Raw genomic sequence first — 71,034 nt, 5'->3', positions numbered from 1 at the left:
TACCTCTCGGCAAGAGACGAGGTGGTCAGTTCGGTACTAATAAAAGAAACAGACCAGGTCTAGCAACCCATCTATTATGTTAGTAAAATTTTGCAGGGAGCAGAGACAAGGTACCCACAGATAGAAAAGCTAGCATACGCACTGGTGACAACAGCTCGGAAACTCTGCCCATACTTCCAGGCTCACACCGTCATCGTCCTGACTGACAAACCTCTGAGACAAGTTTTACTCAAACCCGAGGTTTCCAGTCGACTGACGAAATGGGCCATTGAACTCAGCGAGTACGACCTCCAGTACAAGCCTAGAACTGCTATTAAGGCCCAAGCTTTGGCATATTTTATCACCGAGTGCACTTTCAGCCACGAAGCCCTACAGGTCGAGCCCGAGGTCCCCAGTTCGGGCGAACCTGGAGCTCTCGAGCCAATAGAGTCTGAACCCCGTGAAGTAGCAGCCAGTGTGGCGTCTCTCCTGGTCAGGCGAAACGTGAACTGGGATGAGGAGCCCTGGATCCTTCACGTGGATGGTTCCTCGAACCAGCAAGGCAGCGGGGCCGGAATAGTCTTATGCGGCCCGAGCGAAAGTAAAAGAGGTCCTACTCAACTTCCAGTCACACTTCATCAGGCAAATCCCGAGGTCAGAGCACATTGAGGCCGACGCTCTGTCCCGGTTAGCCAGCACAAGTCACAACAACATGAGAACCGTGTACATAGAGGACTTACCTCGGCCTAGTATTCTCGGGGGGGCAGAGGAGGTCGCTCCCATCCTGGAAGCAGTGCCGAGCTGGATCGACCCACTCGCGAGCTTCTTGATAGACGGAACCCTCCCTACAGAACGCAATGCGGCCAAGAGGGTGCAGCGCCAAGCAGCCAAATACATCATAATAGATGAACGGTTATATCTACAGTCCTACTCGCTCCCCTACTTGCGTTGTCAGCGACCTGCCATAGCCGAGTTCGTACTCCGCGACACTCATGAAGGCCTGTGCGGCGGACACTTGGGGGGCAGAGCACTCGCCCAAAAAGCACTTCGACAAGGATACTACTGGCCAATGATGAAGGCAGAAGCTGTCGAGCTCGTCAGAAAATACGACAAGTGTCAGAAGCACGCCAATATCCACCATCAACCTGCCTCCGACCTCAAATACCTCGCCAGCTCGTGGCCCTTTGCACAATGGGGCATCAACCTCCTAGGGCCATTCCCACCAACAACAGGTGGAAGAAAATTCCTAGTCGTTGTAGTAGATTACTTTACGAAGTGGATAGAAGCCAAACCTCTGGCAACTATTACGGCTTGAAACATACAGAACTTCTTTTGGAAGAACATAGTATGTTGCTTCGAGGATATCAAGTTCCAAGAGTGGTGCCAGAACATGGGGATTCGGCAAAACTTCACATCAGTCACGTACCCGCAGGCAAATGGTTAGACGGAAGTAATGAACAGAGCCATCCTGCGCGGACTAAAAGCACGTCTGGATCGAGCTAAGGGATTGTGGGCCGAAGAGCTACCAAGTGTCTTGTGGGCTCACCGAACTATAGAAAAAACCGCCACGGGAGAAACCCCCTTTAACCTCACCTACGACACTGAAGCAGTGATCCCGGCGGAAATCAAAGTACCAACATTGCGACTAGAAACATACAACGATCAGACAAACAAAGATGAGTTACGTACCAACCTTGACCTATTGGACAAGGTAAGGGACCTCGCACACATCCGGACAACGACATACCAGCAGTAGGTAGCTCGCTACTACAATGCCAGAGTAAAGCAACGAAGCTTCCGAGTCGGCGACCTGGTCCTTCATAAGATTATGGTGTCCGAACCTGGCGTGGGCAAACTTGGACCAAACTGGGAAGGGCCCTATAAAGTAAAGAGAGCGCTCGGGGGGGGGGGGGGGGGCATACGAACTCGAAACCTTGGAAGGCAAACAAGTACCTCGAGCGTGGAACATCATGAACTTAAGGCGATACTACCTATAAACCGCCAAGCGAAGTGGACGAAATCAGGTCCTATGGGCCACGATGCAGAGCCAAGAGGAACCTCGGCGTAAACAAGCAAAGAAAAGTCGGGCATATTATCAGCTCGGCAAAAAATCAGTTCGCTGCAAAAGCCTTCGCGGCAAAACAGGTCGCGAAAGTATAATAACTCGGACAAGAAAGTGGCATATTCAGTTCGACAAAGAATCAGTTCAGGGAAAAGGAACATGGACAAGAAGATTATCTATTCCGTTGCAAGAAACATGAGTACATTGGTCATCAGAAGGGACTTACAAAAAAAAAAAAAGAATATCTTTACATGCTCGGAGCTACTTCTTCGCCATTAGAAGGCACTTCAACAACACCCGAAGGCCCTGCCTCTCCTTCAGAGTCCGGCTCTCCATCGACAGTATTGGCCATCTCCTGAGTTATACGCAAAGTGGATATTGCACTAACATCGAGGTCGGAGTACGTGTTCCGGATCATCCACCTGCTCAATTTGAACCCCCTTCTGTAAGAATCCACCATCAGATCGTCAAAACGCGGAGAGGCAATGTAGTCTTCAACGGCCTTCTTCTTGGCGTCTTCAATGCCTTGGGAAAAAATCTGTGTTTTCTCCCTGATGTCCTCCTGAAGATATTCGACTTGATGCTGCAAATCCAACTTCAAGTCTGCCATGTGCTTGACAACTACCCCCATGGCCTCGGCGTCACGCTGAGACCTTGCCTGCCTGGCCATTGCAACGCGGGCAGCCTCTTCGGCAGCATAAGCGGTCGCCTCAGCAGCTCGGGTATTCGCCTCTGCAGCACGGAACAACTCTTCAGCAGCATGGGCGGCAGCCTCAGCAGCTCGCGCCTGTCGCAAGCTCCTCTCCACTTGGGCTGCTAAGGCATGAATTGAAGAATTCACCTACCAAAAGAAACAAGTGAGCAATAACAGCAAAAGCGACAGAAAATGAAAAAGGCAGACGGAATCTGACTTACCACTATAGCATGTGTTACGGCACGGCAGGCGACCTGATTCAAAGGAAGATCGGTCCACGCCGCGATCTCCTCAGGGAAAGTAGCCACCCTACTCTTCTGAAGAGCGTAGTTCGGTGTCAACACGCTCCTGAACTCCCATTGAGCTCTCAAACCCGAGGGCCCAACCCGCGTATGAGCGGACCCAGAGTGAGCAGGAGCACTTGAGTATACAGGAGCGCCCGTATAAGTGGTCTCAGCGTAAGGTGCCCCGGCAGCTTCATGCATCGGTGGAGTCACCTCGGGCTCCCTGGGCAGATCCTCCAGTGTGTGGTTTGGAACTTGAGGCTCCTCATCCGGGGGCAGCTCGGTATGAGTTCGCTTGGCGACTCGCTTCCTCCTCTTCATACCTTGGAATAGACACCCCTCACGAGTTCTCTCCGTGTCCATCACACCTGCAGAAACGAGTTTGACATCAGAAAAAATGAAGGAAAAAAGCAAGCAAGAAACCGCATAACTAGAAACCTACCCGAACTCAGGCCGGCCGCAATAAGCTTGGCCTCCGTTAAGTAGTGATGGCACTTTAAACCTTGTCGTGCCCATTGCCGGAGGCCCTTCACCGTCTCTTTATCAAGAGTAACACCTGAATCAGGAGCGGCCTCACCCCACCCGGTCTGAAAGGGCCATCCTTGTGCACTTCGCACACCGAAGTAGTCCCGCTTCCACGCCGGGACCTTATTAGGAAGATCGTGCAGAAGCTTAAAGCCCGGGCGAGGAGAAAGGTAATACGCTCGTCTTCCCCCAGGAAGAGAACCCGCCTATCTCTTGAGCATCAAGATGGAGGAGAATATCTCTAAGTCTAAGGGGAAATTCTGCTCGCAAAAAAGGGAAATTGTCCCCACTAGGTTCCGAATAGAGTTCGGATGAAGTTGGCCAATGGTGACACCGAAGTGGTTTATGACTTCGACAAGAAGGGGGTGGAAAGGAAGTCGCAACCCCACAGCGAGCTGCTCTCGAAAAATCATGATCTCATCAGGACCGTGTTCCCAAGGAAAGCTACCCGAAGGAATAAAATATGTATACCCCCCAGGAAGATTGTAAGACATAAGTATAGATTGAATCCCCTCAGGCGTCATGGTCAAGGGACCAAACCTGTCTAGCATCCGACCTCGGCGAGAGGTAGACGCCAAACTGCCCGAAGCGGCTCGGCCTACTGGTTCATAATCCCCGAGTTCCACCTCAGGATCACTGAGGCAGTCGAGGGATACGGCTCGGTTTGTAGAACCTACGTCAGTCCTACTTGAAGAGTCGTCTGAGCTATCAGAGCTAGACATTGAGGAAAAGAGGTGGATTCCGGAAGGTACTCACCGGAGGAAAGTCTTGAAGGCTCCGAAGACGGGAACAAGCCAAAAAACCTTGGAGGCTATGTAACCATCCTAGACGCGAGTTGAAAAAACTTGGACGCGAGTTGAAAAAACTTGTACGCGAGCTCAGTAGGCAAACCGCAGAAGTGTCAAATCGACTGGTGTCCCCCACTATTTATAGCTACAGTAACCAAGAACCAACCGTGCAGATCAAAGACGATCCGACGGTCCACATTTGCGCTGACCGCACGTCCCATGAGGTCGAGACGTGATTGGCGCACGTCTTTCCGAAAAGAGCGAAACGTCAGCGCACACCTTCTTGAAACCGATGTCGCACCGACACGCGTCTTTCTAAAACTGACTGCGCCGCACGTCTCCCTGACAGCCGCCCGCGCACGTACGGCAGTGGCATGCTTTTTTCATGTTTGAATGACCCGCTGTCACATCCTAGCGGTGCGAATTTTTGAAATTTAAAATGCACGTTGTCACAACCATCAACATTTATGAGTAGTAGGCACGTTTCCCGCCTTCTCGAAAATCGAAGAACCCTGGCAAAAGCAACTCGGGCAATCAAGATTCGAAGGACGAGACAAATCCACCTACCACCTCGCGAAACTCCCCGCACCAGGGCAAGACCCTTGGCGCGAGGAGTGGGGGGCAATTGATGAAGGAAGATTTGGCCCGACCTCACAGTTATGCGACACGTGGCAAAAACAACAGCTCGACAAAAAAACAAGCCTAAGGCGTGAACACCAAGGGGACACCAGCGGACCGAACTCCCTACTAGGGGCCCAAACTCACCCTTGGCCCAAAACCAGAAAGTAATCCAAACTGGCCTACCTTCAGTTCGGGATATACCTCGCCGAACTGGCCAACCTTGTAACAGTTCGGGATATACCTCGCCGAACTGGCCTTCCTTGTAACATTTTGGGATACACCTCGCCAAACTGACATGCCCTATAGATACCTCCGAACTCACGACTTCGCCTCGCTCACCACTCCGCATCACCTTCTGAGCACCAAAACCAAACAAGTTGTACCATGCCTGACACTGAGGAAGTCTGTGCCCGAGGGCGCCGCACCTAACTGACTTGGGATCTGACGCTTGGCGGCCGCACTCTAAACGGCCACCTGCCACCGCCACTGACACCGCCATCTCCAGTTAGAGAGACGGTTAGGCAGTGACGGTTCTGTTCCAGCAGAAAGGACGACGACCGAATTGACAAACGCAAGGGTAATCATACCCGACCTGACAAGGACCTCGGAGCGAGTGCGCGAAGTGATTATAAGAGCCCCCTACCCCCAACAAACAAGGTATGCAAACTTTGCACTATCTGGTTTTACCTTGCCTTTGAAGAATTCAAACTTAAGCTTCGGAACCGTTACACCGGGTTCCCCCTGGAGCTTCCTCATCTCCTCCATTTCAAGTTCTTTGCTATTCAGTTCAGAAGCAAGATCGTTGACAAGTAAAACCGGCCGAATCACGCATCATCACCTCTTTTAATCGTTTGGTAGAAGACATGCATTGATGGCCGCAATTCAGCGGAAGCTTGTGTGCATAGTAAACCAATTTGGAGAATTGGAGCAGCCGAGATGCCTCTTCTACTCTTATTTTTCAAACCTACCCGTCAGAGATGGATCAACAACTTCATAGAGTCTAACCGATCCATAAAGGTTCCAAACCTGAATAAGAGCTAGATTGCTGAATAAGCCAATTTTTTGAAAAAAAAAAACCCATAAAAATTAATATATGTTTAATAAATAAAAAGACATTACCATCAGAAAAATATTGTATGAATCCTGAATCCGGAGATGACTGACGACGTTCCCGAGTCAACCCGTCAACACTCATCAGCTACTTTATTGTCTTCGGCACGGCGTTCTTGGTTCACACAAGGCGAGGACGTTTGGGGCTGCTGATCTTGCTCTGGGCATGAATGCAAAGGAAGGAGAGGAAGGGTCAAGGGAGAAAAATGTTTTAAGCGGCACATATCATCATCAAATGACTGATGTACTGTTAATGGCAGACAGTCATTAGACATATTTTGAAAGATCAGGTGTCATAGACTTTTTCAAGTTTGGGGCTGATTTGACACCAAAACAATGGAAAGGAGAGTAACTGTGCAAAACAATGAAAATAAAAATGTAATGATTAAAGGAAAGGAGGAGTAACTGTGCTGCACAAAACACATGATATCGATGGGTTTTCACCAATCAAAACTCTCGGTGAATTTTGATAACTACGGTCTGACTGGTTACCATTTTTATCATATATTGATTTCATAGGTGGATCTTGATCGGTCAAAATTCTTGTGGTACCAAAATTGATCGGTCAAAATTTTATGGTACCATATATTTTGGGCATCATAGATCCCCCTCCCAAAAATATAAAGTGCATAATATAAAAACTTCCTCCACGTTGATTTGTTTTTCTCTCTTTTTTCTTTTTTCTTTTTTTATATATGCAAAGGGAACCACTAAATACATCAATGATACATCAATATACTTCAATATCCCTCTATCACATGAGTTCAAAGAAATTACTACATAAAATATACTTTTAACTAAATAAAAATATTATTAGGTTAGGCTTGGATTAAAGTTAGCTTTTTTGAGAAAGCTTGAGTTCAATTCAGAAAAAAAAAAAAAAAAAAAATTCGAACTTAGTGTTTTGGGCCTAAGCTCAAGCATATAGGCTTAAAATCTTGTCCAAACCGAACTACCACAAATGAGTTAGGCCAAACAGACTTATTAAGCTACCCAGCATATGAACAGGTTTACTTTGAGGTTTATGAGATTCATAAAATCCTCTTCCATCATTGTCCCAGAGACTTGGAAGTTACAAGGCTGCCCTTATCCGTTAGATATTTTAAAATGTTAAATTCCCCATCTATACTCAATCTTTACAAGTTTGCAATGTTTTTTTAACTCGTTGTTGTTTGATATGAAATGATCCTTTTATAGTTAAAAGTTAAAAGATCTTTCAGGGGTATTTTAATAAATCAACTTCTGAATTGATAGACACGTGTAAAAATTAGTATTTTCAAAAGAAAATTATGCATTAGGCCAATGTTTTCTATCTCTAAGACAATAACAATAGGGAGGCAAATGCATATTTTTTTTTTTAACTATAGAGGAGGTTCTTATTAAAGTGAAACTTTAGGGGGAAAGTTTTTATATTTTACCCAACGTAAAAAGTTGTGTGCAAACAATCTTGATAATAAAGTATCAAGGCAATTCTACGTTGATGACATCTTTCTATAAATTTAATATACATGTAAGGGAGATAATTCCAAATGTGTAGCTGAATGTTTATGCACTGATTTCTACTCAGAAATGATACAATTCAGATTCACCATGGATGCCAAAGCCACCTCATTAGAAAAGTACAAAACTTTTTTCAAAGACAAAGGAGACAAGGCCGTGTCATCTACCGTAAAGTGAACATTTCTTCTTTTATAATTGGAGCAGTGCTTTTTTACATACCTTTTTGCTTTCAAGTTCTGTCATTCTAAGAAAACAAACGAGTGTTTATTGGTTCCTCTAATTCATAATTTTTGTATGTATTTGTACAATTGGGAATATTTGTATTTGTACAATTCAATGGGTATTATAGCATAGGTGGGGATTTGGAACAATACATTCAGAAAACCGATAAAATTTTTTAAGGAGCAAACCATAAATTTCACAAAATGCTCTTTTTAATGGAAGATGATGCATAACAGAAGATAATGAGATTCTTAGATGTATTTAATGTGGATTCAAATGAACAATTCCTCCTCTCTAGAGTTAATATCATCTATACCCTACCCTTGATCCGGAAAATTTATTTTGACCAACTAATAGCAATGTCCCATGCATGTAGAGAAAGAGACTTAGCCACAAACTTGATGGGGGCAACTGTCAAATTATTACTTTCTTTTTATTAGTGAGTGAGCACGTGCTTTACACGTGATAATTTTTTATGATGATGATGATAAATAATATATTTCTAAAGTTTTCTACATTTTTTTATTTATCACACTTATTCTGGTTTAATATGATAAATATACGATATTAGAGATGTGCTCAAATGTCTTTTACATTTTTTTTTGTATTTGTATACTTTTTTGTTTTTATCATTTTTAATTTTTATTATTATTTAATTATGACATCAAAGCTATACTTTTTATACTATTTGATTTGCTACGAAATAGGAAAACAACTCCATCTTGAGTTGATTTTAAATTTGTATTTTATTTCTATAATCAATAAAAAACAATTATTCTTTGGCACGCTTTTTTTAACATGGTCAATTAAAATTAAGAGTTAATACCCTAAATATAAGACTTAATGAGAGGGAATTGAATGAGGAGAAATGTAATAGTTCAAATTACATTTTATGCCTTCACAATTGGAGTCCAAATTTCCTACCCACGACGATTCTACCCACGATTACTCACATGACATTGTGTGTGTTTGGAAGCGTGGGCGTTTTTTCAATAAACGCAACCACATATGCGCCATTTTAGCATTTCCCCTCTCATGCTCTTTCGTACAGATAGAAAATCGCAAAATGTGACTTTGGTTTATGTGCACGCCTACCGTTTGGGGAAGTTACTTTTTAAAGCTTCCCCCAATGGTTAAGCATTTTTTCACTGTTATGCTGATGTGGTGCCTAGTTGTCATAAACGGTTGCAATTATTCATTTTGTCGGTTTTATAAGCAAATAAAGTACAAACGTTGAATGAAAAAATGCCCATGGTTACAAACGCATACATTGTAGCCACACATGGGGAGAATCTCATACTCTTACATGTTATTATGCATGGAGGTAGTGTTTTATAGGTAGGAGATCTGAAGTTTCACAATTAAAGAAACCAAATTCAAAAATAGGAGCATTACAATAAAGAAAATGTAATGCATGTTAATGGGAGTTAATGCGTTAATAACAAGGATTTGATTGAGAAAAGTGGTTGTTCAAATTACATTTCTGTCTTTACAATGAGAGAAGAATCAAATTAAAAAATGCTATTTTAGTCAAACAAAAAGTTTCACACCATCATTTACACTTTTAATAGAGTAGTATAAATAGGGTCTTAAGTTTTCAATTCGTAAATGTCGTTTATCTGATTTACTATCTCAATTAAAGCTTTTTTTATTAAAATACAAATATGCCCCCATGGTAACTCAAGATCAAGGGGTAAATTCTGTTCAACAAATTTTTTTTGGAGCCAATTCTGCTATTAAGTTTGGATCGATTACTTTTAAGGGTCCGTTTGATTTGTGGGAATAAGTGTTTGAAATCAACCAATTCCAACTATTTGGTTTAGCAGAATTTGAACTCCATTCCCATTCCTGGTGGAATGATAATGGCCATTCCTTCACCCTCCCTTGTGAGTGAAAATCCATTCCAGTTGCCTTCAGTTTGTGTATGAACCAAACAGGTGCGAGGAATGGGGATTCCTTGCAATCAGGGATAAGGCAAGGACAGGGTGGGATATTTTCACTCCAAGGTAGGGGTGGAGAAGGGGTGCCCCACCCTATACTTGCCTCGTTGCCCTTCCTATCAACATCCACTCTCCCATTTAGGGGTGATCATTTTATCTTGGGCCAGCCCGAAAGTTTTAAGTTTGGGCCTAGGTTTTGTGTTCACTCCTAGCTTAGGCTTGCACTAGGCCCTCAAATTTCAGGGCCAAGCTTGGGCCCAATACTTCAGGCCCAACTTAACCAAGTGTTTTCAGGACAGAAATGTTTTCGGGCATATCATATAGTATCTTTGGGTTCCCAATACACTTACTTACAAGTGTTTTCAGGAATCCATTTTTATTAAATAATATATATTTTTAAAACTAAAATTTGAAAAGCAAACTAAAAAAAGGTATATGGTTTAAATTACCAATACACCTCTGCCAATACATAAAGGTGAATTGATACTTAGAGCCATTAGGTCAAGCTTGGGCCTACTTGCTTTTATTTATGTATATGCCAATCATATATAATTTATACACATAAATTAATAAAAAAATATTAACTTAAAATAATTTTATAAATAATAAAAATTAATGCATATTTATCTAGCAATAACTAATATACACAAAATATTAATGAAATGAACAATTAACAATTATTGTTAAAATTTAAAAATCCACTTAGGTTCCATTTAAAAATAATATCAGTTTATTGATTATAAAAATAATAATTTTTATTTTAAGAACCATCTAAAAATAATACAAATTTATTTACAAATACATAACCCAAAAACAATACTTGGGTTTGACTTTGAAACCTACTTAATAAAAAAAATTATTAATCAAATTGAATTCCATTAAATTAAAAATAATAAAATCTAATAATATTTATCTTAAAATAATAAAACTATTAAATATTATTGAAAAATAATGAATTTATGAGAGAAAAGTACATGAGCACAAGAGAAATGCTTTGGGTGGATTCAATTTCGCTTGGCCCAATTAGGAATACTATAAGATACCTTTTGCTTCAATTTTTATCAACATTTACCAAAAAAAGAAAAAATCTATTAAAAAAGTCCATGCATTGCATGGATCTTGACTAATACAATAAATAGGAGAAATCCCAATGAAGCTAACCTCACAAATTTTTAATTCATCTTATACGTACAACAATTTAAAACTTTTTTACACCTCTACTTGTAACATCATACCCCCTTTATTGGCATCAATTCCCCCACTATCATGGTTCCAAACTGTACGGTGAAATAAAAATTGTGGGGTGGGGTAAATTCCCACTTGTGACCATACCCCCTCTTAACATGCACATAGCATAAAGATTTTCGGGGCTTCGGGGCTCTGCAAATACGAGTCACTAAATGAAAAATTCAGTACCCCATAAACAATTAAAAGGGGGGAAAGCGGCAACAGAAAGGTAAAGTACATTCTATCATTTACCAACACGAGATACAACTGAGAAAGGGATGCATTTCCGTGGTGAGGAATAATCGCTCCATTGGCATATCAGCTAACGTTATTCCTTTCGGGTTGGGAGGGGAGGGGGTTTGGAACAAGCCGCAGAAAGCATCAGACTGATTCTCACGTTTTCGCCTCGCCAGTGAACAAATTCACAAATTTGGTAGATGAGCAATGTCATATAATTAAATTGCTCAACTACCCTCTGTTCTAAGTCAAAATGCTGGTACAAAGTATATGCAAATGACTAGGCCAGGATGAGGCTCAGAAGTCAGAAGAATCAACATATACCCCAAAATCTTAGCTTGATCCCGTACCACTAAATATTGATTCACTCCAAATTTCTGAAATTCCTCTCATACGTGCTGCCATCAATCAAGCTTGCATTTGTGGAGGCATTGTTGACCAACTATTACAGCCGTATACATAAGCACTGCGAATGCAAAAAGAAGCACTGCAAGACCAGGAAAAGACACCATTAGAGAAAAAAAAAAAGAAGCATTTATCAGGCACTTGGAATAGGATGTCCATTGCTTGGTAAATTGGTAAAATCTCATGCTGACAAGCATGGAAACGCACCCTTTGTATATAGTGGCACCCTTTACAGGACTGTAATGGCCAAGATGGCAACAGGTAAATGGTTTTTTTTTCCTCATTTCCTGAATAGGAAAATGCAAGAATGCCATCCTAGAAAATGTTCATATCAAATTGGCCTTTTTCATAATCACCAATAAGTGAATTCTTTCTAATGAAGCACAAAAATCGGTGAACCATCTATTTGTTGGATATCCAGTGACTTCAGTAGAATGGGACCTTTCTTATGGTGAGGGATGGGTTAATCACATTTCCTTCAATTTTATCTGTCAGAGGATGTCGGTAATATTTGTAGTTTAAATTTCTATCATGGATTTTATTGTAATTTGAAATTATATTTAGGGCCTAAATGCATTCTAATTATTCATGTGGTTTGAGCAAGACCACTGCATGAGCTTATTTAAGTCATTATGTGTTTCCACTTCTGGCTGAGGGGCATGGATTTCTCTACAGGGGATAAAAACAGCTCACAAATAAGTTAATCATAGGAAGGTGCCAGCTAGCTTACAAGAAAAAGCATCCGGATTGTTGTAATAGGTGGGATTGAATCCCCACCTTCACCAGGGTTGGGGAGGGGTGGTGTAGTCTGAGCCTCTGAGGGCGGGTTACCCCCTCATTGTGTAACCCATTAAACTGAACAGAATGGTCAAACAGGATTCATGTACCTGACTCCATATAGTTGGGATAAGGCCTGAATGATGATGATGATGATATATTACTAAAAGGCTAAATTATTTTAACCAGTTTGGTGGGTTGTTAAGATGAGAAGCGATGTAAAGTGTCATGTCATCATGTATAGAGAAAGAGGTCACTGTAAAAAGTAAAATGATGGTTTGAAGGTAGGAATGGGTATGAGAGAGAGGGGGGGGAGGGTTTCTTGAACCATGTTTCATGAATATATAAATTGAGGATCAAAAGCTGTTTTGTTTCAGATACACACTATCCTTGATTGAGAGATGAAAAATAAGAATAATAAAGATATTACTCTTTTATACTTGGGGGTCTGTCATTGATCCCCATAAAGGTTGAACCAGATCCTATAAACTCCTGATCAGTCAACATTATCATTGTATTCATTACTTTCTATCCAAATCAAAGATACACATCACAATCCTCCTCTCAACTCAGAACAGACTTAGAATCCAGGGTTCCCTAGCTACATGTAAGAGGTCAACCATCTCCCTTCTGATGTCATCTACAGACATAGGAATCAGAGTTCCACAGGGTCCCCTAGCTACATGTAAGAGGTCAGCCATCTCCCTTCTGATGTCATCTACAGACACAGGGATCAGAATTCCTTATGTGTCTGGAAGTCTGACTCAGTAAGAAAGGAAAACAACTTGCAGATACATGTATAGAAAAAATCTAAACTATATTTTTTCTAATTCTAACATTACATACTTATAAAAAGGGTCTAAAACTTTATCTTCGTTACTCAATAATGGTTTCTAGAAAAGCGACATTCATTGTACAACTCATTTATGTCAAAAAAGAAAGTAGAAAAAGGAAAATTTTATTTCAAGTGTCTATCAAGAATCCATTAGTGTCATAATTGGATGCTTGTCTAACAAGAACAGACTTCATCCACTTAGGAGAGTCCATCAACATTGATGGTGTACATAGCATTAACAGGTCTTCCTGGAAGCAATAGCTAGGGAAGTTGGACTATTTGCTGTTTATAACAGGACAAACACGAAAAAACATTTTGCCTCTGAATATAGTGCATTGTACATTCAACAAACAACAATAAGAGAAAGAAGCTACTTATAGTGTTAGATGGCTTACCCATTAAAGCACCAGAAAATAGAATAGCTAAACGGTATCTGATGATCCATGGTAGATTGACTTCAAGGGAACAGTGCCGCTGGATTTCCCCAGATTTCTTGGCAACCATATCATCTTCACCACTTTGCAACTCCAATGATGAAATATTTATACCTGTAACAGTATTTCCGTTCACATCCCTCACTTCAGCCTTCATAGTCACTGGAGTAGCATTCCAATCTATCTCAATTGCACCAAAATTTGGCTGGCCTGAAGAAGATACAAGCTTTTTTTCCTCAATAATCTAATGACCTCTTTAGAGAGGCACCAAAGTTAAGAAAAATAAAAACCATGGGCTAGCATTAAACAATAGCAAAGAAATTAGTAAAAATATGAGGCAACTTTATAATCGATAGCAAAAAGAAAACAAAAAAAGTGAATTGACAGGTTAAGTTGCTTATTAGGCCATGTTTGGTTCAACTCTCATTCATTCTCATTCTTACCCAAGATGAAATTCTAAAGTGGACAAGAATGGGTAAAAATGGGTAGAATGAGAAAATATTGCTATGAACCAAACACTTTTTTTCCTAAAAAATGATTTCTTTTCAAACTAGCAAGTGTCTTATGTTGTTCATTTTCATTCTTAAAAATATGTTAGCGGTCATAAACTGCCAGCCTAGGTCCAAAATTGCTGGCATAGATGTTTATCGGTGAGTGGCCAGCAGTCAATGCTCATCGGCATAAGTTTCCATGACAATCTGCTAATAATATTTATGGTGGTGATTTTGTAGACCTAAGTAGGCAATTTATGACTGCTGGCATTGAGTTTCTTTAAGGAATGAATGTGAGAAAGATGGGGTATGATTATTTTTCATGCTCAAGACTACCTCAATTTTTATGCGATAAGCTGATTTTTCATTCTAAAAAGAATGAGGCCCATGGAATGAATTTTGTAACCAAACGCTTAGTTGAAAATTACACCTATAGTAATTCAGATAATGCAAAAAAAAAAAAAGGAAGAAAAGAGAGAAAGAGAGAAGAAGAAAGAAATTTGAGCAATAGGTTGTGGAAAAAGAAAAGAAGGGAAGAGAGAAAAGAAGAATTCAAACCTCTCTCTCTAGTCCCCTTTCAACACTTTTATTAATAATTCTAAGTCTGAGTATAATTACTTGGATGCCCTTAATGGGGTGGCTAGCACTAAAGAAATAATTAAAGAAAATAAAAGAAGGCCCATAACTAAGAAAAATAACTTTTAAACATTACTTAAAAGAAATAAAGAACACTAGGGCCCATTCGACCCATTCTCACTACTCCCCCTCAAGTTGAGCATAGATGTCAGTCATGCCCAGCTTGCTTACTTTATGTTGAAGCTTTGCCTTTGGGACTCCCTTAGTTAGAAAATCTGCTAGCTGCTCTTCAGATGCAATGAAAGGTAGGCACACCTCTCTTGAAGCCACTCTCGCCCATATAAAGTGTCTACCTCAAATGTGCTTAGTTCTATTCATGTTGAATTGGGTAATGAGCAATGTTAATAGCAGCTTGGTTATCACAATACAACATCAGTGGCTTGTCACATGAAACACCCATCTCATTAAGGAGAGATCTAAGCCATAGCAACTCAAAAACACCATAGGCCATAGCTATATACTCTACCTCAACTGAAGATCTAATAACCACTAACTGCTTTTTGCTTCTCCAAGAAACAATATTTCTAGCTACAATAGCACAATATCTTGATGTGGATCTCCTACTATCCACATTTCTTGCCTAATCAGCATCTGCATATGCTTCTACCTTCATATGTCCATGTTTAGCAAATAATATACCCTTCCCAGGGGTTCCCTTAAGGTAGCATAACACCCTTTTTGCAACAGCCATATGTGTGTCTCTAGGAGCATGCATGAATTGGTTGATAACACTCACAGCATATGAAATGTCTAGACGAATCATACATAGATAAAGAAGTTTCCCCAATAATCTCTAAAACACTCCCTTGTCAGCTAAAAGTTCTCCATTATTACCTGAGAGTTTATGATTCACATCAATAGGAGTAGAGGCATGTTTAGCACCAAGTTTTCTAGTCTCAGTAAGAAGGTATAACACATACTTCCATTGAGAAATAAAGATACCTTCCTTGGACCTAGCAACCTCAATGCCCAGAAAATACCACAACTCCCCTAAATCTTTAATTTCAAATTCATAACTAAGAAATTTCTTGAGAGCACTAACTTCTTTTGTACCACTGCCAATAACCACAATATCATCTACATAAACTATAAGGAATGTCACTAGAGTACCTTTTCTCTTAACAAGGAGGGTATGATCTGATTGAGTCTGAGTGTAGCCGAACTGAACAAGAGCAGCCCTAAACAACCAAGCACGTGGAGATTGTTTCAGGCCATAAAGTGATTTCTTCAATCTACACACCTTACCCTACATTTCCTTGCCATATATACCAGGAGGAAAGGACATATATACCTCTTTAGTGAGATCACCATTCAGGAATGCATTCTTAACATTCTTTGTAAGCATTGCCCATGGTTGGTGAAAATTTTCTCTTTAGCTTAATTACCATGCATCATCCACAAAACATTATGAGGTTCATCTCCACCCATCTCAAATAATATAGGCATATACTCCTGAATGTCGTACACACCCTGAAAAAAACAATGCAACTAAGATAAAGAGATTGTTTCTTTGGGGTTTCTATTGAAAACACTAATAAATCTCCTGAATGTCATACACACCCTGAAAAAATGATACAACTAAGATAAAAAGATGGGTTCCTTTGGGGTTTCTCTTAAAAACATTAATAAATCTTGTTTCTACCAACATCCATACATTCCATATACCATGTTAAGCCAACTTATTCTAAAATAATGAACTTAGGAACCATTAATAGTCATGTTGTGCATTTACCACCATTCATCTACAAAAGGTATATACTCAATGCATTACATTACAACTATAAACTCTTTTAAAACCTAATACTCACTTATCCCAAGCTCAACAAGTGACAACCTTAATCTTCCAGATAAAGAGATAGTGAAGGATCATATTATGGAGCAAAATACCAGTATAACCTTGTTATTTTTCCTTCATTTTTCTTATCTTTATAATTTCCTCATTTTCATATCTTAAAAGGGTTCATTATTGAACAAAATAATTATTGTTATTTGTTATCGACTAGTAGTAGTAGTAGTAACGATGATGAAGCACAAAATTATTCCCTTCAATACAATTCTTACCATATGTGCATGATTTGTAACGGCAATCTGGACCAATAATTCTCATCGTTGTTGGTGTCAACCATGCCAAAACTCTAACTAGAAAATGCAATGATTGGGGGACTGCCTTCTCAACAGCTTGAGTAAGCCCACTTGAAGTTATTTCATAGAGTGGATATCTAGATGCACAGTCATATCTTGAAATCTCTCCAAAATGAACATCACCACTTATGAAAAAGACCCCATCTCTCTACAAATACAGAAATCATTTGCCATACCAAATTAGCCAAATGCTTAGCATCACACAAGGATTTATAGTTCTTCACAAGGAAAAAGAATCCTTCATGCTATCTAAAAAAGTTGCTTACTGCAGGACAATGAGCACATTATCAAGAATTGCGGCTCAGACTTTTACAATATCAGATGAAAGAACAGATAGGAGTTTCCCACCTTACTATCTGCAATCAATTTAAACAATCGATCTCTCTCTTTTGGGAAACGCCCCCATGACTCCATATAGAATAATGGGCCTGTAGTTGCAGAAAGATTTGATATGACCTAGATTTTTTTTTCAAGAAGAAAAGAAAAAGGAGAAGAATAATTAGAAAACTATAGGGAACAGAACAGAGAAAATTAGACCAAACCATGGCATACCAAGATATTAGTAGGGCCAAACAGGCAAATGATGTTGAAACATTTAACTGAAATTAGCTACATAGATTAAGTAGGAAGTAACTTAATTGAACCATTGCATTCTTCAGAAAGAATTCAATTTGTAAATTTGCAATTCTCTGTGTAGAATTGTGTGAAGTGGGATTACGGGATCTGCTAGATGTTAACTTTAAAACCTATCCAACAAGCAAAGACTAGGAACATATAAATAATGATTTGCATTTATCTAACAGATTTTCTCCATATCTGACACTAATACGAGATATCCCTCAATAGGAAAACTAAACCATAGACACATGAAGTGAGCTTATTGCACATTTGAAGAGTTAGTTCAGTCTCAGGTTCTCCAGAAAATACTGCTACTTGACAATGATCAAATCAGCTAAGTTGGAGTCAACAGCATTCAGTCTCTCATTATAGGAAGAGATGAATTGGAGGGTCAATGCAGAAAGACAGCATAAGTAGCTGCTATAAAGCACATCTTTATGCCAACAATTTCAAACCCTCATTCTGTTGACTGTATGCTACATAAATATTTAGACATTCAGTTCAGTAGCCTTAGAATAGTTTAACTATAAGGAAATCTTAAAGTTGCTTGTCGGAGATGACAAGTGTGAGGATGCAGGTTCAAATCTGAAAGCAGCCACTTTGTGCTAAAATTCCAGAGTCTAGATCCATATCCAGCCCACCCCTCTAAAGAACCTAAATAGTCAGGACAAGCATTGGTTTATGTCATTCTTAAACCTTAGCTATAGCAAGTTAGAACATATCATCCTGTATCGTCTGTAGAGATGTAGAGCAATAATTAGTGTTGTTATATTGCTGTTATTTATTTATTGTGGTCCCCACTGCTGCCGTTAGTTCCTTCTTTATAGTTGTTGTTAGGCTGCTGTTAGCAATGCTAGTTTTGTTAGTTATTTGCTTATGTAAGCAGTAGAAGCATTAATGTAATTGCTCTTGACAGTGTAGCCGGCCAGAGATAGGTGGAAGAGGAGAGGAGAGGAGAAGAGAAGAGAAGAGAAGAGAAGAGAAGAGAGGAGAGAAGAGAGAAGGTTTGCAATGTAACAGTGCTGGCGGCGCCAGTGTTTATTTTACTATATATAGGGCGACAGAAATAACAAGGGAAAAGACCCTTGTGCCCCTGAGTACAATAACATACATAACTGAAATAAAAAACGAAATAAAAGACATTTTAACTAAACAAACAGGCCCTAAAAACTGCAACTAAGTTACTTTAACATTATTCCAACACTCCCCCTCAAGTTGGAGCATAGATGTCAATCATGCCCAACTTGTCACACAAATCTTTGTGCCACACATGATGAAGACCTTTGGTGAAGATATCTGCAAGTTGCTCTTTCGAGTTGACATATGGTGTGCATACTTCTCCACTTTCAAGTTTCTCTCAGATAAAATGCTTGTCCACTTCAATGTGTTTCGTCCTATCATGCAGAACTGGATTAGCAGCAATATTGATGGCTGCTTTATTGTCACAGTAGAGTGACGTAGGATTGTTTACTACGAAACCCAGTTCACCTAACAGATTTCTTATCCACATGATTTCCGCAACCCCATGAGCCATCGCTCTATACTCTGCTTCAGCACTGGATCTAGTCACCACACTTTGTTTTTTGCTTCTCCATGTGACAAGGTTTCCTCCTACAAAGGCACAATAACCACTGGTAGACTTTCGGTCATTGACTGCTCCTACCCAATCTGCATCAATATATACTTCCACTTTTAAGTGACTGTGTTTCTGGAACAACAAACCAGCTCCAGGAAACTTCTTGAGATATATCAAGATCCTCTCTACAGCCTCAAAGTGAGTTGTCATCGGGCTGTGCATGAATTGACTAAGGACACCCACTGCATAGGCAATATCAGGCCTGGTCATAGACAAATAGAGAAGTCTCCCCACGAGTCTCTGGAACATCTTTACATCTTTCAAAAACTCTCCCTGACTGTCTCCCAGACGGTGATTAGGCTCAATAGGTGAATCAGATGGTTTTACCCCCAACTTGCCTGTATCTTCTAGTAGATCTAGTACATACTTCCGTTGGGAAATAAAGATGCCCTTATGAGAGCGGGCAACTTCAATTCCAAGAAAGTATCCTAAGGGGCCTAGATCCTTCACCTCAAATTTAGAGGCTAAAAATTTTTTCTCTAGATTTTAGTCTCCCAATCTCCTATGATCACTATGTCGTCCACATACACAATAAGAGCTGCAATTTTACCTTCACCTCTTTTTACAAACAAGGTATGATCTGACTGGCATTGTTTGAACCCCATTTGTTGGACTGCTACATGGAACTTACTAAACCAAGCCCGAGGTGATTGTTTCAATCCATATAGGGACTTTTTCAACCTACACACCTTTTGTTTACTGCCTTTGGCACAGAACCCCGGGGGTTGGGTCATGTACACCTCCTCTTCCAAGTCACCATTCAAGAAGGCATTCTTGATGTCCAATTGGTGAAGATCCCAGTCAAGATTTGCTGCCAAGGAAAGGAGAATCCGGATGGAGTTCATCTTCGCTACAGGAGCAAAAGTCTCTGCATAGTCCGCTCCATATACCTATGTGAAGCCTCTTGCTAGCAGTCTAGCCTTGTATCTTTCAACAGTTCCATCAGCTTTGTGTTTCACTGTGAACACCCACTTGCACCCCACTGGTTCCTTCCCCTCAGGAAGATCTACCAACTCCCACGTACCATTTTTGTGTAAGGCATCAATTTCTTCTTGCATTGCATTTGTCCATTCAGGTTTTGACAAAGCTTCTGCCACGGTCTTAGGGATGGGAACACTATCCACAGAGGAGAGGAAGGCACGGTACGAAGGTGAAACATGCTCATAGGACACAAAGTTAGAGATAGGATGATTAGTGGTACAAGATTTAACACCCTTTCTCTTAGCAATAGGAATATTAAGATCATTGGGGACATGTGAATCAACATTTAAATGAGCAATGGGATCAAGTGTACCTGGCTGATGAGACGGATCTGCCTCGGGTGAATCCGATGATGTTGGTTGCATAGTGTCCGGCTCCACGGCTCTTGAACTCTGCTGGCTCTTATGACGACGATGGAAAACCCAGAACGGAGGAGGATCGGGTAAAGGAGGTAGTTGAATCTGAATTGTCGCCTGTTTCTCCTCAACCCTACTCTCCCCCTGAGGAGAAATCGAGAAGAACGGTTGACTCTCAAAGAATGAGACATCAATGGAAACATAGTACTTGCGGGCAATGGGATCATAGCAACGATACCCCTTTTGAGACGAGGGGTAACCAAGAAAAACACAAGGAACAGCCCGAGGGTCAAGTTTACCACGAGTAGGTGATAGGTTGTGGACAAAACAACGACACCCAAAAACACGCATCGGAATGGTGGACAGCGGGGCTGTTGGGAACAGGAGCTGATGTGGGGCCTTATACTCTAGTAGCCGAGAGGGCATGCGATTGATGATATATGTCGCACATAATACTGCATCCATCCAGAACTGTTTTGGCACATTCATATGAATCAGCAAGCCACGAGCAACTTCGAGAAGGTGACGATTTTTTCGTTCAGCCACACCATTTTGTTGGGGTGTCCTGGCACAAGAGCTTCGCTGAAGTGATCCACTCGAAGCAAAGAACTTCGTGAGATCACTATGGAAATATTCCTTTGCATTGTCCGACTGGAAAATATGAATTTCCGTTTGGAACTGAGTGAACACCATGCGTTGAAAATCTTTCACAATTTGTGGCACTTCGTCTCGAGATCGCATAGGGTAAACCCAAGTGTATTGAGAATAATCATCAATCAAAGTAACAAAATACTTATAGCCAGTCGCAGTAGGTAGAGTAACAGGGCCCCAAACATCAGAATAAACAATATGAAATGGAAATTCAGATCTTTTATTTCTTAAAGGTAAAGAACTTCTACAATGCTTACTCAACTGACAAGTTTGACATTGTTACTGACTCACTAACAAGGACTCAAACAACTTTGGGAACATAACTTTTAACGACTCAAAAGAAAGATGACCTAAACGACTATGCCATAAATAGGCTTGACTCTCACTCGACAAACTTGTGGACTCAATCGCCACTAGACCAGCATTATTCTCCAACACGTAGAGACCATCCACCATGCTTCCTCTACCAATCGTCTTCCCCGAGGTCAAATCCTAAAACACACATGAAGACGGAAAAAAAGGTGACTGAGCAGTTCAAAGAGTGAGTAATACTACTAATGGATAACAAATTAATAGGTAATTTCGGAACATGCAGGACATTAGGAAGAGTAAGGCCAAGTGGGAGAGATATGGTGCCTCGGCCAGTTATGGTAGAAGAAGAACCATCAGCCAGTCTTACCTTATCTCTCCCAGAGAGAATGTTATATGTCTGGAACAAATTTGACTTACCGGTCATGTGATTTGAGGCTCCGGAGTCAATAATCCAAGGTGAATCAGTAGTATGAGATGACACATGGAAGGTTGTGGCATTACCTGATGTAGACGCAAATGAGGTAGGAGTAGGCCCAGAATCCACCTGGTGGAGAGTCCTACCATACAATTCCAAATGTTCACGGAACGAGTTGATAATATCTTCCTTAGGGTCAGAACCGGGATGTCTCTCCTGAGTTACGGAAGGACTAGTCTTTGTCGATGCCAGATTAGCTGAGTTATACCTTCTTTGATTCTGCTGGCCTAGTTTCTTGCTCTGATCCGGTGCTGACTTCTTACCCAAATCCTATGCCCATTTAGGTTTTCCATGGAGATCCCAACATGTATCTTTAGTGTGTCGTGTCTTCTGGCAGTGAGTGCACCAAAGCTTGCTTTTATCTTCTGTTTTTTTTCTGAGTGTCACCCCTTTTAAAGCCACCTCCGACATTTGTATCTGAATTTCCCCGGACCGCTAGGGCAACTGACTCCCCTTCTACACCATTCATCACACTTCTTCTGCTTTCTTCTGACTGCACCAAGGCATACACCTCCTGGACTGATGGCAAGTCTTTACTACCCAAGATCTGTACCCTGATGGACTCATATGACTGATTCAGCCCTAGGAGAAAGGCAAACACGCGTTGCTGTGATACAAGTGACTTATAGGCCTTTGCATCTTCATCACACTTCCAATTCACATTCTGATAGTGATCAAGTTCTTTCCATATTGATGTCAAATCAGAATAGTACATCGAGAGACTCCTCTCCCCCTGCTTGCAAGTAGAAGATTCAGCTTGTAGTTGATATATCTTGGCATAGTGTCTCTATTCTGAATAAGTGGACTTCGCTTGTTCCCATATCTCACAAGCTGTTTCAGCCCACATAAAGGTCTTCCTTACTTGTGGCAGCATTGAAACCAAGAGCCAAGACATCACCATACTGTTCTCTTGGTTCCACCTATCATGCTCAGCACTTCCATACTTCAGTTCCTTTACTCTCCCATTGATGTATCTTATTTGCCCCCTAGACCACTCAAGGTAATTCAGGCCATCAAAGGGAATGACAGCCATGGGAAAGCTCATATCCATTCCCCCACTCACTCCATTGTGGCTCCCTGAAATCTCTGAAGTAGCAGAATTCTCAGTCGACATGGTCAAGCAGTTAATCAGTCCCACACACCGGACTTAGGACCCCTCCTTACTCCACAAAGCAATGATCCACTCAGTTCACACCCACACACTCGGGTTTACCAACTAGATTGAGCACAAACAGTACCAAATTCTGGACAAACCTGAGGTAATATTCGGCAGTTTCAGACCTGTATAGATTTATCAGTCCCCACCTACCAGAATTCCAGAATGGCTAACAGCCCCTAATCAGCAGGAGAGATCCTTCTTGCTTATAGTCAACTCAAACCATTGAAAAGACAGGCCAGCATTGACCTACAGTTGTCTTAACACATGAACAGGATCACACGATCCAAGAAAACTAGGGTTACACAGGTTCGACAGCATTCAGCCGCCCCAGATTCATAGGGTTTTCACTCGGCACATGACCAAGGAGAGTAAAGAAGAGAAAAAATAGGGAGAACTGTACCAGTCGTAGCTGTTATGTAGTCCAGAATCAGATTTCCTTTTTGCTAGTCTGCTCGATCTATTCTTTGGGTTGATCGATCTTCTCTTGACAGTAGGGTTGATCGATCTGCTCTCTTTTAATCAGCATTCCTGCTCTGATACCATCTTGACAGTGTAGCCGGCCAGAGATAGGTGGAAGAGGAGAAAAGAGAGGAGAAGAGAAGAGAAGATAAGAGAGAAGGTTTGCAATGTAACAGTGCTGGCGGCGCCAGTGATTATTTTACTATATATAGGGCGACAGAAATAACAAGGGAAAAGACCCTTGTGCCCCTGAGTACAATAACAGACATAACTGAAATAAAAAACACTTTAACTAGACAAACAGGCCCTAACAACTGCAACTAAGTTGCTTTAACATTATTCCAACAATTGCAATATTATATTTTGGTGTTATTATAAATAGCTGAGTGGGGCGGCAACTAAAGCCAACACTCTTTCTTTCTTCTTTCTTTCTTCTTTATTTCTTCGTCTTCTCTTCTCTGGTATTATTTTCATTAAATTGCATCAAGAATTGGACTGATTACAGTCCTGATTTTCCAACTTAGTATCAGAGGCAATCTAGTGTTTCTCATGCGTGTCTAATCCAGCCGACCACATGAGAACTTCCTAGGGCTGAAAGCTTAGAAAAGATCTGTCCATCAGTTGATTCTTGGAGGTTACTAGAAGGGTTTAGCAATTGTCCAAGGGCTTGGAGAGTGTATGGATATCAGGAAGAATCAGAGAAGATCAAGATTAGGGTTCAGACTAAGATTGAAGCGGCGATCAGATTTTTCTGGGTTAAGTTTCTATCTTTCTTTGAGATGAGCACCAGCCAGAGGTAGATTGGACCTATCTAGAAGGAGCGGCTGAACTTTCCTTTATTTTCTCAGAGTTTTCTCTAGGGTTTTCTCTTAACCCTACGATCAGACCTGACTATTAACACCTTTTGGGTGATTCCTAAATCAGTTTCAGCATTTCAGATTGTTTTCTAAGTGATTTCTAGACTTGTTTTAGCTTCCAAATCTGTTATTCTTGGGTGAGAACTTTTTTGGGGGGATCCCTTTGCTGAGAACTGGTTTCTCCTAATAAACCTATTACAGAAATGGCAGGAGCTGAGTTTAAGACTCAAGGGGATGGTGTTTTGGGAGCTGGAAACATGGGAGAAAACAATTTTCAGATTACTACTGTTAAATTTGATGGTTCTAATTACTTGGAATGGGCTCAGTCATCCATGATGGCAATTGGGGGCAGAGGGAAGTTAGTTATGTGAATGAAGATGTAAAAAAACCAGCCAAAGAAGACCCTTCATATGCCAAATGGGTTCAAGAGAACTATTTAGTCATGACTTGGTTGTGTAACTCTATGCAGTCTCATATTAGCCACAATTATTTGTGGGCAAAAATAGCTAAGGAAATTTGGGAAGTGATGAAGGAAACCTACTCTCAGCCACTCAATGTTGCTAGGGCCTATGAACTGAAATGTGAAGTAAATAATCTCAAACAAGGGGAGAAGCCAGTTTCGGTTTATTTCTCCACTCTGAAATCTTTATGCCATGAAATTGATCATCTGGAAACTATTGAGTGGGAAAGTTAGAAGGATGCAAAAACTATTGAAAACAGGTTGAGACCAATAGGGTTTTTGAATTCCTAGCTGGTCTGAATTCAGAGTATGATACTGTGTGACAACAACTGCTCACGAGGAAGAGTGTGACCTTATCTCAGGCCTATTCTCTAGTGCATAGTGAGGAAAGTAGAAGAAAGGTTATGTTGCAGTTTCAGCCTATGGAATCAGCCCTGACAGCCGTAAAACCAAAATTTGGGGGTGACAAGGAAAGGGGCATAAAGAAGGAGGATAAGAAGGATCTAGTTTGTGACCACTGTAAGAAGCCAAAGCACACCAAGGACACTTGTTGGAAGTTATATCCACATTTAATGCTAGCAAAGCTTAGAAATAAAAAAGATGAATGCCAATATGGCTATTACTACTGATGGTGCATCCTCTTCCAGCACAAGGGCCACATCCCCAGACACTTTAGCTATTGTCCGAGCTGCTCTAGCTTAGTTAGAGCGTGAAGTTAGTACTTCAGCCCCTTCATCTCAGCCACTGATCACATCTGCTACTCCTACTTCGGCATTTTCTCATTTAGGTACAAGGGCATTAGCATACCATGTTTCAGGCCCAGGTAACAATGGACCTTGTTGGGTCATACATTCAAGTGCATCTAACCACATGACAAACTTATATTCTCTGTTTACTACTTATTGCTTATCCTCTGGCAGAGATAGAGTATCCATTGTTGATGGATCCCTTGTTCCCATCTCTGGGAAGGGAAACATTAGATTATCGGATGCCATCTCCTTGTCCTCAGTTTTGCATGTTCCTAAACTTAGTACTAACCTGTTGTCAGTTAATAGCATCATTAAAAATCAAAACTGTCAATGACATTTTTCCCTGACCGATGTGTTTTTCAGAATATGGAGACAAGGAAGGTGATTGGGATTGGCCGTGAGACAAATGAAATCTACCTGATTGGAGGGTGTCTGCATTGGGAAGATAAAGAAGTTGGAAGGTCTTTTGTTTCTCAGTCTGTGAGCCAAATTATGCTTTGGCATAATCGGTTGGGTCATCTGTCTTTTAAGTCTTTAAGGAGTTTGCTTCCCAATTTGTTTGAGTCAATGCAGATGTCTAGTTTAAAATGTGAAAGTTGTGAACATGCAAAGCATTGTAGAACAATTTATTCTTTGAGCAATAAAAGAAGTACTATTCCTTTTGAAATTGTGTATACTAATGTTTGGGGACCATATCATATCACTGCTATGGGGGGATACCGATATTTTCTGTTGTTTGTTGATGATTATACTCGTTTTTCATGGGTTTATCTTATGCACTCTCGAGATGAGGTCCCTACTCTAACTCAGAACTTCTATTAAATGGTCCTGACCCAGTTCGGAGTCAAAATCACAATTTTCAGATCAGATAATGCCAAAGAGTATTTTGCAAAACCCTTGGCCTCATATTTCCTTGACCATGGGCTCATTCATCATGGCACTTGTACCCATACACCTCAGCAAAATAGAGTTGCTAAAAGGAAAAATAGGCATATATTGGAGGTAGCTAGAAGCATTATGCTAAACTCCAATGTTCCTATACGTTTTTGGGGGATGCTATCCATACAGCTGTGTACCTCATCAATCAGGTTCCTTCACGGGTCCTAGACATGAAAATTCCATTCAGCCTCTTATATCCCGATAAGGGCTTGTTCACTATTCCCCTTAAAACCTTTGGATGTACTTGTTTCGTTCAGATTCTTGGGCCTCATCATTCTAAATTTGACACTAAAGCTTCCAAATGCATATTTCTTGGGTATGCACAAAATCAAAAGGGATATTGTTGCTATGAACCTACTTTTGGGAAACAATTTGTTTCTATGGATGTGACTTTCTTTGAGGATGTTCCCTACTATCATAGAGTTTCTTCTCAGGGGGAGTGTAATGAGGAAGGTTGTCACAAGTGTAGGGAGTTGAGAGTGTTTCATAGGTGGTGGAAACAGGTTGATTTTTGTCCTCAGTAGTCCAAACCAACTCTAGTTTCATCTGCAGCTCCAGGTCCAGGTACCACAGCTCCCTCACATCCTACTACAAATGAGATACCTCCCATCACTAAGCCTAATGAGGTGCCTCCCATTACTGAGCATTCACCTCCTTTGGATGATCTTGATCTTCCAATTGCTGTTCGCAAAGGGAAACACCGTTGTACTTCATCTGCAGCACATTGTATTTCTCAGTTTCTAACTTATGACCATTTGTCTCCATCTTATAAGTCCTTTTTGGCATCTATCTCTGCTATTCCCATTCCTAGGACAGTGCAAGAAGCCTTGTCAATACTGGAGTGGAAGGATGCCACAAAAGTAGAAATGGATGCCCTTCTCAAAAACAATACATGGGAATTAGTTGATCAACCAAAAGGGAAAAAATTGATCGGGTGTAGATAGGTGTTTACAGTGAAACATAATGTTGATGGCTCTATTGAGAGGTATAAGGTCAGATTAGTTGGAAAGGGGTTTACACAGACTTATGGCATAAACTATTTGGAGACTTTTGCACCAGTAGCCAAGATGAACAATATCAGAGTTTTATTGTCTATTGTAGCAAATTTCTCATGGCCATTGTTCCAAATGGATGTTAAAAATGCCTTCCTCAATGGTGATCTACAAGAGGAGGTATACATGGAGTTACCTCTTGGACTTTACAATATAGAAGCAGGGAAGAAGGTCTATCGATTGAATAAAGCCTTATATGGACTGAAATAGTCACCAAGAGCATGGTTTGATAGATTTAGACTAGCTCTTGGAAAATTCGGCTATGCCCAAGCCCAATCAGATCACACTCTTTTCATTAAGAAAACAGACTCCTCCTTAACTCTACTTGTTGTTTATGTGGATGATATTGTGGTGACAGGGAGTGATACCCATGAGATTGACTCTCTTAAACAACTGTTTCATCAAGAATTTGAAGTCAAAGACTTGGGAAAACTACATTATTTCTTGGGTATTGAAGTAGCCCAGTCCAAACATGGGCTTTTTGTCTCCCAAAGGAAGTAAGTTTTTGATTTTCTAGAGGAAACTGGAAAGCTAGGTATTAAACCAGCTAACACACCCATTGAACAAAACCACAAGGTTAGAACCGAAGGTGGAGAGCCCCTTGAAGACAAGGTTATGTTTCAGAGGTTAGTTGGGAAACTGCTTTATCTTTGCCTCACCCAACCAGACATTTTTTATGTAGTCAGTGTAGTTAGACAGTACATGCAATCCCCTAAAACCACTCACCTTCTTGCAGTTGAGAGGATCCTTGCTTACCTGAAGAGATGTTTAGGAAGAGGTGTACTCTTCAAAAATAATGGTCACATGAAGATATAAGTCTACAAAGATGTTGATTGGATTGGGTGTGTTGATGACAGGAAGTCTACTTCTAGCACACGCCTCAAGGCATTTTGGGAGCACCTTCAGGCATACGCCTCCCATGTCTTCTAAAACACTGTCCGATACAGCATGACAAAACTAAACATATTGAAGTGGATCGACACTTTATCAGAGAGAGTTGCCTCTCAAGAAGTGTGTCTTCAATATATTGCCTCTGATATGTAGCTTGCTGATCTCTTCACCAAGGCAATTACAAGAGCCAAGTTGGAAATAGATTTACGCAAGTTGGAAATGATAAATATCTATTCCCAACTTGAGGGGGAGTGTAGAGATGTAGAGCAATAATTAGTGTTGTTATATTGTTGTTATTTTAGTTATTGTGGCCCCCACTGCTGCCGTTAGTTCCTTATTTATATTTGTTGTTAGGCTGTTGTTAGCAATGTTAGTTTTGTTAGTTATTTGCTTATGTAAGCAATAGGGGCATTAATGTAATTGCCATCTTATGTTTTGATGTTATTATAAATAGCTGAGTGGGGTGGCAACTAAAGCCATCACTCTTTCTCTCATCTTTCTCTTTTTTCTTCTTTCTTCTTCGTCTTCTCTTATCTGGTATTTTTTTTCATTGAATTGCATCAAGAATTGGACTGATTACAGTCATGATTTGCCAACTTTGTCTCTCTAAGATCTAGCAGAATATTACCTCCCCAAAACATCTCAAATTAGCTACAAAATTACCACCACAACTAACCTAAGTGTTCAAGTCTCAAAGGTTGCAAGATTCTGAGCAGGATATTAAGCTACTCCCAGTAATAGCTTATAAAACCCCCTTTTCTTAGACCAGTCATGTAGGTAAAATCCTATTAAGAAGGATGGGCCTGCTGTAGAGTCCATTTACGTAGATAGAAGGCTCTAAATTAATTTAAAAGGGGTTTGATCTCTAATAACAATTCATTACATTTGATGGGCTTGTAATAGAGTCCATTTCAATGGGAAGCAAGCACTAAGAAGGTTAAATTAGTTAAGAGAGGCTCACCTAGACATCTAAAAGCCCAGACCATCTGCTCTTATGAGATGATCCATGTCTTTAATGGGATACCACTTGTCTTCTCATAGAGAAAATGTTAGACAGTTTTGTATGCCCTTAGCTTCAACCAAAATGATGTACTTTATGAGTTTATTGTAAATGAATAAAAGTGCATATTTGATTCATGTTCCATTGGTATGTTTCTGTGTAATACCCTTAAACTTGACACTTAATGAGACTCGTGTTAGTTTAGAATGCTCACAGCCAGTGGGTTGGTCTGGGGAGACCTATCCTGACAAGGCTGACACTATGGTGCCACCAAGTCGGTTGGGGTGGCTTGTCTCAGCTACCGGGGTGAGACCCTAGGCACATACAATGTAGGATTAATTGAATCTTTGAACTGGACCAGATTTCCAGTATTGCCCTGGACCTTGGAGATTGATGGGCAAAACTGGAAAGTTAACCCGACCCCTAGACTCGATTATGATACTGCACTAGGTGTCGGATTGGGCTATCTTTGATGTACCAATCAGTGAGATCCTTAGCGGGGGTCAAAACCTGGGTATGTTGGGACAGTCTGAAAATTCATCTGAGTGGGTGATCATAGTGACAAGATCAGTCCCTTTGTCGAACAAAGGTAATGATCGGGGATGCACTCTCACCGATGGAAACCAAGACTGCCGGCAACCGATTTCAATCGTTGAGATTTGTTTTGCAAAATATATTTTATATGAGATATAAAAGTATATAAAGTATGGTTTTGAAATAATTTGCAAAAGGTTTTAATTCCCGGGATCCATACTTGAGAGAGTGCAACACTGTTCCTTGCAGCTGAGGGAGAGGTCCTCTCCTGTCGGGCAGTGTATGATCATTATGGGCTGAGAGGTTAAGTGTAAGACCATTGAGGATAATGCCTGATGGGCTAATCTTGCATCTGCCCACAGTCCCTGGGTGTTACAAGGTGGCTTGGCCCAGGGGCCACTTAGGGTAAGTGTTGGGCCCATAGAGCCCATCTGATGGGTTTCAAGGGGTGCACTATCCATAACAGTGTATTTGGCCAGGCCTTGTAACAAAGGCTGGGCTGAACCCATGTGGTTGATGTGTAGATCAATGTTTGGGTCCCACGCCATACAAGGAAGCCCAACTGGGCAACAGTTTGGAAGGCTAAATGAATACATAACCTTAAATGGGCCTTAAGCCCATTTCGAACTGGGCTAATTTCATTAGTCACTTAAGGGGCAAATTCTGAGATAGATCAGCTGATAGGATTGGGCCCACACCCTATCCACTTAGAGAGTCAAAGATCTAAATGAGATTTAGATCATTGAAACTTCCTAATTAGATTGGGAGATGGTTGATCTAATCTGCAGATAAGATAAGGGTTATCCCTTATCTTAAAGGGACTTCTAATCCAGATATGATTTGGGTTAGCAACTCCTAATGGGATTAGGAGTTGATCCCTTAAGTCTATAAAAGGAAGAGGGGGCGGTAGCCTTTAGACACACAACATCACAAGCAAGCAACAGATAGTCTTGTCTTCAGAGCTGAAATCACAAAAGAGAGAATCTGCACCTTGCAAATACTCTCTTGCCGCCTCCTTCCTACAACCGCCGCCTACAGCAGTTCAATCTCCAGATCTTGGGAGAAATCAAGATTGGATATTGATTCCAATCTTTTGGAGAAAAGATTGGTGGGAGTTGTATTCACAAGTCGTCCAGGTGATTCTTGAGAAGGATCAAGTTCTTTTGGAAGAACACTGTTGATTCTGCTCCACCCTGCACTGCGCCAACTTCAGTGGGAGCAGATTTTGGATCCTTCCTTGGGTGTGAACACCTCCATTGAGAGATATTATTTCTTTGTATCAGGTATTATCTCTTCCTACTCCTTTTGGTTCAAATTTGGTTCAGTTTATGGTTCAAGAATGATCCTTGAAAATGTGATTTTCTAAATAGGGAATTCAATTCCCAGTTGAAGGGAGAGAAAAATTTTTTGAAATTCGCCCCCTTATTCTGCAATCTTTGGGCGTCCATGTGATGGATTTCCTATCCCTTCAGAAAAGACTCTTTAAGTCTCTTTAAGTGGGGTGACACATTGCACCCTAAGAGGGGAAGGGGTGGGGGATTATCTAATCACCTTTTTTTTTATCAGCACCACAGAAATGATTTATTAATTTAAAAAGTCATGTACAACAAGAAGTTGTGGGCAGAAAAGCAGTCCATAGTGTCCCACTAAATACATCATTGCCACAAACAACCCTAGTGCCAATCCCTTTAATTACAACATAGCCCAAAGGGTAACCCAACATAAACCTCCGCTAATTAAACGTAGCCCAAAACATAGATCGTCTTTGAAGTCCTTGTTTAGCTAGACCATCAGCCACGCTATTAGCTGATCTTCTAATCCACCCTATTTGAATCACCATGTTGGAACCCAAACACTCCCTTCGAACCCAACTATAAGAGTGGAGCAGGCCATCACCGAACAGCATTTCACTAGAAGACAGAGAGGCTAGTGTGACACGCAGCAGAGCCTCCCAGAGTAAGTTACACTCAGAGCCTTCCAGAGTTAGTTACACTACCACCAGAAGATATTCTCTCCATGATTGCACACATGTAGGCCAGCTATATAAGGCCCTGATCATGTAATAAGTGGCGTGAATGAATATCTCTTTTATCTCTCTCTGAGCCATTTTCTTCCTACCCTTCTCTTCTCCCCTTCATCTTCTGTTTCAGGAGGTTAAGCCACCCTAGAAGGGGCCTCCGAGGTGAGCTGTAACTCATCAGTTAGTATCAGAGCCAGGCTATCCAAATCCCAGGCTTCACGATGCCACAGACACGTTCCACTACCGTGGATGATAAGGTCAACCAGCTTGATGTTGGATTCCACTAGGTGTTGAACGAACTCAAGGAACTCAAAGTGGTCGTCTCCAGCTTCGCCTCTCAGTAATAGCCCGGCGAGACCAGTCACCCAGCAGGAGCAGAAGCCCCTGCTTCCAGTAGCCAAAGAACAAGGTATTACCCCACCGGAAAAGTCACTAAGATCAACTTTCCCAACTATTCCGGTGGAGATCCCATTCCTTGGATCTTCCGAGTAGAAAGATTTTTCGAATACCACGAAACTCCTGCACACTAGCGTGTCTCCATCGCTTCAATTCATCTAGAAGGAGACGTGATTCTATGGCTCCAGTGGTATCACCAAAATCATCCCCAGGTAACTTGGGCAAAGTTGACCGAAGCTTTGTGCATCCGCTTTGGGCCGACAACGTTCGTGGACTACGACGAGCTTATCACTCTGTTGAAGCAAACTGGAACGGTAGCAGAGTACCAGCTCGAGTTCGAGCGAATGGCGACCAGGGTACACGGCTGGCCAGAGAAAGTCTTAGTAGGATGTTTCGTGGGAGGTCTCAAAGAGGATATCCGTCTGGAGGTGAGGGCTCTCCATCCGGCGATTACCATGGCTACAGTGGGATTGGCTCGCCTACAAGAAGAAAAAATCAACAACCTACGCAGAGCCAACAAACCGACCTACCCAAATTTGAGGACACCTCCACGGGTCGATCAGCTGCCCATGAAACCGGTTGCGGATTTCAAACGTCTCTCATGGGCTGAGATGCAGGCCCGACGCGAAAAGGCCTTTGTTATAACAGTGATGATAAGTTTGGACCGGGACATAAATGCTGGGTCCAGCGGGTGTTTCTCCTACAGACAGAGGAAGAGCCAGAAGAGACAGAACCAGAGCACTTAAATAACTGTGAACTGATTCTAGATGGACCAGAACCTGATGGGGCCGAGATCTACTTACACGCCCTCATGGACCTCAACTCTCTTTAGTCCATGCGTGTAGAAGGAAGATTGGTAGGCCGGACCGTAATGATTTTGATTGACAGTGGCACTACCCTGAATTTCATCACTTGTCGTTTGGCAAAGCAACTAGTTATGACCATATGACCCACTCCTCTCTTTTTAATCCATGTGGCTAATGGGAGTCAGATGTCATGTAATGGTGTATGTAAGAAGGAAAAAATCCTCATACAGGGCCATAATTTTGTGGTGGATCTCCACCCATTTGATTTCTCGGGGGCTAATATTATTTTGGAGATTCATTGGTTGTGTGGCCTAGGACCCGCTATATGTGATTGGGCCAAAATGATAATAGATTTTCACCAGGATGGCCAGACTTGTCATTTACAAGGTGACACTTTAGCCTCCATGATCTCAAAGGATGCTGGCCAACCCTTATTTATGCACTTAGGCATTTGGCCCATAGTCCCAATTCTGGACAACCAGGGTTGTGTTCACCCCACAGAAGCCCAACACAAGGCCTTACGATTGATACTCGATCAGTTTGGCAATGTATTCAAGGAGCCGGACCAATTACCTCCACCCCTGGCTCATGATCATCAGATACCTCTCTTACCAGGTTCTAAACCAGCCAATGTGAGGCCATATAGATACCCTTACTTCTAGAAGCTAATAATTGAGAAGGCAGTGAGAGAGCTATTGGAAAAAGGGCATATACAGACCAGCACCAGCCCTTTTTCATCCCTTGTACTCCGAGTGAAGAAGAAGGATGGTAGTTGGCGCTTTTGCATAAATTAATGGGCCTTGAATCATATTACAGTGAAGGACAAGTTTCCCATACCCCTCATTGATGAACTGCTCGACCAGTTAGGCGAGGCACGAGTGTTCTCCAAATTAGACCTGCGGTCCGGGTATCATCAGATTCGGGTCCACCAGGCTGACATCCACAAGACGGCCTTTAGGACCCACGATGGCCATTATGAGTTTTTTGTTATGCTTTTTGGACTCACCAACGCCCCCTCCACTTTTAGGCCCTCATGAATGACAACTTCAGGCCATTCCTATGGCGATTTATTCTGGTGTTTTTCGATGACATTTTGGTATACAGTAGGGATTGGGACACACATATGGAACATCTGAAACTCACCCTCACAACTCTAAGGGGGCACCAGTTACATGCCAAAATGACAAAGTGTTCCTTTGGACAAGGACAAATTCAATACTTAGGCCATGTGGTTGCAGCCGGGCGGGTCATGGTAGACCCAAAAAAGGTAGACGCCATCCAGAAGTGGCCCAAGCTTACTACTGTAAAGGATCTAAGGGGTTTTCTTGGGCTTACCGGATATTATAGGCATTTCATTAAGGGGTATGGGCTTATGGCCGCCCCTCTAACGCGTCTATTAAAGAAGAATTCCTTCGGTTGGGCTGATGATGCCCAATGGGCTTTTGAAGACTTGAAGATAGCAGTTTCTAGCCCTCCAGTCTCATCCCTTTGAAATAGAATGTGATGCATCAGGTGTAGAGGTAGGAGCCATCTTGATGCAGAAAGGGCAGCCCATTGCTTATTTCAACAAGGCTCTCTTTGCAGCTCACCAAGGTCAGTCCACTTATGTCAAAGAAATGATGGTTGTGGTAATGTCAAAGAAATGAGGGCTATAAACTGCTATCTTCAAGTCTTCAAAAGCCCGTTGGGCATTATCAGCCCAACCGAAGGAATCCTTCTTTAATAGATGCGTTAAAGGGGCGACCATAAGCCCATACCCCTTAATGAAGTGCCTATAATATCCGGTAAGCCCAAGAAAGCCCCATAGAGCCTTTACAGTAGTGGGCTTGGGCCACTTCTAGATGGCGTCTACCTTTTCTGGGTCTGCCATGACCCGCCCGGCTGCAACCACATGGCCTAAGTATTGAATTTGTCCTCATCCAAATGAACACTTTGTCATTTCGGCATGTAACTGGTGCCCCCTTAGAGTTGTGAGGGTGAGTTTCAGATGTTCCATATGTGTGTCCCAATCCCTACTGTATACCAAAATGTCATCGAAAAACACCAGAATAAATCGCCATAGGAATGGCCTGAAGTTGTCATTCATGAGGGCCTAAAAGTGGAGGGGGCGTTGGTGAGTCCAAAAGGCATAACCAAAAACTCATAATGGCCATCGTGGGTCCTAAAGGCCGTCTTGTGAATGTCAGCCTGGTGGACCCGAATCTGATGATACCCGGACCGCAGGTCTAATTTGGAGAACACTCGTGCCTCACCTAACTGGTCGAGCAGTTCATCAATGAGGGGTATAAGAAACTTGTCCTTCACTGTAATCTGATTCAAGACCCAATAATCTACGCAAAAGCGCCAACTACCATCCTTCTTCTTCACTAGGAGTACAGGGGATGAAAAAGGGCTGGTGTTGGTCTGTATATGTCCTTTTTCCAATATCTCTCTCACTGCCTTCTCAATTTCTAGCTTCTAGAAGTAAGGGTATCTATATGGCCTCACATTGGCTGGTTTAGAACCTGTTAAAAGAGGTATCTGATGATCATGAGCCCGGGGTGGAGGTAATTGGTTCGGCTCCTTGAATACATCACCAAACTGATCGAGTATCAATCGTAAGGCCTCGTGTTGGGCTTCCGTGGGGTGGACACAGCCTTGGTTGTCCAAAATTGGGACTGTGGGCCGAATGCCTGAGTGCATAAATAAGGGTTCTCCAGCATCCTTGGAGGACCGTATCATGGAGACTAAAGTGTCACCTTGGGGACTAGGGGGCTGCACCCCTTGTAAATAACAAGTCTGACCATCCTGGTGAAAATCCATTGTCATTTTGGCCCAATCACAAAGTGCAGGACCTAGGCCACGCAACCAATGAACCCTAAAATAATATCAACCCCCGAGAAATCCAATAAGTGGAGATCCACCACGAAATTATGGCCCTATATGAGGATCTTTTCCTTCTTACATACACCATTACATGACATCTGACTCCCATTAGCCACATGGATTGAAAAGAGAGGAGTGGGTTGTAAAGTCATACCTAGTTGCTTAGCCAAACGGCAAGTGATGAAATTCAGGGTAGAGCCATTATCAATCAAAATCATCATGGTCCGATGATAGCTATAAATATATAGCTCTAGCAAGTGCACTAGTTATCAAGTAGTATAATAATATCGTTCCCACAGGGATTTAACAAAATAAGTATTAGAATCACAATCTTCCCTAATTATTTGGACAGTCGAAATTTAGATTTATGGAAACAATAACTACTGAAAATAAAAACTGGAACAAAGAAAAGTAAAAACAAGGGTGATCACTAATCGAATATGCAAATGATGGAATCGCTAGGACTTTTGGTCCACCTAAACAATGCAATGAATATTGATAGGTCCAATTATCCAAGACTAATTGTTATTCCCATAAGCTGAGATTTTCACAAATTTATTTAATATTCTCTCTCGAGATATACTAAACCTATGCTCACCAGGTAACCCTTCGATCTCTCGAGTAGAGCTCTCAAGATGGAAGTGCATTAAGTCCAAGAAAACCATTAAATTCAGATGAATCATGTATATATATCTCTATATACCATTCAATTCACACTATGAATTATTTTGTCAATTATGTGAATTCCTTTCTCCATTCATTCACATAACCCAAATCAATTAAGAGGTGGTCAAGCTCTTAATTGCATTAAACACAATAATTCATAGACTATGTGGAAATCACAATCTTGGATAAATCAAGAAAATAAAAATATATTCATCAACATGGTTAGGCTTTCCATAGCCCTACCAAGAAACAAATTAGTTCATGATGAAAAAATTAAAACAAACAAAGGGAAAGAAAGAACTCTTGAATTCGCCCATGGTGCTAAGATCTCTTCTTCTTGAAGTTTCTTGAATTCTTGAACCTTTCTTGAACCCTTCTTGACTGATTGCTCCTTGCTTCTTGATTCAAATCAGAAGTTGAATGATTGAATGATTCAGTGATCAAGTCCTCTCCACAGCTGGTCCGCCCCCTCCTTTATATAAATTAAAGGGGAGGGGGGGGGGTCTCCTAATTTTTCTTGAAGTTGATCTTTACAAGAAATAGAAAGTCCTATCATAATTCTAATCTTATCTCTTTATCTCTTGAACTCAATCCCTTTTTCACTCTAAGATTACATCAAGAATTTGGATCTAAAAGGATTCTTCTTAGTTTCTTGTTCTTGGATTCGTAATAGACCTCCTCTGCGAATTGGGCTTCAGCCAGGCTTTTCTGCGAGTTGGGCTTTAGCTGTGGATTGGGCCTTCCTACGAAATTGCCCCAAGTTCGGGCTCGGATTAGACTTCGATGCAGGCCGAATCTGCGAAAGCCCAAAACATGAAAGTTGTGGCTTTTTCTCTTATCTTTCCAGTGGATCTTGAATCAGCCCATTCGGAGTTCGGAGACGCGAGTTAGGCCCAAATCACTGAACGATGTCGAAACTGTGAAAAATCATCCGATTTGTCTTTCTTTGCTCTCGATGCCTTCTTTCATACCCTGGACCAAAATATAAGAGATATGAGTCCAATTAGATGCTAATTTAGTATAAAAGACAGAATAATTGAGGATAAAAATATGATAAATTCTACTATCATCAAATCCCCCACACTTAAACTCTTGCTCGTCCTCGGGCAAGACAAAACTCAAAACAAAATTAAAACAGGAACAAACTAAAAGATTTGTTTTGGATTTCTCTCAACAGGGCATTTGTCCTCCTGTAAGCCTTGATCAGTATCCATGCTTCTTCCCTTCGTCCACTTCTTTTCCTTTTTAACTTGTCCAAGAATAATCTTAAATCATCAATCTTCATGTCCCCAAGTGAGATCAACAATCAAGGGAAGCAGGCATCTCTTCGCATGAATAATTTATAGCTAGAGTAAGCCCTCTTTGTTTTCATAATCACATGTGGCAAGATTCAAAAAATACCCTCTCATGATTCTTTAGAACGAAACAAGGAATGCTATTACCCTAAGCTTGCTTATATATCGCATCTCCACCACTTATCATGAGTGCAATGCATCAAAAGGTGAATTAGGGTTTGGGATCTAGGGATGAGTGCATTTTATGCTCCATCTCACCCTTTTATTCTTTTAGTGTGAGTGTATTTTATGCTCCATCTCACACTAACTCTTTTTTTTTTCTCTCGGTGAGTGCATTTTATGCTCCACCTCACATGAGGTTTTTTTTTTTTGATATATAACACGTTCTAGTATATGAATTCATTATCGTGGTCTCAACATGCCTAACAAGACAAGTTCTAGAATAATCAACCACTGTTTGTCCGTTAGAAACCAAATGCTCACAAGGGTCAACTCTGTATTGCATCGTGCCCGTTGATCATTCAAACTAATGAGATGCCTTCCCTAGCCAGAAATTTCAGCTAGATTTGCCTGCATCCTTTCTTGTCTATCCTCCCTAAGCACATGATTCAAGGTGATTTGCAATCATTTAAAAACAAGTCCCCAAGGAGTAGAAATTTCAAAAGGAAAGGTAAAAAAATCATGATCAAAGCATGCTAGAGTTCGAAAAAAAAAATTTATCAACCCCTTACTCCTCCCCCACACTTAAGATATACACTGTCCTCAATGTATGGAATATGCATGACAAGAACAAGGAGAGAGATTTAAGAGGACTTCCCTGAATGCCTCGTTGAGATCCTACAAATGTGAGATACGAAGAAGAGAAAAATACACTCATAAGAAATTAAAAAAACTGAACAAAACAAACAACTAAACTAAATGGGTTGCCTCCCACAAGCGCCCGTTTTTAAGTCGTGAGCTTGACTTTCACCTTTCCTTCATGGCGGTTTCAAGGAGAGAACGAACCCATGGTGGGTGGGTTGTTCTCCTTCAATATAATGTTTCAACCGGTGTCCATTTACCTTGAATGTACTCCCATCATCATTATGTATTTCAATCGCTCCATGAGGGAATACTTTAGCCCCTTTAAAGGGTCCATCCCACTTGGTTTTCAACTTCCGATGTTTCCCCCTTTCATCCTTCATAGGTGGGTTTAAACCTGGAATAGGGACCTGCACAATAGATGGAAGGGGTTTTGTGTGAGATGGAGGTAAAGATGCATTATGAATTGTAATTTCAAAAGAATGTGGCTCAGAAGTCAAATTTTGCAATTCTGATTTCAGTACAAACTTTTGCTCTGCTTGTTGCAATTGATTAGGACTATTGTTAAGTGCAACTTTCAGCATGTCTTCTGATTTAGATGTATCTACTTTAGTTGCACCAACATCAATGCTATCGATTGCATAAATTTCATGTTCAATTGTGTTGGGATGTTCCATAGTTTTAAATACATTGAACACCACTTCTTCACCAATGATTCTAAGGGTAAGTAGACCTTTTCGCACTTCAATTAAAGCATCACCAGTAGCAAGAAAAGGTCTCCCTAAAATCAGAGGCATTGTCCTATCTTCCTCCATATCCAACACAATGAAATCGGCAGGAACAATAAAATTGCCCACTTTGACCAAAACATCTTCTACTATTCCCCTAGGATATTTGATGCTTCTATCAGCTAATTGCAGGATAATAGTTGTAGATGTTAATTCATGCAGTCCAAGTTTTTCAAAAATAGAATAAGGCATTAAATTTATACTAGCACCTAAATCACATAAAGCTTTTTCAAATTCAGTATTCCCTATGGTGCAAGGTATAGAAAAACTCCCTGGATCCTTAAGCTTTGGGGGCAATTTCTTTTGAAGAATGGTTGAACATTCTTCGTTTAGTTTTACCATCTCACCATCCACCCACTTTCTTTTATTAGGCATCACCTCCTTCAGGAATTTGGCATACTTCGGCATCTGTGACAATACATCAAGAAGATGAAGGTTAATATGGATCTTTTAAACACTTCCAAAAAATTCTCAAATTGTCTATCTAATTTAGCCTTCAAGACTCTTCCAGGGTAGGAGATAGGAAGTTTAATTTCATGTAAATTCAGTTTAGGGGTGCTTCCCTCATTCTCCTTTTGTAGATCGGCCACTTCAGCTTCCTTGTCCTTTCTTTGAATTTCGCCAACTGTTTTCCCACTTCTTAAAGTTATGGCGTTTACTTGCTCTCTAGGGTTCCTTTCTGTGTTGCTGGGTAGCCTTCCCTCTTTCCTTTCTAATAACATGCTTACAACCTACCCCATTTGAGCTTCTAAGTTCTTAATTGCTATTTCATGGCTTTGGAATTTTGCTTCAGCAGTGTTGATGAACTTAGAAATCATCTCCTCCAAATTGCTCTTTTTCTCTTGTGGGGGCGGTTGTGGTTGGAATCCCACGGGTGCCTTTTGATGATTGTTGCTCCAAGAGAAGTTGGGATGACTCCTCCACCCTGGATTGTATGTGTTTGAATAAGGGTTGTAATTTGACCTGCCAGCATGAGAGATAAAATTAGCATTCTCATGGGAAATAAAAGGACTATTTAATTAACAATCAGAATTGGCATGTCCTATTTGACCACATAAATCGCATGAGATGCTAGGTGTTGTATTAATGGCTGCAATACTAAAATTATCCAGTCTTTTGTTTATATTGGCTATTTGCGCAGATAAGGATGCAAAGGAATCAATGTGGTGTACTCCCCTCTGATTGGTTCGATCATTGCTCCACTGGTAGCTGTTTAATGCCATCTCCTCCACTAAGTCATATGCTTCCTCTGGAGTTTTTCTCATGATTGTACCACCTGCGGCTGCATCAATAATGGACCGATTAGAGGGGATAATACCATTATAAAAGGTTTATATTTGTCGCCAAATTGGTATCCCATGGTGAGGACACCTCCTAAGCATCTCTTTAAATCTTCCCCATGCTTCATACAGGGACTCCCTCTCGAATTGAGCAAAAGTAGTAATATCATTAATTAATTTTGTTGTTTTGGAGGGTGGGAAATATTTAGCCAAAAATTTCTAGGTTAAATCATTCTAAGTGGTGATGCTTCCTGCAGGGAGTGAGTTGAGCCAATCTTTAGCTCTATCACGCAATGAAAAAGAAAATAATCTTAGCCTAATCGCATCATCACTAACTCCATTGTGTTTAAATGTATCACATATTTCAAGGAAGTTAACGATGTGTGCATTAGGGTCATCACTTGGTAACCCACTAAACTGAATACTGGTTTGGATCATTTGAATTATCGCAGGTTTTATTTCAAAATTATTGGCATGGATGGTAGGCTTGCAAATGCTGGATGTCGCCCCATCAATGTTTAGACAAGCATAATCCAAGAGGGTGCAATTTCCTTCTACCATCTTTCCTTCAATCTCTATGGCTGATTCGCAAATAACAACCTCTTCTCTTGATTTTCCTTTATTGGCCCTTTGCAACAAGTGAAGGGTCCTTTCAATTTCTGGATCGAATTCAGCTAACCCTTCTTCCTATCTAGTGCGTGTCATGCACTAGTAAATCTGATCCAACAAAAGAAACAAAAATTTTCGAACAAACAAATAAAATAAAAATAACAGAAATAGAAAGAAATAAAAGGAAAATAAAATAATAATAAAAAAAAGAAATAAATGGTCCAAATTAATCAAGGTTAACAAATTCTAATATTATTTTAGGATTAAATTCCCGGCAACGGCGCCAAAAACTTGATAGCTATAAATATATAGCTCTAGCAAGTGCACTAGTTATCAAGTAGTATAATAATATCGTTCCCACGGGGATTTAACAAAATAAGTATTAGAATCACAATCTTCCCTAATTATTTGGACAGTCGAAATTTAGATTTATGGAAACAATAACTACTGAAAATAAAAACTGGAACAAAGAAAAGTAAAAACAAGGGTGATCACTAATCGAATATGCAAATGATGGAATCGCTAGGACTTTTGGTCCACCTAACCAATGCAATGAATATTGATGGGTCCAATTATCCAAGACTAATTGTTATTCCCATAAGCTGAGATTTTCACAAACTTATTTAATATTCTCTTTCGAGATATACTAAACCTACGTCCATCAGGTAACCCTTCGATCTCTCGAGTAGAGCTCTCAAGATGGAAGTGCATTAAGTCCAAGAAAACCATTAAATTCAGATGAATCATGTATATATATCTCTATATATCATTCAATTCACACTATGAATTATTCTGTCAATTATGTGAATTCCTTTCTCAATTCATTCACATAACCCAAATCAATTAAGAGGTGGCCAAGCTCTTAATTACATCAAACACAATAATTCATAGACTATATGGAAATCACAATCTTGGATAAATCAAGAAAATAAAAATATATTCATCAACATGGTTAGGCTTTCCATAGCCCTACCAAGAAACAAATCAGTTCATGATGGAAGAATTAAAACAAACAAAGGGGAAGAAAGAACTCTTGAATTCGCCCATGGTGCTGAGATCTCCTCTTCTTGAAGTTTCTTGAATTCTTGAACCTTTCTTGAACCCTTCTTGACTGATTGCTCCTTGCTTCTTGATTCAAATCAGAAGTTGAATGATCGAATGATTCAGTGATCAAGTCCTCTCCAAAGCTGGTCCGCCCCCTCCTTTATATAGATTAAAGGGGAGGGGGTGGTCTCCTAATTTTTCTTGAAGTTGATCTTTACAAGAAATAGAAAGTCCTATCCTAATTCTAATCTTATCTCTTTATCTCTTGAACTCAATCCCTTTTTCACTCTAAGATTACATCAAGAATTTGGATCCAAAAGGATTCTTCTTAGTTTCTTGTTCTTGGATTCGTAATAGACCTCCTCTGCGAATTGGGCTTCAGCCAGGCTTTTCTGCGAGTTAGGCTTCAGCTACGGATTGGGCCTTCCTACGAAATTGCCCCGAGTTCGGGCCCAAATTAGACTTCGATGCAGGCCGAATCTGCGAAAGCCCAAAACATGAAAGTTGTGGCTTTTTCTCTTATCTTTCCAGTGGATCTTGAATCAGCCCATTCGGAGTTCGGAGACCCGAGTTAGGCCCAAATCACTGAACGATGTCGAAACTGTGAAAAATCATCTGATTTGTCTTTCTTTGCACTTGATGCCTTCTTTCATACCCTGGACCAAAATATAAGAGATATGAGTCCAATTAGATGCTAATTTAGTGTAAAAGACAGAATAATTGAGGATAAAAATATGATAAATTCTACTCTCATCATCCGGCCAACCAATCTTCCTTCTACTTGCATGGACTGAAGAGAGTTGAGGCCCGTGAGAGCGTGTAAGGAGATCTTGGCCCCGTCAGGTTCTGGTCCGTCTGGGATCAGTTCACAGTCATTTAAGTGCTCTGGTTCTGTCCCTTCCGGCTCTTCCTCTGTCTGTAGGAGAAACACCCGTTGGACCTGGCATTTATGGCCCGTTCCAAACTTGTCATCATAGCTATAACGAAGGCCTTTTTCGCGTCGGGCCTGCATCTTAGCCCACGAGAGATGTTTGAAGGGCATAGTGGGCCTAAGCAAGATGGCCTTCTGATGATCCCCAACCTGTTTCATGGGTTGTTGATCGACCCGTGGGGAAGTCCTCACATTCGGGTAGGTCGACTTGCTGGCTCTGCATAGGTTATCGATTTTCTCTTCTTGTAGGCGAGCCAATCCCACCGTAGCCATGACTGTCGCCGAACGGAGAGCCCTCACCACCAGGCTGATATCCTCTCTAAGGCCTCCCACAAAACATCCCACTAAGGCCTTCTCCGGCCAGCCATGTACCCTGGTCACCTTTCGCTCGAACTCGAGCTAGTATTCTGCTACCGTCCCAGTCTGCTTTAATTGAGTGATAAGTTCGTCATAGTCCACGAACGTCATTGGTCCAAAATGGATGCACAGAGCTTCAGTGAACTCTGCCCAAGTTACCTAGGGATGATTTTGGTGATACCACTGGAGCCATAGAATCGCGCCCCCTTCTAGATGAATGGAAGCAATGGAGACACGCTGGTGTGCGGGTGTTTCGTGGTATTTGAAAAATCTTTCTGCTCTGAAGATCCAAGGAATGGGATCTCCACCGGAATAGTTGGAAAAGTTGATCTTAGTGACTTTTCCGGTGGGGTAATACCCTGTTCTTTGGCTGCTAGAAGCAGAGGCTTCCGCTCCTGCTGGGTGACTGGTCTCGCCGGATTGTTGCTGAGAGGCGAAGCTTGAGACGACCACTTTGAGTTCCCTAAGTTCGTTCAACACCTGGTGGAATCCAACCTCAAGTTGGTCGACCCTATCATCCATGGTAGAGGAACATGTCTGTGGCATCGTGAAGCCTGTGATCTGGATAGCCTGGCTCTGATACCAATTGATGAGTTACCACTCACCTCGGAAGCCCCTTCAAGGGTGGCTTAACCTCCTGAAACAGAAGATGAAGGGAGAGAAGAGAGTGGAAGGTAGGAAGAAGAATGACTCAGAGAGAGAGAGAGGTAAAGAGATATTCATTCACACTATTTATTATATGATCAGGGCCTTATATAGCTGGCCTACATGTGTGCAATCATGGAGAGAATATCTTCTGGTGGCAGTGTAACTAACTCTGGAAGGTTCTGAGTATAACTAACTTTGGAGGCCCTGCCGCATGCCATACTACCCTTTCTGTCTTCTAGTGAAATGTTGATTGGTGGTGGTTTGCTCCACTCCCATAGTTGGGTTCAGAGGAAGTGGTGGTGGTTTGCTCCACTCCCATAGTTGGGTTCAGAGGAAGTGTTTGGGTTCCAACATAGTTACACTCAGAGCCTTCCAGAGTTAGTTACACTGCCACCAGAAGATATTCTCTCCATGATTGCACACATGTAGGCTAGCTATATAAGGCCCTGATCATGTAATAAGTGGCGTGAATGAATCTCTCTTTTATCTCTCTCTCTCTCTGAGCCATTTTCTTCCTACCCTTCTCCTCTTCCCTTCATCTTCTGTTTCAGAAGGTTAAGCCACCCTCGAAGGGGCTTCCGAGGTGAGTGGTAACTCATCACACCATGTCTTTAGAAGCCTGTTTGAAGCATCTGAGCTCATTCCTCAGTTGCCAACTAATTCATTCCCCTGTCTTCAACCAGTTCACCACAGTTTTTGAGTCCCCTTCAACAATCAGCTTCTCAATCCCCATTTCTTTAGCTTTCTCAACTCCAAACACTGCAGCCTTCATTTCAGAAGTCACCACGTCACCATGCTGAATAGGACCTGAGAACATGGCAACCAAATTTTCATTCTCATCCCTAATCAGACCATCAATGCCCACTGGCCCCGGATTTCCCAAACAGCTTCCAGCAAAATTGAGTTTCTTCCACCCAGCATCCGGAGGGGACCAGGATTCGATTACAATAGATTTTCTAGATGCAGTGTTTGCAATTGTTCCCCATGATCTGAAAAAGTCTTCTATCTTAAAATCAGCAAACAATTTTAGTGTTTTCACCCAATGTGCCACCCTTAGAGTTATCACTTCAATCACAGTTTCTTTACTCCTCTCTTTGTCATCAAATATCCTCAGATTTCTTTCTTCCCAAATTGTCCATGCTATAGCTGCCCTAGTGCATCTTCCCATGATTCTGCCTCTCCTTTTAGAACACCTGAATAAGTGAGAGTTTAAGAAGGATTCCAGATTAGTAGTAGTCCAGCTGCAACCAAACAAAGAGGAAAACCACTCCCAAATGAAGTTAGCAAAAGGATAGGAAATTAAAAGATGAAAGGCAGTCTCACCATGCAGCTTACATAAGGAGCACCGATTTGTGGACAAGCACCAAGTTGGTCTTTTTCTCTGAAGCAGATCACAGGTATTGATGGAATCATAGAACACTTCCCAACAGAACGCGCTGACTTTAGGAGGGATGGGGCGAGTCCAAATCTCCTTGACAGGGAAAGAAGGGGAGGAATCAGAAGCAACTAGAGAGTTAAAGAAGGATTTGCAAGAGAAAGACCATGACTGATTAAGTGCCCAAACTCTAGAGTCTGAACCACTGTCCCCCAAGATCACGGAGTTCAGAAAATTAACTAAAGTAGAGACACTAGAGAGACAAACAAGAGGAGAAAGTTTGGTGTGAGGAATAAAGAAGATGAATGAAGGTAGGAGTTGAAGTGTTCCTCCTCCAGCTCTTCACCATGATATTCTTGCAACCTCCTCTACATTATAGGATGTAGAGATACTTGATGTAATGTTGTTCTATGGTCCCTGTTGTACCATAGCATTTTTTTTCTTTCTTCTCTTTCAGCCCTCCAAGGGTCTCTTTGTAGTTATTCATTTTTTATCTGTAGCCCTTCAAGGACCTGTTTGTAAATACTTATAACTAATAAGATATATAGGCTCTTTGGGGGTGGGGGTCGGATATACTGTTTGACACCCCTGAAACTCTTGGTGTTCTCTCAACCTAGAAGATTGGCATGGTATCAGAGCAGGCCATATCCTTTAGCTGCTGATTGATTTGAGTTTTGGGGTGATTAGTAGGCTGTTTAAGGAGTATTTCAATCACTCTCAAACCCTACTTGAAGTTTTTTAAGTGCTGCTGTGATCAGACGAAGCTGATATCATTTTTCCTGGAAAAGACACCCAGCAGGTCAGATTTTCTTCTTCTTTTTTTAAATCGGCTGATTCCATCAGCCTAGAACTTTGTAGTTGGTGTGCCCAGGCCTTCTTTATCTGTTCATCATTCTTCTTTGAAGTTTGGATCAGTTTTGATAGGGTTTCGATCCCAGCTTGTGGCTGACAGTCCTGAAACTTACCATTTTAGGATTGAAATTGATACAGCCCTCTTTTGGAGATTTCTGCAGCAAAGTCTCAATTTCCTTTGGTGGAGTATTCTTTCAATATTGTTGTGTAGTTGCTACTGATTTTATTTGGGTGATTAATCACCAGTTTCTTGGACTGTTACCCTTTATTGAAATCTGCTATCTTTTTTTGGGCTTCCAAAATGTCTGAGAAGGCTGATATCATTCCCATAAAGTTTGATGGAACTAATACAGCATGTGGAAGTTCCATTTTGACTTCTTTGTTGAAGGAGAAGGCCTAGAAGGATATTTGGATGGGAAGATTACTAAGCCCGATGAAACTGGTATCAAAGGATATGCACGATGGAAGTTGGATAATGGGAAATTAGTCTCTTGGATACTCGGTTCAATTGTTTCTCACATTGCTGTACCCATGAGAATGATGCGTACAGCTTATGAGATGTATGCATAGTTAAAGAAAGTGTACCGTCACCCAACATGTCCAGACAGTATCAGATTGAACCTGAAATCTTTTCCCATTGTCAGGGAGATAAGAAAATTCAGGAATATTATGCCGGTTTTATTGACTTGTGGGAAGAGTATGAACTTACCAATACAGATTCTTCAGATCCCATAGAATGTGTCAAGTATCTCTGGCAACACTTTGAGAAAAGAAAAGTGAATCAGTTCCTTATGAGACTTAGGCCCGAATATGAGATTATCAGGTCCAACACTTTGGACACGTTGCTTCTCATTGTAAGAAGAAGAATGTTTGCACCTACTGTAAGCAGCATGGTCATTCCATTCAAATTTAGGGGGAGAATACACTGATGGAGACTTCTTAACCTACTTGAGAAGTCATGGGATACAAGTTCAATGAAGGGATCCAGATACACCTCAACAGAATGGAGTGGTAGAGCACAAGAATGGTCATGTGCTCTATGTTGTGAGAACCCTACTGCAAGAATCTCATGCACCTTCTTCCTTTGGGTGGAAGCTTCCAGTATTGTTGTTTTCTTGATTAACTATGTTCCCTCATTAGTTCTAGCTAATATACCCCCTTTCCAGAAACTATTTGGTCAATCACCAGACTTATCTAGCCTCCATGTTTTTGGGTGTCTTTGCTTTGTTCGTCTTCCTCTTCGTGAACGTTCTAAGTTAATTGCTCAGTTAATTATGTGTACCATTGTGGGATATAGTCCAGATCACAAAGGATTTCTTTGTTATGATCCCTCTGCTCGTCGTATTCGTGTTTCTCAAAATGTTGTTTTCCTTGAGCATCTTTCCTTTTTTGCTATTGTTGCAAAGTTATCTGCTCCATCTGGTTCTGTCTTGCAGAATTTTGACTTGCAGGATGCTTCTCCTCCTACTGGTGTGAAGGATTTTCTTGTCTTCTCTCGCGGAAGATTATGTGCCCCAGATCCTATGCCTCCAACTTCACTTCCTCCTAGCCCAAATCCTCCTCCCACTAATGCTCTTATAAGTGATGTTCCTTCAGATTCTCTTCCTTCCACATATCTTCGTCGTTCCCCTCGTATTTCTCAACCCCCTGACCACTATGGCTTTCTTTCAAACCATAGCTCTTTTTCTGTTGTGTTATCTATCATAGAGATTCCCCGCTCATATAAGCAAGCCATTACTAGTCCTCATTGGAGAGCTCCAATGGATGCAGAAATTCATGCCTTACAAGAGAATGACACTTGGGATTTGGTAGTCCCTCCCTCAGATGCTCCGATTATTGGAAATCATTGGATTTACACAGTTAAGTTGAAGTCAGATGACTCGTTGGACCGGTACAAAGCTAGGCTTGTTGCTCAGGGATACACCCAAGAGTATGGCATTGACTATGAAGAGACATTTGCTCCTATTACCAAGATTACTACAGCCTATATCTTCTTAGCTTTATCTGCTACACATTCATGGGCCATACATCAGTTAGATGTGAAGAATGCTTTTCTTCATGGCGATTTGAAGGAGACAGTATACATGAAGCTTCCTCCTGGATACAGTTATGATCCCTCAACTCTCTTGTTTGTCAGTTAAAGAAATCCTTATATGGTCTCAAACAAGCTCCCCGTGCTTGGTTTAAGAAATTTCGAGATGTTTTTGTGGTTATTGGCTACAATCAGAGTGCCTCTGATTATTCTCTTTTCATCTGTCAAAGACCTCAAGGCATTACCATCTTGTTGTTGTATGTAGATGATATGTTATTGACAGGGGATGACGAGGTTGGAATCCAATAACTTAAGTCTCTTCTCCACAGTTCCTTCCATATGAAAGACTTGGGTTCCTTTACTTATTTCTTGGGGCTAGAAGTACATCGTAACAACCGTGGTTACTTTGTTTGTCAACACAAATATTCATGTGACCTTATAAAGCTTGCTGGTCTTACAGACACCAAACAGGTTGATACACCTTTGGAACTCAATGTCAAGATGTCTAAATCTGATAGGGCCTTGCTTCCTAATGCTACTCTATATCAACAATTGGTTGGGTCTCTCATCTATCTCAACATGACTTGTCCGACATTTCCCATGCAATTCAGGTAGTTAGTCAGTTCGTTTCAGCCCCACATGACTGTTGTCCACCGGATTATCCGTTACGTTTGTGGCACTCTGTCTCAAGGACTGTTCTTTTCTTTTTCATCTCCTCTTCAGTTGAGAGATTATGCTGATGCAGATTGGGCAGGTTGTCCTAACACTAGATGGTCTACTACCAGATGGTGTGTCTTTTTGGTAGACTCCCTTATCTCCTAGAAATGTAAGAAATAACAGACAGTTTCTAAGTCATCTACAGAAACTGAATACAGGGCTATGTCATCAGTATTCAATGAGATTGTTTGGCTTCAATCTCTCCTTGCTGATCTTGGTATTCACCTCCCTATGCCTATTCCTCTTTATGCTGACAACACTAGTGCTATCAAGGTTGCATCTAATCCAATGTTTCATGAGAGAACCAAACACATTGAGGTGGACTGTCACTTCATCAGGGATATTTTTCTTATTGGCTCTATTTCCCTTCCTCATATAGCTTCCAACTTACAGATTGTTGACATTCTCACGAAGCCTAGTTTGTGGGGGAGTGTAGAGATACTTGATGCAATGTTGTTCTATGGTCCCTGTTGTACCATAGCATTATTTTTCTTTCTTATCTTTCAGCCCTCCAAGGGCCTCTTTGTAATTATTCCTTTTTTATCTTTAGCCCTTCAAGGGCCTCTTTGTATATACTTATACTAATAAGATATATAGGCTCTTTTGGGGGTGGGGGTTGGGTATACTGTTTGACACCCCTGAAACTCTTGGTGTTCTCTCAACCTAGAAGATTGACATAGGAGGGCTATGTTTTTCCTTCTTTATACTTCTCTCATCCTTCATTTCTTTATGCTTTTTTTCTTTTCCTCCTTGTCTCAAAATTAATCTCATGTAAGAGAAATGGAGATCTCCAGCCTTGTTCATGAAACTTGACTGATTATAGCACCCTAAACAATATTTATTTAACACTTTGTATAGGGTATATAGCCATCTATAACCTTGTTCAAGAAACATGGCTGAGGGAAAAATAATTGTATTATTTTAGGGGCCGATTGGATTGGGTGACTCTTTATGAGCAGAAGTTTTGGCACTAACAGCAGGAGTACAAGGAGCAAGAATTTGGATCTGAGGAAGCTAACCATTGAAGGAGATTCCCAACTAGTAGTGGGCTGGATACAAAGTGAGGAGAAAAAATGTGGGGCTACAAAAATGAAAGGAAGAAATTCAGATGGCTAACAAAAGGCATGCATCTGAGTTACAATAAGTTAAAAGAAGTGCTAACTCCTTCATAGATTCTTTAGCTAAATAAGGGATGGGGAGAGATCAATTGTTTTGGACTCAACTGTAAGATAAAGAAATTTTTTCTTGGGGAGAGATAAGAGGGTTTATCTCTCACTGTCAGTTTGTTCGTATTGTAATCACTATTCCTGATTCTCTTAATGAAACTTGCAGTTACTGATAAGAAAAGGTTCCTAGAACCATACTAATTCATAAAAACTCCTTCAAATCTTGATTCTATGGGGGGGAAAAGGTTATGTATAACATTGTTTTATGAAACCTGGCTGATTGTGGTCCCTATTTAATTGTTATATAAAAAAATTATCTATTTATTTTTCAGGTTTCTCTCAAAACTAAAGAGGGAATATACACCAGAGTTTTCAAAAAAAATCTGAAGTTAAGTTCTACTTGGTTTATTCTATCCATTTATACTTTCAAATCATAATTCAAAGGTTTTCTCTACCTATAGCAGATGTATAATTAAAGGATTATGTGATACCTAAACATGACTTACCCAAATACAAAAAAAAAAAAAAAAGTCATTAATCTATTTAGGTGAATTATATTATGTGAGAAATCCTACCAAATACTAAAAAGCCCATTTCATAATCTTGTTTCCTACTTTGACAAATTCTTGACCTTGTTCAGTAAGAAAATAAAATAGAAGTCACTAACTTGAAGAATTTAACAACTAAAATCCTTGGCATTGCTACAATTACATACACTGCAATTTTTTCAACAAAGAATCTTATAATAGCAAAATATCAATACCCTTAAAATACCTGAATAGAAGATCCAATAATGGTAAATGTTGATGTAGGGTCATTCAACTCTTTCTCTAACCATGCCCATTGAGAACTGCCCAAAATGCTTCCATCACTGAATAGTGGGTCTCTATGGTATCTGGTATCCAAGAGAATAACCTGAAGACGCATATTATATACATTTCCTCAAGACGCCCTTGTATGTACGACAATATCTATTGCCAATATGGTTTGCTAGTTCAATTGGACAACAAACTCTTTGTAGTCCTGTGCATTTGTGGGAATCCGGTGGTAGGCCTAATAAGTTGCAAGATGGGGGCATCTCAGCCAAGATGGTTTATTCTTGTGCATTGAAATACACCTATTGCCCGAATAAGCAGTAAGGAGTGACTTGATAAAAGGTGAGACTTCAACAGAACTTTTTCTTTTGCCAAGAAAAAAAAGGACATGGCCATTTATAGGGTGAAATGGTTAAACAGGACTTGCATGGCCAACTCCAAATAATGGTTAAAGTAAAAAATCAAAAAATTAAAAAACTGTCCACTTTCACACCTTGATATTTTTATCCTTGGGGCCAAATGTATATGAGGCATACACACCAGCCTGTTTACGCCTGCGATAAAGAAAACATCATGAGAAGTACAACTGCATAAAGCCTTGCTTTTTATGGACTGCTTTTATGTCTCACCCTCACAGACTTTCATTAAATTTTTTCAATTTCAAAGTTCTCATCATATTTAACAAAGTGTATAGTGTAGAACAATTCAAAATGTGTATAGTTGTGAAGCTTATGTTGATCATTTCATGGTAACTACAAGTCATTTTTATTAAAATTGACCACTTCATAGTAACTAAAGAAAGAATGAGCCCCACCTTGGGCTATCTTGGGGTTCATCTAGGAAATCTAATAGAAGCCTTTGGTTAATTTCCTTTCTGCTAAATTCTTTCCCTGCATCATTTAATCCATAATCATGGTCATCCCATGTGCCAATTACCTGTAACATTGAAGCAATGGTGACTACCACAAAGAAAAGAAGTTAAAAATCCAAAAGAGATTAGTAAAATATAAATGAAAAACAATACAAACTATTTTCCATTAACATGAATTAACTAAATGAGCATGTACTTCTTGGATACATTCAAATTAACAAGATAGAGCACCTGAGTTTTCTCTCGTAACTGAGAATATCCTGGATTGCTCTTAGCTTTCTTATATCTTATCTGCATTTCCTCCTCAGAGACTGGAACAAACCGTTGGACATTCTTCCATGGCCCAAATGTTCTTTCTTTCCCAAATAGTTTAAAGGGTCGCCTAATGTCTCCATATATATTATCCCCCATCCAAATAAAAATTTGGGGATCAAAGTCAATTATGGCTTTCCAAATGGGCTGCAAAAAAAAAACTAAAATTGTTAGTGTTATGCATGTTATTCTACCTATCTGAACAAGAAAGAAAGCACAAGATTCAGGGGTGTCAATGGAATGAATCGACCTCCATCCCCAAGGAGCCCTATATATATTAATAATATGTACAACCAAGGTTCAAAATTTCGATATGATGCACCACGTGTCAGGCGTATCGTATTGTATCTTCTGGGTCCCGATACGCCTGTGTACAAGCGTTTCGGGACCCCACTCTTTTTTAATAAAAAAATACCTCTATTTAACTCCCCAAAAACCAAGTTTTGAAAAAAAAACTATAAAAACATATTTCCGCATGCATCTAAGTACCGATACGCCTCTACCAGTACACAGAGGTGTATCGATATTTTGAACCTTGGGTATAACTACAATAAAGCCCTTACAGGGCTGAAAGAAGAGAAAATGAAATAAAAGAATATATGTAAAAGCACAACAAGGACTATAGTATTACAATCCATCAAGACTCTCCACACTCCCCCTTAAACTGATGTGAAGACATAAGCATCACTTTGCTTACAAGAAAGACGTGTTTGAGTCTCGTCATAGCCTTAGTAAAAAATACCAATTAATCTGCATATTTGAGGCTACATGTGGAAAAGAGATAGAATCAGCAAGAAACAAGTCTCTAAGAAGTGACAATCCACCTCAATGTGCTTAGTCCTCTCGTGAAAAACTGGATTAGATGCAATCTTGATAGCATTGATGTTGCTGGCATAAAGAGGAATAGGAGTAGGGAGATGAACACCAAGGTCTACAAATAGGAGTAGGGAGATGAACACCAAGATCTACAAAGAAGGTCTCTAATAAAGTGGCAATCCACCTCAGTATGTTTAGTCCTCTCATGAAAGATAGGATTAGATGCGATCTTGATAGCGTTCGTGTTGTCGGCATACAGAGGGATAGGGGTGGGAAGAGGAGTACCAAGATCCATGAAAAGAGACTTCAACCAAACAATCTCGCTACATGCAGAAGACATAGCTCTATGCTTGGCTTCAGTAGAAGACTTAGAGACAGTTTGTTGTTTCTTGCACTTCCAGGAGATGAGAGAATCACCCATGAAGACGCACCACCCAGTAGTGGATCGGTGAGTGTCAGGACAACCAGCCCAATCAGCATCAGCATAAACCCTCAACTGTATGGATGATGAAGAAGAGAAAAAAGTCCCTCAAAGGTTGTGTCTCTAGCATAACGGATGATGTGGCGAACAACAGTCATATGAGGTTGCCGCGGAGTAGAGACAAATTGACTGACGACCTGAACAGCATGTGAAATATCAGGCCTGGTCATAGTAAAATAGATCAAAGAGCCAGCAAGCTGACGGTACAAGGTAGCATCAGGAAGGATGAGGCCTTTGGATTTAGATAGCTTGACATTCAGCTCCAGGGGGGTATCAACATGTTTCTCATCAGTAATTCCAACTAATTTGACGAGACTAGAGGAATATTTTTGTTAACAAATGAAATACCCTTAACTGCTATGATGAACCTCCAAACCCAAGAAGTAAGTAAGAGGACCCAGGTCCTTCATGTGAAATGAGTTATGAAGTAAGGCTTCAGCTTATAAATGCCATCATGATCATCCCCAATTAAAAGCATGTCATCAACATACAATAAGAGGATAATGATACCCTGGGGTCTTCTCTTAACAAAGAGAGAGTAGTCAGAGGAACTCTTATTATACCCAGCTGCAACATCCCGGAAGCGCTCAAACCAAGCCCTAGGTGCTTGCTTCAGACCATATAGAGACTTCTCTATGCGACAGACATGTGAAGGGTCACTGCAATATCTAGGCAGAGGTTTCATGTAGACTGTCCCCTTCAGTTCACCATGAAGAAAAGCATTCTTCACATCTAATTGGTAAATAGTCCAAGAATGAACAGCAAATATGGCCATAAGAGTTTGAACTGTGGTGATCTTAGCAACCGGGACAAATGTTTCTTCATAATCAATCCTATATTCTTGACTGTATCCTTAGCCAACTAATTGGGCCTTATATCGATCAAGGGAACCATCTGACTTTAGTTTGATCGTATAGACCCAACGGCTTCCAACAATAGAAGCATCTGGAGGAGTTGGCACAAGATCCCAAGTATCATTCTCGTGGAGGGCTTGAATTTCGGCATCCATGGTTTCTTTCCACTGAGAACTTCTAATGGCTTGCTGATAAGATCTAGGGTATTTGTGGAAGAAAGTACAACAGAAAAGGAACTATGGTTTGAAGGAAAACCATAGCAGTCAGGGGGTCGAGAAATACGGGTAGAACGACGAAGTGGAATAACTGAACTACTATCTGAAATAGGAGGATCTTGGGCCAAAGTATCACTTACAGGGGATATCGGAGATGGATGCTCTAGACTGGGTGAAAGGGGGGTTGTAGGCACAGGGACCGGGACACATAGCCGCTTGCGGGTGAAGACGAGAAAATCTCTCTCAATCGAGGAAGTAGTAGTGTCATCTGAATCAAAGTCCTGCAAAACAGAGATGGAAGGAGCAGACAATCTAGCAACCCCAACAAAGGAGATATGTTCAAGAAACACAACATTCTGGGAAATCCAAATACAACCAATAGCAGGATCATAGCACAAAAATCCTTTGTAGTCAGGACTATATCCTACAAAGGCACACATAGCAAACTGAGCAGTTAATTTAGATCGTTCACAAATAGGAAGATGTACAAAACAAAGACAACCAAAAACATGAAGACTAGAGTAATCTGGGGGATGACCAAAAAGTTTTTGGAAGGGAGAAGTGTTGCCTAGAACAGAGGAGGGAAGAAAATTGATCAAATACACGGCTATACTGGCTACTTCTACCCAAAACAAAGTTGAAGTATGAGATTCCTATAGTAATGTCCCCACAACACTAAGAATATGTCCATCCTTCTGTTCAACCACACCATCCTATTGTGGAGTGTCTGGGTAGTTGCATTGAGACTGAATTCCATAACTCCTCAAGTAAGCCTGTAAGTCTTCGTCTCTATATTCCCCCCCCTGAATCTGAGCGGAGGATAGTCATATTGCACTTGAATCGATTTTTCACCATAGTATGAAATAATTTAAATGTGCCAAAGACTTCTGATTTGTGCCACAGAAAATAAATCCAAAATATTGGTATCCCAATTGAAGTAATAGAAGTAGACCAAACATCACTATGTATTATCACAAAAGGTTTAGTGGCATGTTCAGATGTATGAAGAAAAGGTAAAACATGACTTTTACTCAAACAGCAGGCAGTGCAAGAAACATCAAAAGTATGAACAGGAGGAATTTTATTCTTAATCAAACCAGAGTCAAACAACAATTTTAATTTTTGGGAATATGAATAACCCAACCGTTTATGCCATAAATCCCAAATATTATTTCTATAACTCAATAGAGAATCGGACAAAGAAGAACTAAGTAAAGCTGAGGATGCTCCTGATTGAGATTTCTTGAACTCCAGCGCAAACAAACGGCCCAACCTACGCCCCTTCCCTTTCACCTTCCTAGTGTACCGATCCTATATCAAGCAACCATCATGAGAAAAGGTGAGAACATTTCCTTGATCAACAAGTTGGCCAACAGAAATCAAATCGGTAGTAAGGTTGGGTACTAAGAGGGTTTTGGAGAGAGGGAAGGATCTAGTTGGTAACAGTTTAAGGGACAAACTATTGCTACCAATGATGTCTAACTTTTCATCATTGGCAGTAATAATATGATTATGGTGAGTTTCAGTGGATGAATTTGGGTGATTGAAGTAGGCTCCTGTCATATGATTGGTGGCACCTGAATCTATAATCCAAGCATGTGAAGGGGAAGAACAATATGAAGAGGACTTACCAGACAAGCCTATAGCAGAGAAAGCAAAGGAAATAGCAGAAGATACCAATTGCTGAACCTTTTCTTCATCCATGACACCTATTGAAACACCTTTCACTAAAGAATCACCCTTGGTGGATACAGTGTCTGTTGCTTGTCCGTCTGTTGCCTGATAGGCCCGGGGCCGAGTCTTTTTCTGAGAACCCTTAGCTGGTCAGACTGGACAGTCTGGAATGATGTGACCATGTTGCTTGCAATAGGTGCACACATTTTTCTTCTTATAGTGAGAGGCAATGTGTCCAAAACCCTTACACTCATAGCACTGTGTTTTCGAGAAGTCCTTGGAGGTTGGCTTCTTACCCACATGAGCAACAAAGGCTGTTTCAGCCCCAACTTCAGCCATCTTCCCATCAGACCCGGCTGTAGTGAGAAGTCTAGTCTCTTTCCTCAGAAGTTCCCCTAAAACAGAATCCATATCTGGAAGTGTTCCCCTACTTAGAATGTTGGACCTGATTATCTCATATTCAGGTCTAAGTCTCATCAAGAACTGGGTCACCTTTCTCTTCTCAAAGTGTTTTTGAAAATATTTCACACACTCTATTGGATATGAGGGTTCAATGTGAACAATCTCATACTCAGCCCATAAATCAAGACTAGAATAATATTCCTATATCCTCCTATCTCCTTGGTTGTAGGAAAAAAATTCTTATTCTATTTGATACTGTTTGGATACGTTGGACTGTTGATAAACTTTTTCCAGATACAAGTACATCTCATAGGTTGTTTCCATTATCCAACTTCCATTGTTGTAAAGCCTTGGCCTCGGTCTCAGCTAGTTTAGTGATTGTTCCATTCAGATATCCTTCTAAACCTTTCCCTTCAACACAAAAGTCAAAATGGAACTTCCACATCCCATAGTTCTGCCCATTCATCTTCACAGGAATGAAATCACCTCTGTCTAAAGCCATTACAACAAGAAAATAGCACAAAATAGGGTTCGGCTGAAGTTTAAAGGAACTAGACTGAAGTAAAACTTGATCAAAATGAGTGAAATAAGCTGTAATCAAATCCAAGAGAGTCAAAAAACTGAGAAAGAAACAACTTACTTTCACTGGAGATTTTCAAGATCCAGTAGAAGAAGAAAACTGAACACAGTCCAAAAAAGGAAAGTCTGGGCGCAGCCGCCTAGAAGAGAAGTCTAGATCTCTCTCAAAACTCCACAGATCTCAATGAAACTTTCAGAGTATGTTGAGAAGGGCTAGGCAACAACTTTTAAATCTTGCTGCAAACAAATGTCAAACAAGAGAGATCCAATGAAATCTCTCTTTCTGGATGCGTAGAAAATAGAAAAATGGTTTCTAGAAAGATCAAAACAATCCAAAACCAATCGGAAAATATGCAAGTTCTCAATGGATCAAGAAAACAAGGTGAATCAAAGATAAAGAAGATCAAAGGGCAACCTGCTCTGATACCATGTGAACCGAATTGAGAGCAAGAAGAAAATAGAATTAAGGGTGCCAAGAATAGTCGACCCCCACCTCAAAGAGTCTCTTTTATATTAAAGAGATAAAAGATATGTACAGTTACAAGAATGCCCTTACAGGGCTGAAAGATAAAAAGAACAAATAAAATAATAAGAATACGATACTGTACAACAAGGACTATTCTAATAATGTACATCAAGGTATATCTTCACAATGTGAAACTAACAAGGGGTAGAAACAACTAAGAACTTGAACCACATGAGAAATGTTAGGATGAGTCATGGTAAGATAAATGAAAGACCCCACAAGTTGTTGATATAGAGTGGCATCAAGAAGTAAAGAGCCTTTGGACTTAGAAAACTTGACATTCAACTCTAAAGGGGTACCAACTTGCCTGTCATTAGTAAGGCAAGCCGGTTTAACAAGATTAGAGGCATATGTGTGCTAAAAATGAAGTATCCCCAATCACTATGTTGGACTTCAAGTCCTAAGAAATAGGTAAGAGATCCTAAATATTTCATCTAAAAAGAATTGTGGAGAAAAGACTTAAGTTCCCGAGTTCCTTCTTCATCATCTCCAAACAACATGTCATCAACATACAACAAGAGGATAGTGATATCTTTAAGTCTTCAATGGACAAAGACAGAGTGATAAAATAACTTTGACTATATCTAATAGCAATCACATCTAAAAATTTCTCAAACCAGGCCTAGGGAGCTTGTTTTAGGCGACATAAAGATTTCTTTAGATGGTAGACAAGAGGAAGATCACTACTGTACCCAAGAGGAGACTTCATATACACTGTCGCTTTTAGTTGGCCATGAAAGAAGGCAATCTTCACATCTAGCTAATAAATGGACCAAAAGTGCACAACAAATAGAACCAAAAGAATATGGACTATAGTAATCTTCGCAACTGGGGAAAATATCTCTTCATAGTTAATACCACATTTTTGTGTGTAACCTTGAGCAAAAAGACTAGCTTCGTATCAATCTAGGAACCATTAGACTTCAATTTGATAGTTTAAACCCAATGGCTCCTAATAATAGAAGCATCTGAGGATCTAAGTACTAGGTTCCAAGTGCCACTCTCATCTAAAGCATGAATTTCTTCTTTCTGGTGTGGATTGTTAATGGATTGTTGGTATGGCTGAGGAATATCCATGGAGGATAAGACAACAGATGATAAGCTATGTTTTGAAGGAAAACCATAACAATTAGGAGTAGAACAACAAAGAGAAGTAGTAGAAATAGAAATAGAATCTGAATAGGGGATATCTGAACAAGGAATTTCACTTACAAGAGCAGTGGTAGAGTGGTGGTCTGAACCGAGAGGAAGGGGGGTCGTAGGCATAGGATATGGAGCACGTAGTCATTTTCGAGAGAAGACAAGGAAATCCTTCACACCAACTAGAGGAGAGGCATTCCATGAATCAAAGTTCTGCAAAACAAAAACAGATGGTGCATAGGATCTAGCAACTCCAACAAAGAAAGGGATATGCTCAAGGAAAACAACATTGCAAGAAACATGAATCCTATGAGGAGATGGATCATAGTAAAGAAATCCCTTGTGGTCAGGACTATATCCCACAAAGGAACACATAATAGACCGTGCAGATAATTTAGAACGTTTACAAGAAGAAAGATGTACAAAACAAAGACATTCAAAAACATGAAGATTAGATAAGTCTAGAACAAGAATAGGCAAGGGGAATTCAAGAACAAAAACACCCTTCTCACCTCTCTCCCCTTATGTTGAAACCTCTAGATAATAAGAGGTATCCTCGAAGAAGGTAACATCCGTAGACACAAACTGAGAGCCAGAAAGAGGATCACAGCAACAATATCCCTTTTGGTTTTGTACATAGCCGAAAAATATGCATTTGATAGCTTTAGGATCAAATTTAAAACGATGAGGTCCCAAAATCTGCACAAAACAAGTACACCCAAAGACTTTAAGAGGGATGGCAAACAAGTCTTTGTCAGGGTACAATAAGGTGAAAGGTTCTTTCATATTGAGAACACGGGAAGGAGCTCAATAACTGAGTAAGAATCATTTGATGAAAGGCATAAGTCAAGGTAGGAACCTCATCACGAGAGCGCATAAGATAAACCCAAGAGAAACTAGAATAATAATCAACAAACAACAAGAAGTACTTATGTCCCCCCATGGTAGTAATATGATATTGTCCTCAAATAGTATGCACAATTTCAAAAGGTGTTATAATTCGGGTCTGTTCGGCCTGACTGAGTTCAGTTATGTAGAAGAAGAAAAAGTGATAAAGAAAGAGAGAAAGAGAAAGAGAAAGAGAGAAGAGAGAATTCTGGTTCAAACTGAAAGAGTCAACTTGACTTCTCCCAGTCGGCCAGTAAGTATTTATATTATTATTAAAACATAACTGAAAAGACCTATGTGCCCTTACTTAAGTTAGGATCACATGTTTCAACACAACATTACAGATCAGCAACATCGATCAAGGTATAAAGACAGAAATACCCTTACACTAACACTCCCCCTCAAGCTGGTGAGTATATATCATATACTCCTAGCTTGTTACATATGTAGTCCACTCTTCCCCGACTCAAGCCTTTTGTAAATAAGTCAGCCCACTGATTTCCTGTATTAACATGTGTAGTGTCTAGCTCTCCATTCAACACCTTCTCCCTCACAAAGTGACAGTCAACCTCAATGTGCTTGGTTCTTTCATGAAACACTAGATTAGAGAAGATAATGAACTGTAGCCTGATTATCACAATAGAGCTTCATTGGAGTGTTAATGTTGTACCCTACTTCCTGTAGAAGGTTCCTTAGCCACACTAATTCACAAGCGGTATGCGCCATAGCCCTATATTCTGCTTCTGCACTGCTTCTTGCCACAACCGTCTACTTCTTACTTTTCCATGTCACCAGGTTACCTCCCAAAAACGTGAAATAGCCTGTAGTAGACCGCTTATCAAACATAGAACCGGCCCAATCAGCATCAGAATACCTTCTATTTCAAGTTTTCCCCCACTCTTGTATATCAGACCGCGACCCGGGGCCCCTTTTAGATATTTCACAATTCTCAGAACCACATTCCAATGAGGAACCAGAGGTTTTTGCATGAACTGGCTTACCACACTAACTACAAATGAGATGTCTGGTCTAGTAATGGTTAGGTAGTTCAGTTTGCCCACAAGTCGTCGGTATCTGCCAGGGTCTTCAAAAACCTCACCCATATCACTGCTTAGCTTGGTATTTGTGTCAATGGGTGTTTCAGCTGGTTTGGCACCCAACAAGCCTGTTTCTTCTAGCAAATCAAGCACATACTTCCTCTGGCACAGGTTAATCCCATACTTGGATTTCGCTACCTCTATCCCCAAGAAGTATTTCAGTTTACCCAGATCCTTTGTCTAAAAGTGATTTCTTTATTGTTTGATTTCTGATTTGTATTTGATTTGTCAACTTGGCAACCATCATTTTGAGACGTACTGCCTTTTTTTTCAGTTTAATGAAATTTTCTTTTTATCCTTTAAAAAAAAGGCCTTAGTACTAGTGGCTACATTTGCGTTCCCCTTCTTATTCTTAATTCTTGCAAGCACCAGATGAGGACGAAGCTCCCAGCAAGTGTTTTTGGTGTGTCTAGGTTTCTTGCATTAGTCAAAGATCACTTCCCTTTTTTCTTCCTTCCTCACTTCTTTCTCCTTATCACCACCATGCTTTTGCTTCATTGCTGCTAAGGCTGATTCTATTTAGGAATTTTGTAGCATAATTTTCCTTATTTCCTCACTATGCACCAGAGAATAGGTTTAGGACAAAGTAACACTTTCCTAGTGAGAAGTTGTTGTCTTACAATATCATACTCAGAGTTCAAACCCACTAGGAATTCAAAAACCCTATTTCTCTCCACCAACTTGTTATAGGTTGCTGCATCCTTTTGACTCTCCCATTCAATTGTTTCCAAGTGATCAATCTCATGCCATAGGGACTTTAAAGTTGAGAAATAAATTGACACAGGTTTCTCCCCCTGTTTCAGATTTGCTACTTCAGTTTTCAGCTCAAAAGCCCTAGCTACATCAAGGGGCTAAGAATAAATTTCCTTCATATTATCCCAAATGTCCTTAGCTGTCTTTTCCCAAAGATAGTTTTACTGATATGAGGCTACATTGATTGGCTTCCTGGAATCACCATTTACATACCCCAACTTACCCCTTCCTCCAATAGCCATCATGGCTGATTGAGCCCACTCAAGATAATTTGTTCCATCAAATTTAATTGTGGTAATCTAGAAAGAGTTGCTATCTGTCACACTACCAGCCCCTACAAGTCCTAACCCAATGTATTTAAATTCATTCCCAACATTCTCCATGCTGAACTAAGCAAGGTATCACACAGCCCAACTAAAAAGGTCTTCAAATGACTGTACAGAAACCAAGCTGTTCACAGTTCACAGTCAATCAAAAAACTGGTTAATCCTTAAAGGAAAAAAACCTAGAAATAACTTGAAGACAAGAATACTCCAGCTGCTACTTCCAGAGACTTCTAGAAGCCCTCCTCCTGCTGTCAATCTTTAGAAGAAATAAAAAGCCACCCAGAAAACACTGAGCACCACCTTCAATATGAGGTTTGACCCCTAAACTTCAATCGAAATAGTTTCTCTGATCCTTCCTAGTCACTGGGCAAAAAACGGAGTTCGGAAAATGCTTGAACAATGCATCGATCTCCACTGACCTCCAAGAATCAGGCAAAAAAGGATATAAAAATCCAGCCCTAATAGTCTTGTGTGACCGGCTGGGTTAAACATACATGATATCCCAACCTAAACCTAAACCTGCTCTGATACCAACTTGGAATAGCTGCTGTAACAGTTTTAGGTTTAGTGTGAAATCAGTTCAGAAAGATAGAGAGAAAGAGAAGAATAAGCAGAAGAAGAAAAGGAGAAGAAGAGAAAATGGGAGAAAGGAGAGAGCGGAATGAACATTTCTGCCACCCCCCATATTGCCATTTATATGGTTCAATAAAAACAAGTGACAAAGACCAAAACACCCCTGTCACCTATAAGAAAGAAAAAATAACATAACAGTGGCTTAACAACAGCCTAAAACAATAAGAAAAAGATGGAACCACATATAAAAAAGCATATAAAAAACAACTAGGGTTCCTTTGCTATATCTCTACAATATGTTTTTTCCTTGAAAAAATCCATCGCCTAGGCGACAATGCACTCCAATGAGAGAGGCTCTTTATATTAATATTAAAATCATCCAAATGGGCCATATTACACCATACTTCAGTGGCAACTCCCATCGTAATCCCAGCCCTTGAGAAGGGTAAGGGGAATGGAGATATTTACAAAGATTTCTTTGATGTAGGATAGGAATGTGGTGGGTGAACAATGGAAATTAAGGATTTTAATTATAAGACAAAGAGATCCAGATCTGAAATAGAGAAGAAAAATAGATTTAAAAGAGAGAGTAATAATGCTGGCCGCCCTCTTCACTATTATTTATAGTCTGAAATAATAAAGAGTACAAAGACAAATTGGTCGCGTGCACAGAAGACCATATACAGTACTTGTTAGGAAAAATGATCTATTAAGGGGATAGAAGAGCTAGAGTAGAATGAAAAGTACTTGAGTGGAAATAAGAAGAAACGATTTAAATGCCTATAATTTAACAATGGATATGGCATTAAATAGACCAAAATGGCGAAGCAGGATTCATGTATGAAACCCAACTTAAACCTAATGCTCTAATCCAAGGGCCACAGTAAAACTAATTTTACATTTAACTAATACTATACATTAGTAAACAACAAACACCATGGAACCTCCTCCTAACTATGTTTAGTTAATTCGTCCATGACTAGTGTATATAAATAAGGATTACTAGGTTGGGACCCATGCAATGCATAGGCTTTATTAAGTGAAACTAAAGCAAAAGGACCCATATGACATTTCACTTTGGGCCAATCCGGTCTTTGTCCAACCCGAGCATTGTTTTTGGGTCATTTACCAATTTATGATGATTTTTATTATTTAATTTTTACTTTTAATTAATTTTACAATTAAAGTTGTAATTTTATTGATATTCAAATGTTAAAAATCTTAAAATGTTATTAAATTGAAAAAATAAATTAAATGTAATTATTTTAATTAAATTTCATTTTGTTAATTACATTATCATTTTATTGAATAAATATAAAATTTCATTCTTATTAATTAATTGTTAATTTTTATCAATCAATGCTAAAAGTTTAAAAATTTATTATTTTTCATTAATTACTTTTAAATTTTAGTTTTCTAAAGTTGCAAATGTAATTTTAATTATGATTACAATTTTTTAATTAATATCCCTTTATAATACATGTAATCCTATATTAGCATTCACATTTTCCTTTACTTATTTATTTATAACTTAATTAATTATTGAAATTATACATTTTGGTTGAGTTAAAATACATGTATTTATTTATTATTTATATTTGGTTTTATTTAACAGATAAAAAAATAAATTTTGTAATATTGTTAATATTAATTATGTGTAAATAAATATATAACTAAAACTAGTTTTATATCTTAGTTAGGTTTATTACTAACATTATAAGTCTTGGTTAAGATTATTTTAATTAATTTTTCAAAGTAATAAAATAATTAAATACTAATATAATTTAGTTTATTTACATTAATTGCTATTAGTAAATTTAAAACACAATTTGGATTATGTCCCCTCCCTCGAAGGCTTCATTTCTTTAGTTATTTCTCTTGTCTATCAACCGTGATACATGAGACCATTAGTATCATGTTCTTTGTCATCATGGCTACTATCGATTGCAACTGGATGGGTCCCATCTTTGGAAATTGAACATTTGATGCATGTAGATCCATTAAGGGTGTGGCGGGTATCGCATACCAGCAATATCCATTAATTAGCATTAATTAATTAATCTGTTCCCATAAAAGAAAATATGCAGACCCTACACCCAACAGTATAATTGAAAATAGGTAATTTAAGACCAAACAAAGGCTATCTTCTTTACCCAACTTCGTAAAACAGATTACACAAAACCTGAAACAATGCAAACAGCCAAAACTGAGCAGTTGTTTGGTTAGAAACAAACCAAACAACTCCTCGTCCATTTTTAACAACTTTCCGATGGTTTCTTGGTTGGAAAAGTATGAAACAGAACCAGGTTTTCTTTAAATGATATGCTACATCTTGAAATGCCTCTGTCAAGTCCAACTCTTGCAACAAAGAATCTATTGTATACAATCTCTTTTCCTCTTCACCCTCATCCTGCCATTGCCATTGCTCCACAACTACCAATTGGCCCTCTCTTCATATGCAAGTCTTCTTGTTCTTTCTCACTCCTCGGCCCTTCTAGCCTCTCCAAAAAAAAAAAAAAAAAAAAAAAACATTCTGGAGCTCTCTACTGTTGTAGTGGAATGCCTGTTGTCTCTCTCAAAGGGAGCTAGGCATTAGAAAATGAAACATCCTATGGTTGATGGATTAATGACTATTTATTTTTTATATATAATTGCAACTATAAAATCTGATGTCTCTCTTGTAGGTGTTCTAACATTGGTTGTTGCAACCACATACATATCCAAGGAAATCAATGAATACCATATGAAAATCTCTCTTCTTCTATTTAAACATTTTGTTAAAACTGTCGTTAGTTTATGCTTTAGTTCCATAGGGGCACTTTTGTAATTTTTCTCTTTTTTAAAACTGCCAGCCTAACTTTTTGAACTCCAAATTTCTGTTTTCTCTCTTCTCTTCTTCCTTGTCTCTCTTTCTTGCTCTCTTCTACCATTTTCTCCCAAGACTTCATGGTACTAGAGCAGGGATCTTGGGCTTGAAGACTGTTCGATCAAGGATTCTTGTTCTCTCTTGCTGTTTTTCCCTCCAGATCAAGGAAATAATACTCTAGCAGCTGGTTTGAGGGGATTCACTTATTTTTCTCTTTTTTCTCTTGGTCATGTGCCAAGATATAGCTTGTACATGTGGTGATTGAATGCAGTGAGGGTGTTTGAGGCGTATTCCCTTCCCTAATGAATCGTGCAATCCTTGTGTGTTCGGGTGAGTGGTTTGTAGTTCTGGAATGATCTGTACCTGAAATTACAGCAGGTTTATTTATTGTTTTTTGATGAAAGTGTAATTGTGTGCCCTAGAGGAGGGGTGTTTGATGTTCGTAGACTCTGCAGACCATTCTTGATCTGTGTTTTGTTATTTTTTCGCTTCCGAAGCAGTTCCAGAAGTATTCCAGTACCTGCATTATGTGTGGACAGTGGTCAGTGGTGAATATTATTTTAGGCTGTTGTATAAGGCTGAGATGGTGCTTGTTTTTCCTCCTTTTGCCTACTGTGTAGCTGAACTGTAACAACAGTCCTTGTTAACATGCCGTCTAAGGATTTAGCCACTTTTGGTGTATCTGCTAACCACGGTATGAACTTTCCTATAGCTATTGTTCCCTTCGATGGACTAAACTACCTAGAATGGTCAAAGGGATTAAAGTTCACATAACTGCAAGGGGGAAATTGGCTACATAAATGGAAAAATTAAGGAGCTGAAGTCTGGGAGTGCATAATATGATAAGTGGAATCAGGAAAATGGTATGGTGATGCCGTGGCTCTTAGTTTTCATGCTGCCACAAGTGAGGAAAAGTTTTATGTGGGCAGAGACAGCCTGTGAAATTCGGAAGCAAGAAAAATCCACATATTCTGATCAAAGGCATTATGCAATAATCTACCAACTGTAGGCTGAATCTTAAACTTGTAAACAGGGGGAGCAGAGTCTCTAAGCTTATTACTCATATTTGACATCTATCTAGAGGGAGTTGGATCACTATCTAAATATGGACTTCAAATGTGATTTGGATGCCAAGGCTTATAAGTCTTTGGTTTCTCAGCAACAAGTGTTTTCCTTTCTTTAGGGGTCGAATCCTATGTATGAATCCATCAGAGTGTGTATTTTAGGAAGCAAAGACCTTCCTTCAATTCAAGAAGTGTATGCCTTGGTGCAGTTAGAAAAGAGTAGGAGAAATGTGATGAATTCCTATGAGGGGGAGCCAGTTGCTTTGGTAGTTAGGGGAGGTGCAAATGCAAGTAGTGGAAGTTCTGTTAAGAAGGGGGATTGCGAGAAGAATGTGAATGACAAAGATAAACTTTGGTATATCCATTGTCAGTTATCTAGGCATACCAGGGACACTTGTTGGTATCTCCACAGGAAGCCTAAGTGGGCTCATGAATTAATTAAGAAACCAAAACAAAACAATAAGCCTAACCAGCAAGCTCAAAAGAAGTATAAGTCAGCAAACATGGCCTCTCAATTCTTTTTTTTTTTTTTTTTTGATAAGTAATCTAATGGTTTCACTATGACTCATGAACATCCTTCTAGTTTTGATCCCAAGGAAGACATCATCAAGTCATTCTGTGACTATCTTGAGATATATGGTAGAACAATTCGTTAAATGGATTTTAGCCCTACCCCCTTGACTTCATTTGGATCTACATCAATTCGTCAGACGGATTCTAGCCCTACCCCACTAGACTTCATTTGCATCTACATAGGTAACTCTACCACAGCTTTCCATGTGTCTTCTCATTCCTCAATACTCTCCTTGGATAATAAATTCTACAGCCTCAAATCATATGACTGATAAGTCAAATAGTTTTCAGTCTTATCATCTTGTATCTGGCAAGGACAAGGTGAGAGTAACTGATGGCTCGTTTTCCACTATAGCTAGTCAATGAACTATCTCCCTTCCCTTTGCCTATAAACTTGTTTTTCTGCTATTAGTATTACAAATTCGTTAAACTGCTCAGCAATCTTTTTTCCTTCCTCTTATGTGATACAAGATTTGACCTCAAGGAAAATGATTGGTAGAGGTAGTATAGTAGATGAACGATGGTGTGCTTCCATGATTTGTGCATTGCTAGGGTGTTCTGTGGATGATGATGTGCCTCCATGATTTTACTCCATTTTTATTCATCATTTACCATGTATGCATCAGAAATACACGATGATATATCAAGTTTGATTTGAAAGTCAACTAATTCACATAAAATGGCTCTTTAACCTACATATAATAGAAAACAAATTCAATACAATAAGTTTCCAAATAGGTCTTAGGTAACCTAAATATATCATATTCTCATAAGGGTTTCAAAACAAGAGTCCCTTAAAAAAAAAAAAAAAAAGACATGACAAGGTAGAGAACTAGGTCTCAATTGATGATACGAATGGTGAATTGTATCATAAATCATAAGCTTTTGACAACTAAGTTTGTGCATAATGAAAAAGAAAAAGAAAACTCCATCAAATCAAGTTCATGCATGCCCACATGCACAAACACATCCAAGTGCAGCATTTGCAAGCATACACCACAAAATTTCCAAATTTATTTCTTCTTCATAAAGATAAATATCATTAAGTAACTAATCACTCCAACAACTGTAACAAGGTTCACGTTAAATCCAGGTCTCAACCAATCACCTTAAAATCTACTTACTTTTCATTGGTTAATGTTTGTATTTTTCAAGTTTAACAAGGTGTAATTACCATCACGTTCAACTAATCATGTCTTTTGATTCACAGTGCAGCTGATGCACCAAAGATTTTGCCATGGGATTAAGAATTTAAGACCGTTGAATCTCAACTGAAACGAAACAGAAAATTGAACTCCCCAAGACTGAATATCAAAGAGAAAGCAATCCGAACTTTTACCTCAAATGGGCAAAATTGTCAAATCCAATAAAATGCCAGTAGATATTTCTTTCATGAAAACTATTTCAAAGGAGCAACACTCATCTACCCGATGTAGGACCTGAGGGCCTTCTTTGGTTTCTAGTAATAGAAAGGATGGGTGGATAGGTTGTAGGTATGGATTGTTTAAGGGTAATTGGCGGTTTGCAGGTAAGGGAAAGAGGGTTCACAAGGACTGGTTTCATATAGAAAAGTTTCCGCTAAAAACAATCAAATCGTAATTTTATTTCTGTGTTTTCCAGAACCAATTAGAGTAGAAAATAAGCACGCAGTAGATTTGTAAATAGAAATTTCCCATTCAAGGCGTATTACACATATGAATTGCAAAGTTAAGGAAGATAAAGAGCCCTGACCTGAGGAGAGCTCTGGTTAGAACACGACCCGAAGGCGATTCGAGAGACGAGACGTTCGTCTGAAGCTTTACAAAGAAACCCAGCAACCAAAAGTAGCAAAAGAAGGAGGCATGTGTTGATTGCCATTACAAAGAAACAGCAATGAAGAGCTCCGAGTTAGTTAAGAGAAGCAAAGGATGAAGATTCGAAGTAGGGTGATGCGTAAGCAAGTACAACAACAACAACAAAGAAATGGACAACGTCTTACAATGAAAAGGTAGAATTTGTTCCCTTCTGTTACGGATTACGGATTCGATGCTTTTCAGCTCCGCAGTGGTGTCCATCAACCCAACATGCATGGTCCCAACACCCACGGAAAGAAAATGGAAGTTGAAAGGCATATTATCTGGAGCACTCTATTATATCGGATTCGTTTAAACCGAATTTGAGTCTGTTCAGCAATACATCGGATTGGATATGAAAATGTACCCACTAGACCTGTTCATGGGCCGGGTAGCCCGATGGCCCGGCCCGGCCTGGCCTGCACCCCGGTCGGGCTTGATCATGTAATTAGGCCCGCGGGCCTGACCTCGGGCCTAACACAGTAAGCTTGACTGTGTTTCGGGCCGGGCTTGGGATTTATCAAAAAAGCCCAACCCGAGTTCGGCTTGGCCCAACTTAGCATTATATATTTTATAAAATATATAATATGTTTTTTATATATTATATAAAATATATAAATAATATAATATTTATTAAAATATATATTTATAATTTAATATATACATTTTTTATTATTTTCTTTATAATCTCTCTCTCTCTATTCAGCCGCTAACAGTATGGGCTAAATTTCAGGCTTAGGCCCAGGCCCGGGCTTTGGGCTTTTTATGAGGGTCGGGCTCAGGCCCGACCCTTAGAAAATTCTGTTAATCCAGAGTGAAAGTCCGACCATGAACACGTCTACCACCCACCCCTAGAGGGAGCGGGATATATAAATGATATCATATCCTTTTTTTTGTGAAAATGATATCACATCCTTATCCTTGCTTTTTAAATATGAAATCCATCAAGAATCTAATCCATTTTAGTTTATACTAGCGGGAATGTGCGATGGGAATTTATACTAACGGGCACCTATGCAATGGGAAAATCTAAAAGATTGAATAATTTATATTTATTATTAATTAATTGATAAATTAATAATCAAAATATATTGTTGATTAATTTAAAGTATTTAAAGTTATTATTAATATTTAAATTTTTAATAATTTATTTATAGAAAATAAATATTGTTAATTTATTATGAACAAATAATTTTTAATAAATTTCATTTTATTAATCATTTGTAGTAATTTTGATAATTGTTATTATTTTCATTATTTTTAAATAAAATCTTGAATGATTTTAAATAAGTAAAAATAATTACAGAAGCTAACATTTTTTATTAATTTTACTAATAATTAACAATTATATAGGAATGGAAACGAGGCAGGGCACCCCATTCCTGTCCCCACCTTGTAGTTGAGACACTCTACCCTATCCCTACCCCTTACCCAGTGTCAGACGGGTTCAAGGCAAGGCATCCACTCCTCATTAGGAACAGTGAATCCTTGCCTTTCCCCGCCTCGTCCTCAATGTCTAGCGAGTTCAGGGCAAGGCACCCACTCCTCATCAAGGATAGGGAATCCTAGAATTTTCCCAGCCCCGTCCTTAGTGTCAAGTGGATTCAAGGCAAGGCACCCACTCCCAATTAGGGATGGAGAATCCTTGAATTTTCCCACCTCATCCTCAATGTTAGGCGAGTTCAGGGCAA

General features: G+C 40.0%; 1 protein-coding gene and 1 non-coding gene across 6 annotated transcripts; one reads left to right on the top strand and one right to left on the bottom strand.

The window, feature by feature from the left end:
- Positions 1-10,876: 10,876 nt before the first annotated feature.
- LOC148849675 (Calcineurin-like metallo-phosphoesterase superfamily protein) lies at positions 10,877-69,623 on the bottom strand. Of its 5 annotated transcripts, none has more exons than XM_088947035.1 (10): positions 69,490-69,623; positions 69,243-69,307; positions 52,604-52,831; positions 52,316-52,437; positions 51,995-52,055; positions 51,461-51,601; positions 17,258-17,365; positions 16,829-17,057; positions 13,602-13,850; positions 10,877-11,676 (listed from the first exon to the last, which is right to left on the bottom strand). In XM_088947035.1, exons 1-10 carry the CDS (start codon positions 69,620-69,622, stop codon positions 11,594-11,596), a joined length of 1,419 nt encoding a protein of 472 aa, XP_088803161.1. In that variant the 5' UTR covers position 69,623; the 3' UTR covers positions 10,877-11,593. The 5 variants fall into 5 exon arrangements, with proteins under 5 accessions (XP_088803161.1, XP_088803163.1, XP_088803164.1 ...); XM_088947037.1 differs by lacking the exon at positions 69,490-69,623 and adding an exon at positions 59,444-59,584 and having other exon boundaries at positions 69,243-69,467; XM_088947038.1 differs by lacking the exons at positions 69,243-69,307; positions 69,490-69,623 and adding exons at positions 59,444-59,584; positions 59,884-60,001.
- LOC148849676 (small nucleolar RNA R71) lies at positions 41,029-41,135 on the top strand. Its single transcript, XR_016100106.1, has one exon. It is a non-coding gene; the product is annotated as a small nucleolar RNA R71 (small nucleolar RNA).
- Positions 69,624-71,034: the final 1,411 nt, after the last annotated feature.

Source organism: Nelumbo lutea, chromosome 5 (assembly GCF_056320005.1).
Source record: "Nelumbo lutea isolate HS-2025 chromosome 5, American lotus-T2T, whole genome shotgun sequence".
Lineage (NCBI taxonomy): Eukaryota > Viridiplantae > Streptophyta > Magnoliopsida > Proteales > Nelumbonaceae > Nelumbo > Nelumbo lutea.
The sequence above is the reverse complement of the archived record's forward strand: the minus strand, read 5'-3'. Positions and strand labels throughout refer to the sequence as shown.

Coding starts and splice junctions, on each gene's coding strand:
- LOC148849675 (XM_088947034.1), bottom strand. CDS start 40,083: ATGCCGAAGTATGCCAAATTCCTGAAGGAGGTGATGCCTAATAAAAGA. Junction 17,058..17,257: donor AATTGATTGCAGATAGTAAG/GTGGGAAACTCC, acceptor CTGTATTTGTAG/AGAGATGGGGTCTTTTTCAT. Junction 11,677..13,601: donor ATTTTCTGGTGCTTTAATGG/GTAAGCCATCTA, acceptor CTGGTCTTGCAG/TGCTTCTTTTTGCATTCGCA.